General features: G+C 45.4%; 1 protein-coding gene across 2 annotated transcripts; it reads left to right on the forward strand.

Annotated features, from left to right (window-relative positions):
• Positions 1-1,143: 1,143 nt before the first annotated feature.
• On the forward strand, positions 1,144-38,114 carry LOC146799977 (uncharacterized). Of its 2 annotated transcripts, XM_085620923.1 has the most exons (4): positions 1,150-1,305; positions 16,905-16,959; positions 30,002-32,178; positions 32,825-34,839. In XM_085620923.1, the coding sequence occupies exons 3-4, from the start codon at positions 30,978-30,980 to the stop codon at positions 32,905-32,907; spliced, it is 1,284 nt and encodes a 427-aa protein (XP_085477049.1). In that variant the 5' UTR covers positions 1,150-1,305; positions 16,905-16,959; positions 30,002-30,977; the 3' UTR covers positions 32,908-34,839. The 2 variants fall into 2 exon arrangements, with proteins under 2 accessions (XP_085477048.1, XP_085477049.1); XM_085620922.1 differs by lacking the exon at positions 16,905-16,959 and having other exon boundaries at positions 1,144-1,305; positions 30,002-38,114.
• Positions 38,115-72,089: the final 33,975 nt, after the last annotated feature.

Raw genomic sequence — 72,089 nt, forward strand, 5'->3', positions numbered from 1 at the left:
CGCGTGTTCACCGCCGCGCTATGGAATGTGCCGGGGGAGCCGAGCGGCACACTCACTGGGGACACTGTTGCAATTATACGACCATCCTTCCGGGCACAGCATACGGCTGCGTCCCAACCACAAGAACCGGCACACCGTGGCACGAGCACCACAGGGTAGGTCAAACAGCATCGTGGCCGCCACTCGGTGAGAGCGCGGGGCACGCCCACCGCTCGTCGCCAATGTTGTGTAGTGAGGTTCGCACAGGCAGCGACCTCACCAGCGATAATACACTCAGGTTTCAGGGAGCACTGTGACGCATGAATAATCACAGGAGACTGGTGTGGTGGTCATCGATCGTCCTCGTAGTCCGTCTTACTGACGTACGTACGGGGCGACTCACTTTATTTAACTTGGGTCACATGACCCTACGTGGCGTGCCTGTTGCATCACAGGCACGACATTACACACACAACAAACCGAGTTAGGATTGAGGATGTAGCCTAACGACTAGACCGGCCGACCTAATAGTTGATGAACAGGGTTAGGTTTTTTTGTGGCTTTTTTTGCAGATTTATATATAGCGCGAACTCGACCAGGAGGTATTTGAGCGCTTTACATGAGGGTTCGAGTCTCAGCTCAAAAATATCCTGTGATTCTGGACAAATCACTCAATCTCTCCCTGCCTAAAAATGAACGTGTCTGTCGGTAGTGTAACTGGGACTCATGTAACGCGCTCTGATACTTTTGGGTCCAGTTCGTGCTATTATAAAACTACAAAAAAACAAAATGGCCTAGTAAGAGCCCGCCCCCTGCTGGAGCTGCCAGTACAGATGAAACTATTAGAGGAGAGGATGTGGTCCGTTGGCTGCGCTGCCGCCTCTGATGAAGGAAACCAGGGTTCGAGCCTCGAGGTCACGTCCACATCCTGTGATTCCGGGCAAATCACTTAATCTCCCCGTACCTGAATGTGTAATGTAAATACGGTGCTATGTAAAGCGATCCAATACTTTCGGGTCGAGCTCGCGCTACATTAAATATGCAACAAAAACAAATAAACTATGCACAGGATCTCTATCTTTCTACTCCGCATGACAAACGGAGGATAGCCCCTTTCTGAGCATGCGCAGAAGAAAGTGTTTTTTCTGTGCACATGCGCAGTCATAGCGCCTAAGGCACTAGCCCTGTCTCCTTTCCTGCTCTGCAGGACCCATCTCTGCTGTCGGTGCTGTTTCTCCTCCTTCCTCGCCGCTCAAGTGTCACAGTTTCCGCTGAAAAAATTAGGAAGAACGGACGAGAGGAATGAGGGTCAGGAAACCAGAACAAGTGAGTGATAGTGTGTGCCGTGACTCTCAGTGTTGTAGGGAGGAGGGTCTCCCTATAAATATTAGTGTCCCGTCTGTGGTGACAAGGCCGACCTTGAGCTGGGGCTGATTCATGGCCGACCTTGAGCTGGGGCTGATTCAAGGCCGACCCTGTGCTGGGCCTGATTCAAGGCCGACCCTGTGCTGGGCCTGATTCAAGGCCGACCCTGTGCTGGGCCTGATTCAAGGCCGACCCTGAGCTGGGGCTGATTCGAGGCCGACCCTGAGCTGGGGCTGAATCAAGGCCGACCCTGAGCTGGGACTGATCCTGGAAAGGCCAAGAGCTCAATTCAGCCTCTATTCGCTCTAATGTTTGGTAAAGAGCCGGTTGGGATATTTTTGAAGGAATTTAATTTTGTGTTCACCGATTTATGAATTTGTTTGAAAGGGGGAAAATACTGATTTTACAAATGTTCGTTTTTTACTGGATTTGAGATTATAAAACTGGTCATTCTGGTTGAAGCACTGGGCAGGTGACAATCCTGTAAACAATTTTGCATACAGTAAGATGATTTACTCGGGATTATTAAAATGGTCCCACTGTAGTTTGTTTACTGTGATACATTTGCTTCAGCAGAAAGGGGGCAAATTTACATATCCTCCCTGCTGCATACCCGTTGTCACGCTAACTCATTCACCCACGCATTCATTGGTGGGGCCCGTAACGCCAACACTCATACGTTTCTCTTATAAGTCTGCACACAGGAGGAATGAGGAATCCGCTGGACATGTGGGGGTGTGGGGGGGTACCTTATTACCTATAGGGAAGGAAAAAAACGTATTACAATATATACATTTTTACATCAATACCTAAAGGATCCTAACCTTAACATCAAGGCACTCCACCACTTGGTCGATGGACCAATTAGTTGGACTGGTTCATGGGGATATAGAACCAGCTAAAACACATTAAAGCTTCGGAATCCTTATTTAGTGTCCTACTCAAAGAACCACAAACTCATTCTTTGTTAATCAATATTTAGTTTTCTAATTTCTTGCTTGCAATTGTATAATTAGCATTTTGGTCAACCAAGTTTGAATTTAATCAATCAACACAATTTAGCATGACATTTATATTTACCTATTCTTGCTATCGGGCTCTTTTCTAATTCAGTTAGCTCTGCATAACCCAAATCCTTTGAATTAGATCGTCCCAATCGAATGCAGGCCAAAACTCAATAAGTCCGAAAAGTTCCTTCGCTCAGCACGGCATAGGCCCAAAGATATCCAAAGGACCAAGCAATCGTGCAAGCAAATCGATCACGCAAATTCGGGACACCCCTCTGGAACGCACTCTCTCCTCCGGGACGCACTAACTCCTCCCTTTTTCTACTATCCTTTTATAATAAATCCTGGGGAACATGTAACATTTACTGAATTGGGAACGCTTTGGGAATGGCTGGACCCCTTAAAGTTGCAATCTAACTCTTCCTTTCACATAATCCGGGGTTCTCATAAGATTTGCTATGTCAGTCACTGAGCTCATACAGTTCTCATGCGAAAATGTCCGATGTATCAACAATGTTGGTCTTTCGCTATAGGTGGCTATTGTTCCTTCGGGTAATTTACACTTACTGGAATCTGGCAGTCCTCCACGTTCCTATCCTTGACCAGGAACACTGTGCTCTGAATTGAGGATGCCTGGAGATCTTCGGAGCCATCCGAGTCTGCGCAGTAGACATCGCGCTCACAAGACGAACTCCATTTTGAATGTCATGGCTTGGTAGGCCCGAATGCCAACTTAAGCAAAACAAACATAAAACATAATTAATATACGGAAATGAAGATTCTAATGTTTAAAACCACACTAATCCCATTGTTTATTAGTATTTTCCTAGCTTATAGCGACATTTAAAGCAATAATACTCACCATTTGGTCCCAACAGGAACGCAAACGTCACCAACGCAACATAAATCATTCAATTTTCTATTACCACACCTTCTATTGTTAATAGGCGTACCATAGTTAGTCATTAAAGTTATTCTGCCATGCAAATAGCAATTAGTCCCGCGTGTAATTCGTGTTTATCAAAAGTGCACTTTGTTGATTAATAAATCACAGCACACAGTGCAACCATTTCGGTATTTACCAGTAAGAACCCTCCAGCAGTGCTTGTCGATAAGCGAGCCACTACTGTAGACAATTGTAAAATTTTGTATGCATTCAGAGATATTCCAACTGCTGGTACCAGTGCTCCAAAAATATCCCCTACAATTTCTGACCAACTTTCCCTCCTTCTACGTGTTAGTTGTCTGCCTATCTCATGCGCACCATCTTTTCCCCTTCCCACATGAAATATTTTTGGGAAGACCAGGCCTAGGCAACATATGCCATACCAATGGTCCGGTAGTCGATAATAAGCTTTGTTCCCACAGATAAAATATAATCTAGGAAATACCTGATCATTTCCTCCTTTAAATCCCCATCCTCCCATGATTCTATATGTATCATGGCATTCACTCGCACCTATAAAATAGTTATCATACACAGTTTAATTTCTTCCAATGCATAATTTCCCTTTCTGAGGCTAATCTAAAGCCATAGCTGGACTAGTTTCGCCTTTCAAATGTTTTTCTCTTTCAACATCCCAGACCGTCTTTTCTCCCTTTCCCTCAGGTATCTTTCTTTGCATCTTGGGAAAGGCGTGACCCTTGATCCCTACCCAAGACTGGAGAAAGGCATCTACTCCTGACACATTCGGGTCTGGCCTCCAGCTGAAGCAGCTCTGGACTTGGTGAGTTAATCTGCTGGCAAACAGATCTTTATGGATTGGGCCCCAAAGCTCTTCGATCAGGGAAAAGGCCTCGGGATTCAGTTTCCAGTCGCTGGAATCGTGGAGGAAACGTGAATTCCAGTCTGCCCTCAAATTCTGGGTTCCCGGAATGAATTCTGCACTGAGGGTGATCTTTTGGTTCCAACAAAGATACCATATTCGCTTGGCAATATCTGAGAGATTTTTGGATCTCGCGCCCCCAAGGCATTTATATAAGAGACAGCTGAGAAGATGTCCAAGCGGATCAGGGTATATGAGTTCTTTAGAAGCTCTTTGTAGCTCATAAGCACATTCAAAGCTTCTAACATCTCCAGACAGTTTATGTGAAGGGATTGTTCTTATAGGGACCATCTCCCCCCAGTCTCTAAATAGTTTAACCGAGCATAATGGTAGCCTCCGTATGTCTTTAATGAAATCAAGATTCTCTCTGCATAATAATTGGAGAATCGTCATTCTCCTCTCTTCCACCATATCCAAAAAGGTCTTTTCTTCTACAAGTGAGATTATTTCTAAATGCTGCTTCTAAAGTTAATTCTCTAGTTTCTAGGAAATATTCACCTAAAACTTTACCAGGTTTTATCTTATTTAATTCCGGAACTACAGGTACTTGTGAAAAAATGTTATCTACATCAGCGAAATAATATTCTAGTTTCCCTGTTTTATAAAACAAACTTGCTAATACGCTACATGTTATTCCATATGTTACAGGAAGGTGGTGGTATGTGACACCTTCAGACTCTGATGCAGGTAAATGCATGCAGACGTAACAATCTCTCACATCCATAGTTTTTACATATTCATATAATAACTTTGAGAAAACGTTGTTGGAAAAATCTGTTATGGACCTATCCTTATGTAAATTAGTTCTATCTATCGCTCCAGTTGAATGAACTTCATGAATCGTTTCTATATTAGTCTTATTCTCACTATGACCCTCTATCAGAGGTGGAGAGGTGTGGCTCACTGGTTAGAGGCGGCAGACCCGTAAGCAGAGGACGGCCCGGGACCAGGGTTCGATTCCCGACGCGGCAGGGTCGTGGACCAGGGTCAGCGGGCTCGATAATTCTCGCCTCAGTGCCTACTCCAGTCAGGGACCACACTCGGCAACTCTGGGCATTAGCTTGCCTCATCCTCACAACGGCCCCCCCCAGACCGCTGGGGATGCTTGGTCGCACCTTAGAGATACCCATTAGGGACCATCTCTCAGGGTGAGCCAGGACGGGTTCCCCAGCAGTCGAAGCGCGGAGATACTCCTCCGGGAGTCGATTCTAGCGCTATATAAACCCACAATTAAATTAAATTAAATTATCGTTTCGAATGTTCCTTTAAATGAGACTATTAAAGCTAATACACTCCACGGAAGCATTAGTAATCCTGTACAACAACAACACACCTTGCACCATCTTCGAAGGAACACACATGTAGATTTTCTACCTTCTGTGTTTGCCATTTCGGAAATGATCAGTGTCTTTTGACTTAGCCTCGTCTACTCACAACTAGTTTTGTCTAAACCCAAGGCTCTGAGCGCCTACTTGGTTCCTTTCTGATATGTGTCTTATTCAGTATTTTCAATTTCTCTTTGAAACACCTTCGTTTCTTTAATCTGGCATTTGATCGTTCTTCACTTTACTCTCACAGTCTCGGGTCAGAATTTCCTGAACATCCGTCTCTTCTCCGATGTCGGACAAGATAACTCTCAGGATTTGCGAATCTTCGTCTTCCTCAACCACTTCTGGTATAGTCACACCTAGACTCCCTTGGCTCTCTGCTTCCTCTTGTACTTCAGGAAGTGCCGCGTATGTCCATTCTGGTGACTTATACTTCTGGTTGGGTTTCTTAGTCCGTTTTCCCTTCTCCAAGGGTGTCTGATCAATGTCTTTTGATTTCTCTTGGCTAGACACCTCATTCACTTGTTCTGCTCTAGATGACTTTACTCGTGTCAATCAATATCTCTTTACCTTGTTTGGCTAAACTTCCTCCTTGGCTGGCCTTTTCAACTTACTTCCCTTTTCACTTCTTTCAGTCTTCCATGCTCTTTTCCTCAGGACTCGGCCTTCTTGCACTTCTTCTTCACTGTCTTCAGATTCTGTTCCACCTTGACCCTTATTTTCGGTAGTTTTTCTTTCCACAACTTCCTGTTCCTTATCTAATTCTGTCCCTCCTCGTGTTTCTTCCACGCAATCTTCCTGCTGACTAACTGTCCCTTCTTCTACCTGGATGTGTGGTTTCCCTACACCTTCTCGGGGGTCTTCCGCAACAATCTTTCCCTTACTCTCTTTATCTAGTACCTCACCATCTACTTCTGTGACCTCAGGTGGAATTTCTCTCGTACTTACATGTGGAGCTTCTATATCAAGGATTTCTTTGACAGTTTCCTCAATGTTTTCGTTTACATACTCATGTACTTGCACTTGTTCCGTATCTGACTCTGAGCTGGTGTCAGAAACCTCCAATCTCCTTATTGGCAAATTCTCTGGTGCTATAACTGGACTTGATTCCAACTCCCCCCTTCCAGAAGTCGGTCTTGTTCTTGCTTCTTCTGAACCCGACTCGGAACTGGTATCAGATTCTTCCAAGTATTCCTCTTCAGGGTTATTCACTGGATTAGAGATTCGCAAAGTATGACTCGCATGAATCCAATTCTTTACTCTGGCACATTTCACAGCTGTCGTCGTGGTCAAGATTACCTGACGTGGTTTTCCCCACCGTGGGACCAGACAATTTATTTTTCTATGCACTTTAATCCTTACCCAGTCTCCTGGACTCAGATCATAAGTTGGCTTCTTTTCAAGAGTGGTTGCATCCGATCCAACCTGATGAAACACAGAATGAACGGAATCATCTAACCCCTTGCAATAATCCAACACTAAGTCATCAGATATAGGCAGTAGTTTGTTGACAGGAATGAAAACATGTCTCATTGCCCTCTCCATTACAATTTCGTGGGGACTCAGTCCAGTATTCCTATCTGGGATAGATCTAATAGTCATGAGCACTGGAGGCAAGACATCAGGCCATTTCAAACCTGTGGCCAAACACATTTTCCCCAATCTATTTTTAATGGTGCCATTCACTTTTTCTACCACTCCAGAAGCCTCTGGGCAATAAGCACAATGCAGTTTTTGTTGTACATTCAATGCTTCACAAATCAGTTTCATGATTTCATTAGGAAAATGTTTCCCTCTATCCGATTCGATCGTGACTGGAAAAGTAAATCAGGGAATTAATTCTCTCAATAGGAGTTTTGCTACTGTAATTCCATCACTCCTTCTTGTCGGGTACGCGTCCACCCAACGTGAAAATAAGCAAACTACTACTAGAACATACCTCAGCCTATTGCAGGGGGGCATTTCAATGAAGTCAATCTGCATTCTGGTGAAAGGCCCTCCTTCCCGTCCTATCGTTCCTAGGCTCACCACTGTTTTTCTTCCAGGATTGTATTGCTGACATATAAGGCATCTCTGACACAGGCTCTCAGCTACAAGCCTAAATTTGGCATTAATCCATGTCTGTTTGAAAAGCCTAATCATAGCATCCCTTCCTACATGTGCCTGTCCATGATACATCCGTGCCATGGCAGAGACCATGCTATCAGGCATGACTGGTCTTCCATCCCGATAAACCCAAACGTGGTCTGTCTCTCGGGGTGTGCATCCTGATTTTATCCACTGTTTCCTTTCCTCAACTCCTGCCTCTTCTTGTAACCGTCTCACCTCCTCCCACGTATTCACAGTGTTAGTGAAAAGTAAGGGACATGAATTAATTTCTTTTCCCTGCCTCGATTAACTGAATTCTGATTGCGCGCACAATATTGTGCCATGTCATTTGCAAACTCATTCCCCGCCGACACATAGTCAGCTGTTTTCGAATGGGCAGCACATTTTACTACTGCCAATTGCTTAGGCAGCTGTATCGCCTCAAGCAATTTCCCAACCACTTCAGCATTCCTTATAGGAGTTCCACTCGATGTCAAAAACCCTCTTTGGGACCACAACTGGCCAAAGTCATGCACCACACCAAAGCCATACTGACTATCGGTAATTACAGTAACTCTTAAATTCTTTCCCAATTTGCACGCTCTTGTTAATGCAAATAATTCAGCAATCTGGGCTGATCTCACTCCTTTCAGACAAGACGCTTCCAGTACAGCCGCTACAGTACATACCGCATACGCTGCACTCAGAATTCCCTAGTCTGTTCTCAAACATGATCCATCCACAAACATCACGTAGTCACTTTCTTTCAGAGGCACATCTTTTATATCAGGGCGTGGTTTAGTGCAAAAGTCAAGCACTTCCAGACAATCATGATCCACATCATCCCTTACTTCCACATTCTCAGCATCAGGCAACAATGTTGATGGGTTCACATTTAGACATCTCACAAGACTCACATTTGTTGCACCTAAAATGACCTTCTCATACTTAGTTAGACGACTATGTGTCATAAACTGAGTGCGACTCCTAGTTAAAAAGATCGCCACGTCATGAGGCACAAACACTCTCACAGGATATCCCATCACAATTCCTTCACTCTGTTCCAGGCTCTTACAGGTGGCTGCTACAGCTTTTAAACAACCAGGTAATGCCACAGCCACAGGATCTAGTATAGCCAAAAAATATGCAATTGGTCACCCCAATTTTCCATGTTTCTGTACCAGCACTGAAAGTGCACACACATTTCTCTCGCTGCAATAGAGTTCAAACTCCTTTTCATAGTCAGGCATGCCAAGAGCTGGGGCTTCACACAAACCGTCTCTTAACTGTTTGAAAGCCTTCAATTCCTCCTTATTCAATTCAAGGGGGTCTTTCACATCACTCTTCGTCAATCGTACCAAAGGTTTTACAATCAGTGAGAAGTTGCTGATCCACTGACGGCAATATCCAACCATTCCAAGAAACATTTTCACCTCTCTTTGAGTCATTGGTGCTCTCATTCCTTTGATTATCCTGATCCTATCTGCAGTCACCTTTCTCAGCCCTTTTTCAATTTTATGGCCTAAGTACTGTACTTCTTTTTGGCAAAACTGTAATTTTGATGGGGATACCTTAAGTCCTCCATCCGCCAAATGATTCAGCAGTGCAACAGTATCCACTACACAGGCCTCTCGAGATCTAGATGCCACCAGTAGGTCATCGATATATTGGACTAGTACTGAACTTTCGGGCATTTTTAAATCTTCTAGGGATTTCTCCAGAATCTGATTGAATATTGATGAACTTTCTGTATACCCCTGTGGGATTCGGCGCCATGTCAAAGTACGTTCGCCAAACCGGTACGCAAAAATCTGTTGGCTGTCAGGGTGGAATGGAATGGAAAAGAAAGCATGACACAGGTCAAGGACTGTGTACCATTCTGCATCATGAGGAATCTGGTATATAATCACAGAAGGGTTTGGTACGATGGGACAACATGATACAACAATTTAATTCACTTTTCTCAGGTCTTGTACTATCCTAAAAGTTCTGTTAGGCTTTTTCAAACCCATAATCGGTGAATTACATGGGCTGCTCATTATTTCTCTCAAAATACCTTGTTTAATCACTTTGTCTATTATAGGAGTAACTCCTGCAATTATCTCGGGTGTCAATTTATACTGTGTAATATTTGGGTAACTTACTCCTTCTTTTACAGTAATTTTTACGGGATCTACATTTCTCATTAGTCCCATGTCTTCTCCCGTGAAATCCCATACCTCCGTTTTCACTGTTTTCTTTAATTCCTGAGGCAATTCTTCTGGGTCAAATACAGCAAATGCCTCAGTAATCTCAGGTTCCATATTGGCCATGGTCATTTTGTACAGTACATCCTCGTCAGGTGTCTCAAAAGCTATGCCATCAGGAGTACAGAAGATTGTACAGTTCATCTTACACAACAAATCCCTCCCTAACAAATTCACAGGGCCGGTGTCGCATACGACAAAGCGGTGCATGTCGGAAAATTTCCCTATTTTAACCTTAACTGGTTCAGTAAGATACGTTTTTATCTGTCTGTGTGAGACTCCAACTACTTGGATTGTGTCATCCGAGAGGGGAAGATTTTTAACGTCAGCTGATCTAACAGTTGAGCGAGTAGCACCAGTATCTACTAGGAAAGTAATGTTTTCATCATTTATCTTTCCGTCAACAAAAGGGCCTGTCTGGTCTACTTCCAGAGTTGCGCCAAGTACACACTCTTCTTCCTCTCCTCGGCACCGTCAATAACTCTCTTCAGATTCACTCTCATCGCGTTGCAGCCAATACTGCGAAACAGCACTAGCGCGCGGCAGCTTAGTTACCTGTTCCTCGGTGTAGAATCCTGTCTCATTACTGTATCTCTCAGGGTTTACGCTCTGTGGAAAAGGTGGTTTTGGCACCTGACACTGTTGGGCAACAACCTGCTGCTGTCGCTGTGGTTGACAACTCACCTCATTCTGCACCTGTGGATTTAATGATGCATTATCGCCATTAGCACTTGGGGGTGATCTACACTCAGATTTTCAATGCCCTATCTTTCCGCAATTATGACATGGCCACTTATTTTTGGCTTCTTCTAGACTAATCTGTCCTTTTCCCTTCCCAATATTAGGTTTTTGTTTCATATGGCTTATGCCATTTGCCTGTTCAATCAATTGGGCTTCCTGTCTTTCCGCCACCTTAACCTGAGCCCACATGGCCTTTTCTTTTAGCTTACGTTGTTTGGCATCAATCTCGTCACTAAAATATTTTGCATGCCTCAATACTTCGTCTATCTTTTTATTTTGCCAATCTACAGTATGCTGTTTTATCATTTCGCTTACTTCAGGTCGCTACCCATACACAAATCGATATACAAAATGACTTAAATCTTTCTCACTCAAATTTTCATCACCACTGTATTGTTTAAAAGCCAATAACAATATCTCATAATAGGCATGTACAGATTCTTTCACTTCTTGATGAGTTCTATCAATTTTTACCCAATCAGTTTCTTTTGGAGGTACTTTATTTTTCAAGAAGGTAACTACCTGTCCGTATTTTCTCATTACTTCTGGATCACGGGCACCTGTTTTAGGATCTCTCGGGTATTCCTGAGTGGGCTAACCTACTGTAATTTTACACTATGCCCATAGATCTGCTGGCACAATTATGTCGAATAGACTATTCAAATCTATCCATAGTACTTTTGATAATTTAACAAACCTATCTACCTGTCTCTACCATTCCACCAGCTTCTCGCGAAGGCGGGGAAAGTCATTTGTAAATGATAAAATGTCCTGCCTAGTCCAGGGAACTTGCACGTAACCCTCTCCTGGGATTTCCTTCATGGGACATTCATTTACCACTGTCTCTTACTGGGAAAGCTGAAAAATCCAGTTTCCGAAACCTCCTGCTCTTCCATTTATCTACATCGCCCCATTTCCTTAGCAGAACAATCAGTTCTTTAATTTGAGTTAATATTCCTGCTGTATTCAAGTTCTCAATGTCTTTTTCAGCAAAGTCTACTCTGTATGGTTTCTGTAAAGATTTTATTCTCTCAAAATCAATACCCATCTCACTCGCCACTTCTAATTTCTCATGCAAAATTCTCGCCCTCCATGTTATACTTTTACATAGAAACACTAGATCTTCATCCTGACATGCTTTTAACTTTTCTGTGGGAATAGTCCCTACTCTCAATTCCTCCAAAGTTATTTTTAATTTTGCCACATCTAAAGGTCGAGGTTCAGCATCTTTTCGCTGTAGGCTCTTTAACCACTCGCTTAGTTCATCAGAAGTAGGACCTATAGGGATTGTTTAATTTCTTACTCGCTCTAGACTCCTCTCTGGGGATTCTGGTGCCGATTCTGTTGGCATCAATGCTTTCCTTGCTGGACTCTGATTATCTGTCAAATTTTTAGGAGTACTTAACCCAGAAGTTCCCACCAATTTTCCCCATGGATTTTTTCCTGAATCCCTTTTTCCTGTTTCAGTTTGTCTATTACTATTGTAAGGGATCGTTAGACAATGCTCACTATCCTTCTGCTTATCAAAGACAGGCATCACTGGTCCTATCGTTACAGGAACAGTTACAGCTTCCATATTTTTGGTCAATTCCCTAATTTTTTCAGTTAACTCCAAGGTAGTTCTAGCTAATTCGGCTGAGTTTTCATTTGTCATCCTAACAGGCTGTGTATTTTCAGATTCCCTAAAGGGATAATTTTTCCCTAAATCAGGTGGTGTTGGCTCAAAATCCTTATTTTGTGGTGCTTCTTTTACTGGCGCACTTGGCGTTAGCAAAGTGGAATTGGGTTGGTACGGGGGAGGATTTTTATAAAACATGTCCTCGAGTACATCATACTCCGACTCATTCACACCATATTTGTAGCCTTCTGGCCCAGTATTCTTTCTCTTTTCTGTACACTTTCTACTAATAGTCTCTTCAGCATTTCTCATAGGGAACATCCCATCAGCGATATTTGCACTCAGCCATCTCCTCATCTTGTCATCATGACTCTCTTGTCCACACGGTCTCCAGAACATGTATCTATACCTTCCGCCACTCCGCTGTCGCTCCCTTTCATACATCTCATCCTCCCATTCTGTTAAAGCTTCAAACTGGGTAGGTCTAGGTTTCGGTTCTAGTCTCATCATCTTTTCTCTCAAATTCCTTAATACCGCTAAACTAAAAGAGCCATTTTCTGGGAATGCTAATACTTCATCCTCTTTGGTATACTTCGCCCAATTATCTAACCAAATACACGTATGATAACCATATATCGCCGCCATAAAGGGTGCGGGCGATTTCTGTGGGGGATGTATCTGTCCTTCCCTAGTCACAATTGGCTTATCCTTTTTAAATAAGTTCTTGATTTTTCCAAACGATGATTTTTTCTCTTTCTCTGGCGGATCGTAATACATCATTTTCCTTGTCCTATATCGCTAACTTTCTTCTACGACTATTCTGTGGTCTTATCCAATCATAGCGCGACTCACACTAACGCACCAATCCGGAGCGTTTACATCACCCTGTAATTCTCCAATCCTAGCGCGGCTCACACTAACTCACCAATCCGGAGCGTTTACGTCACCATGTAATTTTCCAATCCTAGCGCGGTCACACTAACGCACCAATGCGTGAACCCTTCGTCTTTCTATGGCTGGCCAATCCCAGCGCGGTCTTTCTGACGTCAGCTTGTCTCGCTACTCCTGCTTCTGCTGACCCTCCTTTACAAAATTTATCGGCAAAAATTTCTTATACGTTCTCTTCAATCAAACATCTGTTAGTAACGACATAAAAACACCACCATTGTCTGCTTCGCTAAATCAAAGAAATAGTTTTGACCTTTTATCCAAGAATGCCGTATTTCTCAAGAGCAGCGCTTACCTCTGCCCTTCCACAGAATTATTCCACCCGCCGATAAAGTAGCACTTCCCTCTACTTTACCCTTCTTACAAGCTTAGGGGAGACCTATTACCTTTCCAGTGATAAGCGTAATCAGAGCTCACAATTGACCCCTGTTCTTAAGACCAATATTTCACAGGTGGCCTTCGCTATCCATACACCACTTTCACACAGAAAATGTCCCTACCGATAACACACGACGATGTTACCAATTCGAACTCAGGCAATGCGTTGTGCGACTCCAATCGTCACACGTTTTCCCCGTGTACCTACAGGGCAACAAGACAATACACCATGCGACTTCACTTGCCACACGTTTTCCCCGTGTACCTACAGGGCATCCAACTTCCTACATCCCGGAAGTCTTCAAAAACAACATAAAACGCAACGCGACTCAACATAAAATGTTAGAACATAAATCAACAATCAATCAATCAATCATTCGATCATAAATAGTCAATAATCAATAATCACCAACCCAATACAATAAAACCATAACTCTGCTACCAGAAAAACTGCTCCAGCGGAAAGGGGGCAAATTTACATATCTTCCCTGCACCACAGACCCGTCGTCACGCTAACTCATTCACACACGCATTCATTGGTGGGGCCCATAACACCAACACTCATACGTTTCTCTTACAATTCTGCATACAGGAGGAATGAGGAAACCGCTGGACATGTGGGGGGGTACCTTATTACCTATAGGGAAGGAAAAAAAACTTATTACAATATATACATTTTTATATCAATACCTATAGGATCCTAACCTTAACATCAAGGCACTCCGCCACTTGGTCGATGGACCAATTAGTTGGACTGGTTGATGGTGATCTAGAACCAGCTAAAACACATTGAAGCTTCGGAATCCTTTTTTAGTGTCCTACTCAAAGAACCACAAACTCATTCTTTGTTAATCAATATTTAGTTTATGTAATTTCTTGCTTGCAATTGTATAATTAGCATTTTGGTCAACCAAGTTTGAATTTAATCAATCAACACAATTTAGCATGACATTTATATTTACCTATTCTTGCTGTTGGGGTCTTTTCTAATTCAGTTAGCTCTGCATAACCCAAATCCTTTGAATTAGATCGTCCCAATCGAATGCAGGCCAAAACTCAATAAGTCCGAAAAGTTCCTTCGCTCAGCTCGGCATAGGCCCAAAGATATCCAAAGGACCAAGCAATCGTGCAAGCAAATCGATCACGCAAATTCGGGACACCCCTCTGGAACGCACTCTCTCCTCCGGGACGAACTAACTACTCCCTTTTTCTACTGTCCGTTTATAATAAATCCTGGGGAACATGTAACATTTACTGAATTGGGAACGCTTTAGGATTGGCTGGACCCCTTAAAGTTGCAATCTAACTCTTCCTTTCACATAATCCGGGGTTCTCATAAGGTTTGCTATGTCATTCACTGAGCTCATACAGTTCTCATGCGAAAACGTCCGATGTATCAACAGTGTTGGTCTTTCGTTATAGGTGGCTATTGTTCCTTCGGGAAATTTACACTGACTGAAATCTTGCAGTCCTCCACGTTCCTATCCTTGACCAGGAACACTGTGCTCTGAATTGAGGATGCCTGGAGATCTTCGGAGCCATCCGTGTCTGCGCAGTAGACATCGCGCTCACAAGACGGTGGCCACTTCCGAACTCCATTTTGAATGTCATGGCTTGGTAGGCCCGAATGCCAACTTAAGCAAAACAAACATAAAACATAATTAATATACGGAAATGAAGATTCTAATGTTTAAACCCACACTAATCCCATTATTTATTAGTATTTTCCTACCTTATAGCGACATTTAAAGCAATAATACTCACCATTTGGTCCCAACAGTAACGCAAACGTCACCAAAGCAACATAAATCATGCAATTTTCTATTACCACACCTTCTATTGTTAATAGGCATACCATAGTTAGTCATTAAAGTTATTCTGCCATGCAAATAGCAATTAGTCCCGCGAGTAATTCGTGTTTATCAAAGGTGCACTTTGTTGATTAATAAATCACAGCACACAGTTAATACAGGTTAATACATAAACCGATTATTACATCATTAGTATTTTCATGCAAAAGGTATACAAAATTTTCTTTTACCTGCTTCATCACATTAACCCCAACCCAGTAAACAAGGGAGACTTTTTATTTCACTGATTAGGTCACCTCATGAGCGAAACCTCTCTATTCAGTTGGCGCCAGACAGAGCCGGCCTTTGCTAAGATAGCTAGACGTGGCAGAGAAAAACTTGGCCCCTTGCTGATTTTAGTGAATTTATTGAGGCAGCTGGGGGTCCTTTTTGTGATCTGTGGTCAGTACATGGAAGAGCAGGTACTGGTCCCTAAACACAAACATCCATGCACCTCTCCCATCTTACCTAAATCACTGATAGCTTAGCTGTCTCATGCAGTTGATGGTTTTGTAGATGTGTGTCAGCAGGGGTCAGAGGGCGAAGGCCGGGCAAGGAAGGGGACTCAAAGGGTATTCAAAACATCACCTGCCATATAATCATGAAGGACTAAAACCACTTTAAACCTGCAAATCAGACAGAAAAGAACAGGCAGTGACAACAACAAGGCTGGAGCAAGATGAGAATGGTGCTGTTGTTGGCATAACCTTAATGCACACAGCTCCATGCACCCCTCAGAATATTAAAACAAGAGACACACAGATGATAGACGGAATGCAGAACTAATCAAACATTCACCCCTGTCAAAAGATCTGGATTAAATCCATTGTTCCTTTGCTCCCCATGCCAGCCCAGTTTAGGCCCAGCCATATGCAAATTAGTCTTGACCCTGCCCCTCATGGGAACAGTCCAGCCCGAACTACCAAGCCAGGTCCTCCCTGGACGGAAACAAGCATCCTGGCAACGGTTTCAGAGCTTCACCCCTCATCCTCATCAGCCAGGCTATCTTGAATACAGTGGTACAGGCTAAACTGTTCCCATGAGGAACAGGGTCAGGACTGATTTGCATATGGCTGGGTCTAAACTGGGGTGGCATGGCGAGCAAAAGAACAATGGATTTAACGCACATTTCGTGACTGGGGGTGAATGTTGGATTTGCTCTGCATTCCGTCCAGCACCTGTGTGTCTTTTGCTTTCTCGCCCTAAGTGCCCCGGGTATGCCCAGACGTGGGTCCCGGGCTCATTGTGCCACTGGATTCAAGCTAGCCAGGCTGATGAGGGATGGTACCCCAAAACCGGTCCAATGATGCTTGTTTCCGGTCCAGGGAGGACCTGGCTTGGCAGTTCGGGCAGGACAGTTCCCATGAGGAACAGGGTCAATACTGATTTGCATATGGCTGAGTCTAAACTGGTGTGGTATGGTGAGCAAAAGAACAATGGATTTAACCCAGATCTCTTGACTGGACTGGGGGTGAATGTTTGATTTTCTCTGCATTCCGTCCATAATCTGTGCGTCTTTTTCTCCCTCAGAATATTGGCGCTCTGGGCCCAGCTCGTCCATGCTAAAAGCCAGCCCTGCAGCCAGGTAAAAAATAGGGAAACTCTGCTCCTTAACCCCGGGTACCAAATGCCTTGGTGTAACAGGAACACTTTTAAGTCCTTGGCTTTATGCCTTGTAATTCATTGTTTTCAGTTGTTAGTGTTTTTGGTGTAAGTCAGCTGAACCAGAACTGCAATTCTTTGATTGCACTTTGTGTTGACTTAAAGCTTTGATCAGAAAACTAAGGTGTACCAGTGACAAGGACTTCTCTCGGAACTCTTTTCTAGTGCCCCATTAATTGCTTCTATAGACAAAACTGTTATGTATCTGGATGTCGTTCTTAACGAATTTCTCTTGAATCCCAAAATGAGTAAAAGGTCAGAGGACATGAACTTGAAGTGGGGAGATATGTCTGTGCTGTTGCTCAATGCATGCATAGCATAGCATCGCGGGTGTTATTGATATCAAGTCACTAGATAACTCATTTCAGACAGCAATGGCTGGCTTCCGAAAACACTGCAAATACAAATAAATGAAAATGAACTAAATTGGGCTCTTTGGTGTCCCAGAACATGTCTATTGATGATGCATTGGCCGTTTCAGGGATAACCGCTTTGAATCCCAATGACTCCATATCTTTTGAATACTTCAAATCGTGACATAAATGAATATGTTTGAAGATATTATTGCCCTGTACAACCTATCATAAGGTTCTCGAGTCCTATATGTGATCTAAAACAAGCCTCTGAAAAATGCTCTACACTTGCAGTGGCAAAATTGATCGCTGGGTCATTGGCTGCCTCTGGCCTTTGTATAAATTATGCTCTCTCCTATGGCAACACCCAACAATAAAAAATTCTATTAGAGCGTTATTATTGGCTGAGTATTATCACCAGTGTTCTTGGCTGGTGATTATGCACCCACTCGCTTGTAGGTGGATAATATTCCTCAATATACGATTGAAAGCGCTATAAATTCATTGGATATCACCTTAGGGCTTGCTTTGTATGAGACAAAGGCAAGCCCAAGTTTGTGTCAAATGTCTGGACCATATGCGGAACCATCCGATTCCTACTGTCATCCTGTGTACGCGCTGTTTCAAATAGCTTAGTCATTTAAGTACTATGACGGGGGCCAGTGCATTGCTGCCCAAACTGAAAGAGACTACTTTGGAATAGTTTGGGAGATTATGTTTAAGATTGTTTTTATTTTAAACCTAACTGCTGTATGTAGCTTATTAGACGTTTTTTAAAATCAGTGTTATACGCATATAAATATTCTATTTTCAACGGTGGAAAGGAAGATTATTGGTATTGGCACATGTATCATAATGCGCAATGGCACTTTTATTCTCAAACACATGACATGCGCAACTTGAGACATCCCTTGAAGTTTCCAGATTACAATTTATTCTCTTCATAGTTTTTTCATTTATCAGGTTTGAAAGGAGGAGAGCTCAACACTCTGATAACAAACCTGCATCACAGTTAAATGTGTCACAATATTAGTGGGAACTTTTAAAGGCTGAAAACGAGGATTGATATGTACACCTCCTCCACTGTAAAACTTTATTCTTAGTTAAGCTTATCCACAATACTTGGTGACTAGTTATCAGCATCTGGGATGGGACATCCTCAAGTTCTCAGGGAGAAAGTCTTTAATTAATTTCCCTCACTTGTTGCAACCACTCTAAATTAGAGGTCCTAGAGCTTTGCATAGAGGCAGGAGATAACACACAAGTTGGGTTCTTTTCTCCGCCTATGTGCCTTTTTATTATTTCTGAGTAAAGTACTGGTGCCTTATGTTACACTTGCAAATATATGTTGATGTTTGAAATGTTCATGTAACCTATGTAATTTTCAATTGTTTCATTATTTTGTGTTTTCCTTGTCATCTGTCATGATTCAAATGCATTTAACTTTTCTCGAAAAAAGGTTTAACAAAAGTGGAATAAATCACACAAGCTTGTGAATTCAATACATTGGCTCGTCACTTGAGTAATTTTGAGAACTTAGGCTACAGGATACTGCTTTCATATACAAATTAATAGTGGTCCCATCCAGTTAGCTTAGACCCAAGCCTTCCTTAGGTTCCAATAGTTATCAGCGTCGGCATGTTCTTCTTTTTCGTTCAGAACTCCAAATCCGTAAGTACACAGCATACAATTTCAGGCACAGTAGAGTGTTTTTATTACAGTATAAGAGATTTGTTTTGTAGTTTTATATAGCACAAACCCGACCCAAAGGTATCAGAGCGCTTTACACCAGTTGCGTTACAGACGGGCCCATACATTCATTTTGTTAGGCACAGGGAGATTAGTGATTTGCCCAGTATCACAGGATGTTGAGCGTCACAGTCGAGACTCGAACCTGGTTCCCCAACTTCAAGGTCGACCGCTCTAGCCCCTCTGGTAACTATAGCCACTGGCAGAATTAACAATAGTGTAGAACTTTGTAGATGGGCTAATTCCATTCATTAACAGTATTTATTCACAGTAACGTTCTCAATCAATACCTGCATTAATTATTTAATTATTACATCAAGATTAAAAGGTTATTGAGACACCAAAGGCACATGCTCAACCATTTAAATGCACATAGAATGTCCTCCGTATTCTTTTCATTTGATTCTAATGTGGAGGTAAAATAATGAACTTGAAGTCTCATTTAGAATTTGGTGGACAGGTTACTCTGCCACAAATGTCTGCTCAACGAACGATTAGTTCACTCTTTTTAGAGTCGGGGACCATCATGATTTCACTGTTGGTGTCCATGCGGGAAACAATCAATCAATCCAATAGGATTTGTAGAGCGCTGCGTATCCAGGCGCTCGGGGGGATGCTGCTGCTGAGATGAGTTAATTAAAGAGAAAAGTTTATAGGACCTTCCTGAACTCCTGAAGGGTGGGGAAGTACGGAGGTGGATGTCATTCCAGGACTTGCATCAGCCTGCGACCCTGGTCATGCACCTGTGAAAGTTAGATTTGGTGTTAATCGGGTCTGAGGGGAGTGAGCGAATGAGCCGAGTGTAGTCCGCGTAGGAGGTTATGTTCATGGCGTGACCAGGGTGGTTGAAAAGGATTGGACATCGAGAGGATCCTTGTGGAATTCCAAAGATTATGTTTTTGGTCCCGAGGTGAAAGGTGGGAGGCGGACGATTTATATTCGTCTAGCGAGCAATGAAGAGACCCATTATAGGTCTTACCCTTGGATTCTCAGTTTGTGGAGGCCGAGCAGGAAGGTATAGTGAGACAGTGTTAAAAGCTACGGGGAGATCGAGGAGGATAAGGGCGGCGGTCTCTTCCCTGTCTAGGAGGGTCCTGATGTCATCTGTGGTCTCAATCAGGGCGGTCTCAGTGCTGTGATTTGAGCTGTCATCCAGGCGAAGGACCTGGGTGTTTGTTTTGGCGTCTTTGAACTTGTGGTGGTAACTGTTGAGGGCTAGTTTGAAGTTGTCACGTTCCGTCTTTGTTTTTGCTTGTGAGACAAATCATTTCAAGTCACTTACAGGAGCGTTTGTGGGATTTGAGCTCACATGCAAACCAGTTGTGGTGTTTGGAGGATCTGTAGGAGTTGGTGGGCTTGAGGGGGGCAACTTGGTCAGTGCACGTGTTGATCTGTGCGTCGAAGTTTCCGACTGCCACCTTGAGGTTGGTGGTGGCATATGGGGCCTAGAATTGAGCTCTAGGGAGTTGGTCCAGAGGACTTCTGTTACTTTGCTCCAGTTCCTGTAGGTGGTGTTGGGGGCAGCTGGTGTGTAGGGGGTGGTTGTGGTGTGCAAGTGGCCAATAAAGTGGTCTTACTTGGTGATATCGGTGGAGCGGCCATATTTGATTCTGTAGCTGGCTGTGAATATGGTTTAGAGATTGTATCCAGTGATGTGTGTGGGATCCGTGACTAGTATGGAGGATCTCCATGCTCTCAAGTACGTTGACTGTGTTGGTGTCATTGGTGTCTTCAAGGTGGAAGTTGGGGGCACTAAGGAAGAGGAAGTATTTGAAGTTGATGGCTAGTGGGGTGATAAAGTCGGCGATAGTATTGCAGAAGGCAGGGCGTGGTCCAGGCGATCTGTAGACTCTGATTATTGTTTTGCAGTTGGTGTTGATGTAGAAATTGAGGTGTTCCATGCTGGGGGTGGTAAAGTCTGTGGTGTCTGTGCAGTTGAGGGATTCTTTTTGGATGATGGCCACTCCACCACCTTGTTTGTTGGTACGGTCCGGTGAATTATCTTGTATCAGTATGGTGTGGCGATGGCGATTTCAGGTGCTGATGCCGGGTTAAGCCATGTCTCAGTGAGGATGACTGTCAGGTGTGAGGGAGGTGATGGTGTCCCAGATCTCACTGATCTGCTTGTGGGGTGATCAGGTGTTGATTAGCAGGCATTGGAGTTGAACTGTAGCAGTAGTGGTAGGTGGAATATCCAGGGCTGAAGGTTATGTGCTGCAGTGGAATGTTCAGTTCCGGCCACAGAAAGGTCCAGGTGTTGCACGCGGGGAAGCAAGGTTGTAGTTGTTGCGTTGTCCAGGGTTGAGGACTAGAAGTCTGAAAGCAAACAAAGTTAGAGGAGAAAACAAGCCTGAAAAGTAAAACGGAGTTAAAGGGAGGAAAAAGTGAGCCTGAAAGTAAACAAAGTTAGAGGAAAAAACTAGCATGAAAAGTAGTGGTAAAGTGCGCAGAGACCACAAACCAGCCAAAATTGAAGTCCAGCATACCATAAAAAACAGGAGGTCAGAAAGCAAAAAGTCTGGGGAAATTCACCAACAAATGCCAGGACTAACGCACGCCCTCTACTATCGCCTGTTCCAGATGGTTTACAGGTAGTACTGATTTTGGATACATGTGTTGGGATCGTAGTGTAGTGAAGAATTCGTGGAAAATATTGAGGTCCATGTGGCAAGATTCTTGGGATGGAGGCAGATAAGAATACAAAATTATATTTATTGGGGGTATTACTCATGAAGAAAATGACTTGCCAACAAATCCAGTTCCTTGCACTGCAACTCCTATTGCTAAATGCACATTCACGATATGGAAGGAGTCTGGGTATGGGTTTTTGGGTGACATCTAAATGTTAAGGGTTTAGCTTGGGTATGGGGTTTTGAGTGGCATGGGTAATTTTAAGGTTAGGGTGTGTATGGGCTTTTGGGTTGCAAGGGAATTTTTAGGGTTTAGGGTGGTATGGGTTTTTGGGTGGGAAGGTTAATTTTAAGGTTTAAGGTGGGTATGGGTTTTTGGGTGGCAAGGGTAATTTTTGGGTGGGTATGGGTTTTGGGTGGCTCGGGGATTTCTAGGGTTTAGGGTGGGTATTGCTTTTTGGGTGGCAAGGGTAATTTTAAGGTTTAGGGTGGGTATGGGTTTATTGGGTGGCAAGGGCATTTTTAGGGTTTGTATGGGTTTTTGGGTGGCAAGATAAATTTTAGGGTTTAGGGTAGGTCTGGGTTTTGGGTGGTGGTAGTCATTTTTTTATATTGTGTGTGTGTGTGTGTGTGTGTGTGTATATATATATATCATTTGCTAATCATATTATCCACTGGTGGTCGCCAGTCGGTAGTTATAGTTAGGACCAGGGGCGGCCGACATGGCTCACGGGTGGAGGAGGTGGACACGGGGGCAGCGCGGGCTGCTTTAACAACAACAAGAAATTATAAAATAAAACTTACCTTTTCGCCGCCGGGTTCCGCATTTTCTCTCCTGCTTGCCTGTGTCTGACTCCAGGTCAGAACAGGAAGAAGACAGCCAGGCTCCCACCCCTAAGCCAATCACAACGCTGCAAGGATTGGTCTGATTGCCGTGACACAGGGCTCAGCCAGGGGCTGGAGGGGATGGCATGTTCTCCATGCAGGCTGTAATGCAGCCTGCATAGAGAACAGGGGATTGCGAATGACTGTGTTGGGTGGTGCGAGAGATCCCCTTCCACCAGTATGTCGAGGGCATTGCACCTGCGGGCTGCATCCATCTCTTTTTTTTTTTTTATACTTATCTTTTTTAACAAGGTTGCACATAAAATGTTTTACAGCCCTGATACATCCCATTGTTTGTCATGCATCTCAGCTCCGAGCTATCTATATATGGACACAGTAAATCTCAATTTTACATTTGTGTGGCATATATTTTTCATCTACTTTCACCTAGAAGCCCGAAGAACTTGTGGCAGCTTTCGGGAATCTGTTCATCTCGATTCCTAAATGCAATTCTTTTGTTTCAAGTATAATAAACAGTAACAACACTACAGTTTCTTATCGAAGAAGAGGAGAAAAGAAAGATGTGAGATAAATAACAGAGAGCGGGAAGGGAGGTGGCAGCAACCGGTCTCTGCGTTATGCTATGTAGACAATGGAGATTTTTCTAGGGCTTGGGCATCCGGTACTCGAAGTGGAAACCTTATATGGAGGCAGCATTATTTGGTCAGGACTTGATTTTACCTTTGTACGTGTAAGACGGGAGTGTGTGGCATCTGTATTATTATAAACTTTGTGTACGTGGTGGGCTATCTAGTGTTCCAGCTGAGTCCTCCCTGTCTGAAGGTAGGTTAGCTCCTGAATAGAGGGCTTCTAGCATATGTTTCCACTCATACAGGCCTCTCTCTGCATTCTCATCTGTACTCACCATTTTTAAGCGAATTTCCTCCGCTACACCCTACTCCCGCATATCTGCCCTCCATTTATCTATATCGGGGGGTGGTATAGGTTCAGTGAGTTGCGATTCTGTGTTTTGCCACAATTAGGCTAGAAGTGCAAATTTGTGCCTCATACGCGTCTTTTTCTGGGGAAATGGAAGGACTCCCAGTAGACAATGCTTTAGGGAGGCTTCAACATGCAGCGGTGTGGCTGCTCCTATCTCCTGTCTCACCTTCTGCCAATACACTTGGAGGCGAGCGCAACTCCACACCATATGAAGTAACGTGGCTGGATCTGAACCGCACCTGGTACAAGCTAATGATCTGCCAGGGACAAAAAGTACCAAGCGCTGGGGCGTCGGGTATGCGCGAAGTAGATAATAAAATTGAGTCAATTTAAATCTGGCATTACTGGCTACCTCGTGAACCTGTGCACATGCTCTCGGCCACTCACCCTTCGTAAGCAGGGTGGGTAAATCCGCTTCCCATCTGTCTTTAGTTCGAGAAAGCTCGATAGTACAGTCCGCTTTTAGGGATTTATATAGACGCGAGATCAGTCCTCTAGAAGAACCTGGGTCAAGAATGAATGCCAGTTTGTGGGATTCTACCGGTTCGTCCAGGAAGGGGGTCCAAATCTCCCGGACCGTGCGTGTTATTTTTGCATACTGCAAGAACTGGCCTTCAGTGACCTGGTACCAGTCTTTCGCTTCTTGGAATGTCAAAATTGTTCCATTAGCATATAAATCTCCGGCCATCAGACAGCCCCCTTCACACCACTGGGTGATATATTCTTGCCTGTGTCCCCTGAAGATATTCTGGGGCTCCTCATGGCAGCCAAATCGGGGTTGCCTTATGATCCATGCCCGGTCGCGGTGGCCAAATTGGCCCCGGTTCCGATCGCTTCATCACTGTCATCCATTTTTAACGGCATGTTTGCAACAGGGCATTTCCTGATATGCTGGAAGTTGGCCTCTATATTGCCCCTTTTAAAAAAGCCCAGCTTGGACCCTAAGGATCCACATAATTTTCGCCCTATTTCCCGTCTTCCGCTCCCAGCAAAATTGAGTGAAAAAATCATGAATACACAACTAGGTACCTTAGCTGAGACACAAGCCTTGGATCTCTCCCAATATGGCTTTAGAGAGGGTCCTAGCACCGAGTCCGCTCTCATTAAGGCCACAGAGGAGATCAGGGAAGCCGTTGATTGGGGTGGCAGGGCAGCTCTGATCTTATTGGATATATCCGCCACCTTTGATACGGTCCATCATGACATTCTGATGGACCGTCTAAAGGCTTGTGGGATCCAATCGAAAGCTTGGGATCTTTTAAGATATTTTCTATCCGACAGAGGACAAATTGTTGCTCTGGGCGAATACCAATCTAAAGCCTTTGCATTGCCCTGTGGGGTCCCACAAGGGTCCTCTTTGAGTCCTTATCTTTTTAATGTGTACGTGTCATCTTTGGCCCCCATTATCCGTGCATTTGGATTCAGTCTCACCTCGTATGCTGATGACACCCAAATTGTGGTGTCTCTGCTACCTGGCCAGGAGGTGGGATTGGATAAACGCTTTCAAGACTGTATGGTATCAGTTGGTAGATGGATGGCAGACAATTGCCTAAAACTCAATACAGCCAAAACCGAAATCATACTGTTTGGCAACGATACCAACTTCTGTACACCAAACTGGTGGCCGGCCTCGATGGGCACTCTCCCTGTGCCTTCAAAAAAGTTTAAAAACTTGGGAGTAATAGTGGATGAGAGACTTATCTTTGGTGACCAAGTAAACTCAGTGGCATCAAAAACAGCTTATGTGATTAGAACAGTCAGGAAATTATTGCCGTTCTTGCCCTCGGGAGCCGGAAAACAGTGGTCACAGCTTTGGTCATGTCGAGGCTGGACTACTGCAACAGTCTTTATTTAAATATTCAACAAGGATTCTTGAACAAACTCCAACTGCTGCCGAATGCAGCCGCCAGACTACTTAGAGGCACGTCCAGGTTCGCTCCCATATCCAAGGAAATAAAAAAACTGCACTGGCTCCCGGTAAGGAATAGAGTGTGTTTTAAATCCCTCTGTTTGGTTTTTAAAGCGCTTCACGGTACAGGACCAGACTATCTAAAACGACAGTTCCAGTGGTGCATACCGAAAAGAACACTTCGCTCACTGGGTGCCAAGCTGGTCTCAGTGCCACACACAAAAAAAGTTCTGTGGGGTATTAGAAGTTTTGCTCACTGTGCTGCAAAAGCCTGAAACGACATACCGTTTCCCCTGAGAAATGCAATGGATCTTTTAACTTTCAGGAAAGGCTTAAGAACCTGTCTCTTTGCCCAATAAAACACTTTCCTTCCGTTTCTTGCCTAAAGGAGATGTAACTAGCGCCAGGACACCTCCGGGTAACTGCTGCGCTTTAAAATATCATTAACATAACATATCCATTACTGTTTGAATTTGGGAAAATCCCTGCAGCCTTTGCAGGGGGGAGTGCTGTCGCATATGGAGCCCTCCGTATAATCAGGGTGACTGCCTGTTCCCATTCTGTTGCCACTTGCCGGACTATGTGGGGGCAGTCTTTAGGAGTGTGTGTGCCCAACATGAGATAGCTTGGGAGTGCCATACCGGTATTCGATCCGCCAGCTGTTCTTTCTCCTTGTTCCGGCCTTCCACGCACCATTGTGCCGCGTATTGTAAAAGTCCTGCTAGATAATATAGCCTAAAATCTGGGAGACCCAGGCCACCTGATCCTGTATCAAGCTTAAGGACCTCTAGTTTGACTCTGCGGCGCTCTCCAGCCCATTTCAAGGAGAAACAAGAGGCTGTTCAGTGTGTCAAACGTGGCTTTTGGCATTTTACAGAACAAATTTCGGAGCACACACAGACATCTCGGGAGCATCACCATCCTTGCCATCTCTACCCTGCCAATGTCTGAGAGAGGGAGTCTATTCCAGAATTTCACTGACTCTTTGAGGCCATCTGTGACTTTCCCTACATTCAAGTTGTATTGCGCTTCCGGTTTGTGTGTAACCTGTATACCAAGGTATCGAAAATGGCTGCTCTCCCATTGAAACCCAACTTCTGGGGGGATTGATGCCTCCTCCATCCATGTGCCTCATGGGAACAGTCCAGCCCGAACTGCCAAGCAACGTCTTCCCTGGACTGGAAATAAACATCCTGGGGCCGGTTTCTGGCTAACCAGCCATCATCAGCCAGGCTAGCTTGAATCCAGTGGCAAAGTGAGCAGGGGACCCACGTCTGGGCATACCCTGCCAACCTAAGGCAAACAAAGCAAAACCAAAGGGGATGATGGACGGAGTGTTGAACATTGCAAGCACTCACCCCCCAGTCAACTGCTCTGGGTTTAATCCATCATCATTCTTTAGCTCACTCCGCCACCCCAGTTCACACATGGCCATATGCAAATCAGTCTGACCCTGTGCCTCATGGGAACAGTCCAGCCCGAACTGCCAAGCCATGTCTTCCCTGGACCGGAAACAAGCATCCTGGCAACGGTCTCTGGCTAATGAGCCGTCATCAGCCAGACTAGCTTGAATCAGACGTGGAAATTACTTTAGTCAGGAGCTTTTGAAAAAGAGACGCTCCAATTTTTTCCAGTTCCCGGTAGGTTTAGGACAGGAACAGTAATTTTATTTGCGAAGGATGAAAGATTACTTTAAATGTAACAGTAAAATGATCAGACTAGAGAGCTGGAAGGGCTTTTAAAATGTGCACAGGGAAGTCTGTACTGAATAGGCGATCCAGAAAATGACCTTCTCAATGTGAGGGTTATTGAGATTGAAGTTTAAGTCTGTATATATTTAGAGTGGAGTAGAAAATTTCAGACAGACGTGATGGGGTGTTAAGCCACAAACTAAAGTCCTGAAGCGCAATAATGAGGTCTTTATTGATGACTAATTTGCATAGGAAGAATTGGAAATCATGGAGCTTGTAAATAGCAATGTTTAGTTGCCGGTATAGTCTATGGAGCTTGGAAATTACAAAGTTTAGTTGGCGATATGCCAAAATTCGTTGCACAGATTTATGATTCCAGTGTAATGAACTTGCCAGGCCTTCCTGAAGTAGAGAGTCTGGATATGAGGAGGGCAGGATTTGAAGGTCAGAACGGTGGGTAATGTCGACTATACCTCCCATGTGATCTATTGGTTATTATGATATTACAATTTTCAGGCATGTGGATAGTGTGTTGGTGTTAAAGTTTGTGAAAATATGTTGCTGAGCAGATGGTGGGAAAAGTAAATGGGACCCAGTCATCTGAGAATGAGAGTGGACAGAGACCGCGCTTGCCAATGAATGTAGTTGCTCAGAGGTAAGTAAGAAAAGCGAGCATACCTTATAGGAAAGAGGCAGCATTTCAGGCGGTGGTTAGGGGCATACAAGCACAGACAGGCTTGCCTATGCCGCGCTTGAGGCACTCCCTTGCAGCGTATGGCCTTATATGTGTTGAGGGACTTCTGCACATGCTCAGTACATGGTTCAGCTCCCTTTAATGATGTTTTTGGGATTTAGAGGAATTGAAGGGAAGTGAGTCCCAACTAATGTATCATGAGCAGCATTTCATTTTAGAGTATAAAGTGGAACACCTTCAAAAATACTAATCCTATTTCACCAGCTCCAAGGAAGGAATACAATCTTGGATCCCACAGAAGGTTGCAGTATATTATGAAAGCTTCTGTAGAGGCAACTACTAAGGCTATGCTTATTTTGTTTTATTTGTACATTGTTGCTGGATTTGTTTATGTTAGACTTGAATTTGTGCTAATCTGTTTACGGCTTTATGTTATAGCATGTATTCAAATACTTTATTTCAGTTGAAACCATAAAAGCATAGTTATAGCATTCGTATAACCATTAATAAATAAAAATGTTTTTCAGTTTCTATGCTACTGAGTCATAAGATCTTCAGGTTAGGAGTAATTGCCGTTGACACAGTGATTACATTACAGATATCTTGGTTTCTGTGTAATTCACTTCTGTGCGCATCTGATCACAGGCATCTTGTGGCCCGATTTAGAGTTTGGTGAAGAAAGGTATTTAGTCACAAAAGTGACAGAGTAGGCTTTTCCCCAAACCAACGGTCTTCTCACCCCAAATAGAGTCAGGAGAATTGACAAATTTCTGTGAACAAAGCCCCAGTGTTTGTTGACGGAAAGCACCCTCAGGCAGCACAACAGAGAAGGGGCCGTCTAACGAAGGGCATAGCACCACCCATTTTATTTAGGGTAAACAATGCGATGTGATGTGTTTTTGTCTCTCTGTTACCTGGCAGTATAACCTGGCTGTGAAAAGACAAAAAAACACACATGACACCCACCCCGAGGAGAAAAAAACTCCCTGAATAGTTTTTTGTTTTCAATTGCATATTCCCACTTTTTGAAAAATGAAAACGTAAGTACATTTTGGTGAATGAAAGTCAGAACCAACAGCGGCTGTCCTCCAAACTTTTAGTACCTTGACTGTAACTGTGTGGCCAGCAGTGATCTCTAAGTTTGGTGGATGGTAGTTTGACTGCCAAACACTAGATCAGGCCCTTAGTTTCTATGTTAAAGCTCTGATGAATGGATTAGTAGGTATCTTTGTTTTTGGCATTTCTACGCTTAGCAATTTAGATCACATGTATCATTGTGTGAGTTTTATACTGTGTTTTTGGGACCTTCGTTCTGTCACAAAAATATACATGGAAACATTTATCAAGTTGTTGTATTCTTACTTTCTAACCTGAACTCTTCGTTCCTCTTCAGCCTTTCAATTTCAAATCCCAGAAAGGTGTGTGTGCCTTTCAGTCACTGTTGCCAAACTGTGAAATTATCTTCCTTTATATCTCTGATCGATGCCTGATAAGCTTGTTTGTACAAAGCTTCTAAAAACTTGGCAATTTCTTCAAGAAAACCTTAACCTCTGGCTGCAGCTTTCTCTTCTTTAGCACTAGAAAACTATAGTTGATATTGCTGTGCTCCTCAAATAACTGGAACAAATTAATGTCTTAGCTTTCTTATTAATCCAAATACATGCTGTGGATATCACCATTTAATGATAATGTCTTTGTCAATTCATGCCGTAATTATTGGATTAGACATCCAGGTCTTTCTTTTAATCCATTTTGGCAGCAGTCAATTTTAGCTATGTTTCCTGCTCTGTGTTTGGTCATTGGATTACAGATATCTCAGTGTCCATTATAACTTGTGTTGTGAACATTGTTAGTGGATGACTAACAATGTGATTTGGATCTCATCACAAAGTTGCAAATGTTTTGGTTCATAAATAAAAAAAATACTGTGGTCACCAGATTATGTTTATACTAGTTCTATGCTAATGCACTGTGACTATAACTTACAGAAGCATTCCTGGCTTTTGTTACTTCATATCCATGAAAGAAAACAAATGGATTTTTTAATGCTGATATTTGTATTTTTTGTTTCATAAAATGCTAATGCATAATACATATTTTTTTGTCCCGTAGGTGAAAGAAATCCAGAAAAAAGCAATAGTCAGAGGAATATCGTGGACACCAGGAACTGCAATTCAACTTTTGAGACTCTAGCCCCCTGAAATGTACAAAACAGTTTTTGGAGATTTTTTTCCACTAAAGAATCTCAATATAATTGTTAGCCATGTGCACTCCTTGCGCAAACAGCCTTTTTCTGTGCAAAATTGGTAGCAGACACCAATGAATATCATGGAAGTGACATAGTACGTCACATCAAAGGAGTAAGGAGTATTTCATGAGTATGTCTACAAAGTAACATTCCAGGGAACTCTAATCCATTAATGGACCCACAAAGGAGAAAGGCCACACAAATGTATAGCATGTAATACATCTTTCCAGGAAAACAACTTTGCAGTTCTAATGCTATTGCTAAGAATTTAGAATGTAGAGAGGTTATTTTTCATCTATATTTGTAAGTAAACTGCACCTAACTTGAAAGTCAACATTTATAGAACTGCGACCTCGGCATCCTCATGGATAGTTATTGTGATCACATCTGTAATGGGTATTCATTAATGAGAAAACAGTATTCATTCAATTGAACCATCCTGGTAGGTTTCTAATGTATAGGGGCCACCTCTGGTAGTAGGGTGCAAGGACTGCGTAAGCACCTCTGCATATATACAATTCTATTGTACGTCATTCTCACTGACAATTTGATCTACTTAAGTCTCTGTACGAGGTGCAGTAATTTTCCCATTTGGGTCCACTACTACTGCCTCTATTTTTACCTAACTTGAAAGTACTAACCTGGACAGACACAGGAGAAGCTACACGCATTTACCCATTGTCTCTAGGATTTTATTACAAGGAATTAAATATTTAAACATAATGTGTACATTATGGAAGAGGCGCACAAATGCTCTAAATGTGACAGAGATTTCTATATAAATAGCCATTAGGAAAACATCAAGGAGATCTCAGCCTACTAAGACAAAATAAATCTACAATGTTTACCAAGCCGTCTGTTAGAGAAAGCCGTTTGATGGCAGTCAAGCAAAATCATAATGAAGAAAAAACATTTCACTGTCTCAAATGTAAAGGTTTTTTCACAAATGGTTCTCTCATTGGACAAAATTCAGGCCACACTGAACCAAGACCATATAAATGCACTCAGTGTGACCAGACATTCATTACAAAGGCACAGCTGAAGATAGATCAACAAACTCATACTCGTGAGAAACCATGTGAATGTTCTGAATACAATAAGGCTTTCAATCAAAAGGGTGAGCTAGTACTACATCACAGAAATCACACTACGGAGAAACCATATAAATGTTCTGAATGTGACAAGACTTTCAAGGAAAAGAGTGATTTATCATCACAGGAGAGAATTCACACTGTGGAAAAACCATATAGATGTTCAGAATGTAATAAGACTTTCAGTCAAAATGCAAATTTGAGAAAACATCAGAAAATCCACACAGGGGAGAAACCATATAAATGTTCTGAATGTGACAAGGCTTTCAAGCGGAAGAGTAGTCTTTCAGTTCATCAGAAAATCCACACTGGGGAGAAACCTTATAAATGTTCTGAATGTGAGAAGGCTTACAGTAGAAAAGGAAGTTTAAGGCTGCATCACATGTCTCACAGCGGTGAGACTCCTTACAAATGTTCAGAGTGTGAGAAGGGTTTCAGAAACAAACCTCAACTAATGCGACATCAGAAGGATCACACTGGTGAAAAACCCTATAAATGCACTGAATGTGACAAGACTTTCAAGCAAAAGGTTGAATTATCATTACATGAGAGAATTCACACTGGGGAAAAACTATATAGATGTTCAGAATGTAATAAGGTTTTTCGTCAAAAAGCACATCTGATAACACATCAGAGAACACACACTGGCGAGAAACCACATAAATGTTCTGAGTGCGACAAGTGTTTTATCACGAATGGCAAGCTAATAATACATCAAAGAATTCACACCGGTGAGAAACCATATAAATGTTCTGAATGTCAAAAACATTTTAGCAGAAAAGATGACCTATCCACACACCATAGAATTCACACTGGTGAGAAACCATATAAATGTTCTCAATGTGAGAAGGCTTTCATTAGAAAGAAACACCTGATGATACATGAGAGGATTCACAGTGGAGAGAAACCATATAAATGTTCTATATGTTATAAAGCTTTCAATCAAAAAGGTAATCTGTTGACACATCTGAGAAGCCACGCATCTTTACTACATGTGTAGGACCAATGACAATTGACATAATTTACAACAATGAAACCATGTATATTTACTTAATGTGACAACGGTTTCAAGGAAAAGGATCATCTATCACCCCACTCGAGAAGAGATTAAGGAAAGAAATCATATTAATATACTAAGGGACTGATTACGAGTTGAGTCATTATTTGTTGCCCCTGATAGATACTGATACCATGTGGTACATATGTGATGTATTTATCAGGTGGCATAAGTAAGACCTATTACAAGTTTAAGGGGAATAATATGCATGTTTTGGTCTTTAATGCACCTAAATCCACATGATACGGTAAACACATTATGTTTTCCCCTGTTAACTTTTGGCAGGTTTGACCTGCCAAAATTTAACAAAGGTTGAGCTATTTAACGCATCCAATAAATATCAGATGTGTTAAATACCTTCAAACTCGTAATTTCAACCTATGAGTAAACACGGGTTAACACATGGGTCAGAAAATTACAACCAGCTCATACGCAGGCCCTAAGTGCAAAAGTCTTTAACTACATAGGGTCATCATATGACAGTCATCATAGACTGAAATTGTGTAAATACTTTGAATGCAGCAAAATATTAACTACAGAGATATCACTAATAATACACAAGAGAACTCACACTAGTGTGAAACCACATGCATGTTCTGAACGTGGTAAGAAATTCAAGTAAAAAAAGTCCTCTCTCGTTGCATCAGAAAGTCAAGAACAAGGAAATGAGGAAATCCAGTAAATATTTTGCATTTTAACAAGAATTCAGTTGAAAAATAATAAATGACAAAGACTTGGGCATTAAGGAATCTTGCATGGCTACAGTAAACCATCCTTTGTCCAGAGAGGTAATGACAACGGCAGTGATCCAAATGTTCAGAATACTGTACAGTGTGGGGAGATGAGATTAAGTGCTGATTTCATGTGGCCATACAATGTACATTTCAAAACTGTGATAGAACACATCCAGTACCAGAAGAGAAATCAGGAATACATTCAGAATAAATTGTATTGTAATTGCATTTCTATAGCGCTTACTAACCCTGACGAGGCGTCAAAACGCTTTTTCGCCGAGTAGTACGCTGTTCTGGAACCCAAGAAGGATTAGTGTTGAATTAGTATAGTGAAATATGAAAGTAATTTGAGTGGTGGATAGGTTAGTCAGTTATTTGGATTCAGAAGGATAGCGGAGGAATAGAAGAGGGAAAAAGGTTTGCATTTATATAGCACTTGTTACCCCTGATGGGGTATTGAAGCGCTTTTTTTTGTTGACGAGTAGCACGCTACTCCAGAACCTATAAAGGATTAGTGGTGAATTAGTAAAGTGAAATATGAAAGTAATTTGAGTGGTGGATATTAGTCAGTTATTTGGATTGAGAAGGATAGCGGAGGGATAGAAGAGGGGAAAAAAGCTTTGCATTTATATGGCGCTTGTTTGGTTTTTTTGAGTTTTTTTTTTTTTTTAGTTTTATATACCGCAAACTAGACCCGAGCGCTTTACATGAACACCAGTTTCGTTACATGAGGACACATTCATTTTTTGTTAGGCACGGGCAGATTGTGATTGGCCCAGAATCACAGGATGTTAAGCGTCGTTGCTGAGATACGAACCTGATTCCCCAGCTTCGAGGTAGACCGCTCTAGTCATAAGGCTACATCCTCATCCCTAATGGGGTGTTGAAGCGCTTTTTCGGTGCGTAGCACGCTACTCCGGCACCCATAAAGGATTAGTGGTGAATTAGTGGATTGAGAAGGATAACGGAGGGATAGAAGAGGGAAAAAGGTTTGCATTTATATAGTGCTTGCTACCCCAAATGAGGTGTTTAAGCGCTATTTTCAGCGAGTACCACGCTACTCGGAACCCATAAAGGATTAGTGGTGAATTAGTATAGTGAAATATGAAATTTGATAAGCGGACAGGTTAGTCTGTTATTTTGATCGAAAAAGATAGTGGAGGGATAGAAGAGTGAATGATTTAGAGATGTCTTTGGGATGTCATAGCAGTAGTGGGAGGCTTGGGATGAGTAAAAAGGGATGTGGAGGGGAAGAGTCAGAGGGAAGAGTTTAGAAAGGCTTGTTTTGGGGGATCGGTATAGTAAAAAAGGTGTCAGATAGTGCAAGGAGGGGTAGAGTAGGGGAGAGTCTAGAAAGGGCTATTTTGGGGGTCATAAGTGGTATGGGGTTTGAGATGAATGAGAGTGGATGTATAGGATATATTGATAGAGGTATAGGGTAAGGAGTAGGGTAGGGCATTGTAAAGAGTAGTAGAAAGAGGTTTGAGATAAGTCAGAGTTGAGGTAGAAGATATATTGAGAGAGGTATAGGGTGAGAATAGGGTAGTGCATTGGATATGCTGAATTAGAAGAAAGTAATAAATATATAGATCCATAAGTACATGGAAAGTTTATAGATGCATAAAGGAAGTAAGTATATGTAGATTAAAGATATTGATAGAGGTATAGGGTGAGAAATATGGTAGTGCAATTTTTTTAAAAACAATTTTTTGAAGGAAAGTAATAAATACATAGATCCAAGTACATGGAAGGTATATTGATGCATAAAGGAATTAAGTATAAGTAGATTAAGGATGCATTCAATAAATTCTGGTCTTCAAGTGTTGTACTTAAAATGTATTTATTTATTCAATTTTTTTTAAACATAATTATTCGACATGTTTATACAAAGCAATACACATGTATAGGTACATATCTATAGCACAAATAAATGCTTACAGAGGATTATGCTGTATATTTCCAATTGCGTATGATGCTTATGTGGGGAAGAGCCAATTCCTGAGTAGTTTTCTGAAGATAAGGTGGTTGTCGGTGGATCTTATGTTGAGGGGTAAAGAGTTACATATTTTGGCTGCTTGAACAGAGAAAGATGTGCCACCCATGTTTTTTTTTCTTGTATCTTTTGATTTTGAGGCGAGGTGCCACTTCAGAGCGGAGGTTCCTATCATGAATGTGTTTGGTGATTTTATTCCTGATGAAGAGCGGTCCCGTTCCATGTATCACTTTGTGGGTGATACAAAGCAGCTTGAATGTGGATCTTCTGGCAACCGGTAACCAATGCAGTGCTTTCAAGGCAGAGGAGATTTGGTCCTGTGATTTGATATGTAAGAGTAGTCTAGCAGACGAGTTCTGAATCCGTTGTAGTCTTTTCATAGTCATTAATCCGTGGTAGAGGCTATTGGCGTAATCGAGTTTGAACAGAACAAGGGAGATGGTAGCTTGGACCTTGTATGGAAATCCCAAATGGGGGAAGATTCGTCGCAGAGTTTTTATAGTAACAAACTTGATCTAGCAAGTTTGTTCACTTGGGCATTCGTCGACAGCTTGGAGTCCATGGTCATTCCGAGGTTTCTTACTTCCTTCGATACTTTAGGCGGTGATCCCAGTTTATCAGGCCAGGCGGCAAGCGGGTCATAATGTTTCCAACCGTCACACGCAAGTATTTCTGTTTTGGAAGCATTGAATTTGAGATGGCTCCAGATCATCTATTGATCCAAGGCTCTGAGACAACTGAAAATTGGCGAGTTTCCAATGTCTTTGGGGCATTCCAGTTGAAGGAGTATTTGTGTGTCATAGTTATAGCACATGAGGTGAAATTGATTGATCAGTACCGGTAATGACTTCATGTAGATGTTGAAAAGCATGGGCAAGATGATAGAGCCTTGAGGGACTGCATCTTTTGTGGAGTACAGTTTGGACAAGAAAGGTGGGGTATGGATGACATTAGTTCTGTTTTGAAGGTAGGAAATGATCCAGTCTAAAGCAGCCCCCTCTATGCCGGCTTTTGTACCAGAGTGTCATGGTCAACCGTGTCAAAGGCAGCCGAGAGGTCCAAGAGGAGTAGCGCAGCAACCCGCTTGCGGTCAGCTGTGTTCTTCAGGTCATCCCAGATGGCAAGGAGGGCAGATTCTGTGCCTCTTCCTGGATGGAATCCCGTTTGGAAGTCTGAAAGTATGGTATTGTCTTCAATGAATTGTGACATCTGGGCGAACGCTGCTCTTTCTATCAGTTTGCCTAGGAAAGGTCCATTTGTAATGAGTCTGTAGCTGTCAGGGTTCAGCGGTCCAAGTTTGTTTTCTTCAGTAAAGGACGATGTATGACTTTTTTAGTTCTTCTGGAAATATTCCGGTAGTTAAGGAATCGTTGATGATTCTTCTTACTGGATTGGCAGCAGAGGTTGTTAGAAGAATTGTCTTGAAAGTTTGTGGTGGACACGGGTCAGAAGGGCTGCCAGCAGGCCTGCTTGTTTGACCAGGTCCATAAATTCATTGTGTGAAATGTGTTGGAAGGAACGGAGAGGCTGAGTTAGAGTATTCTTGGATTGTTGTTTTGTAAAAGGGTTAGTGCTGGTGCTTTGTCTCTGTTTTAAGTAGAAGTCCAACGTGTCTGCTTTGTCCGTGTAATGATTTGCCAGTTTGTCTGTGAATTCTTGAGTAATGGGATGAGTTCCTTCTACAATTTGGGTTACGAAATCCATTGAGTATTTTATAGAATTCTTTATTTGTACATTTAGCATTTTGAATTCTGTCTGAATAGTACCTTTTCTTTACTTTTTTGATAGCGGACTTGTATAATCTGTTAATTTTCTGTAGATGAAGTTTGTCTTGTTTGTTTTTTGTTTTGAGTCAGGTACGTTGTAGCTTTCTAATTTGTAGTTTTATGTCTTTTATCTCTGTATTTCACCAAAGTGCTTGTTTTCTTTTGTTCTGTTGTGTGGTTTTGAGTGGTATCAGGATATCAAAAGCTTCCTGTAGCCACTCACATAATTTTTTAACAGAATGTATTGTTTCTAGATCTGTACTGGATGTTAGTTGTGTTTCTAAGTGTTCCGAATTGAGTTTGTTCCACGGTAAATAGGTGGATGCACGTAAGGTGGTTTTAGGTGAGTCGCTTGGTGGTGTTTTATGTTGGAAAGCTAGCAAATGGTGGTCTGACCATGTGACCAGAGTTATAGTTTGAAAGGTAACTAGTTTGGTATTAGCAAAAATGACATCTAGGATATGTAAAGCGATGTAGGGTCATTGCATCTAGGCCATTGATTATCGTTTTTGGATGGGTCATATTGGGTTTGTCAAACCAAATGTTGAGGTCTCCCAGAACGCATAGGTTGGAGTGTATTGTTATTGGGTTTGAAACCGTGTCTAGAAGTGCGTCTGTAAAGGAGCAGGAAGTTACAGGAGGAAGACAGTGTAGGATTGCATCTTGTGAGAAGAGCCTCACAATTCTTTATGGAGATGTCGTCAACTTTAGTGATATTGTTATGTGGCCCTTAGGGTTGTTCTCGACATTGCTAACTCAGCTTGAGCAATGCAGCCATATTGCTTTGTTTGCACACGTTACTTCACAGCTTGTTGTGCAAGACGCGCTTTGAGCCTACAAGAGATCAGACTGTTTTCTGCGTTCTCTGCCTTTCCAGGAGTTTAGTCTGTGCACTAAGTACAAGGTCGAAAAACATGCCCCTTGTTATTCTGTTCTCGTCAGTCCCTATTACCTAGACAAAACGTGCTACACGGTGCAGCTGGTGAGCTCTTGCTTGCATATTATCACGTTGCATGTTATTCAACACAGCCAGAGGGAAACCTTTCCTCGATGCAGAGCTGCGATGATCCGATGATGTAAATCTCACATCTAGGCTTTGAGGTAGGGGGTCTGCAGGAAACACTCCGAGATCTTTGTTTATATAATAAACTCCTTTTTACCAAGGGGCGGGTGGTTTAGGCCTTATAGTCCTTTTTCCACTGTCCATATATAATGATTTCCCCTTCTGTATTCTATGGTATTGCAACAATGCTTACTGTATTAGGTTTATGCATTCTGGTGCTGGCTCGTATACTGCATTATAGAGCACGTTAGTTAAAATAAACATTTTAAACTATACAGTGACTCTGAGATTCTTATTGTGGACTAGAATGAATGAGTGAGTGTGCGAAAAGGTGTGCATTGCTGCCGCGATCCTGAGAGGTCGGGAGTGTTGTGTTCTAGGTTGTCTATTCATTAGGTCCCTTTGGTAGGTTTCGGGGAGCTAATGAGACACTATAGCTAGTCGGTCTTGGGATATTGGGTGCTGAGGTGGTAGGTAGGTACAATCCCTATTCACCGAAGTCCTGTTTTCTTGTGCATAGTTCTGTATGTGCAGAATCCCTGCAACAATATGTAATGTTTGCCTGAACACAACAGCTAGACCACCTCCCTTTTTGGCTATACAATTTTGGGTGATCGTTTGATTGCCTAGAGAAATGGCTTCATGCAGGACTGGAGCCATATCATCGCCCAACCACGATTCAGTTATGAATAGTGTGAGAAGTTGGCCTGGTATATGCTGCTCACTAATTCTAGTGATCACCTTGTACCATGCCAAACAACCCTTATGGTGGTGGTTGAAGTCAACCTTGATAGACCAGCTATCCTAGTGGTAGCGTGGACAGTGCAGTCTGCAGGCTAAACTCTTGTGGGCATGTAAAGCCAGCTGTTTTACCATATGTAACCCCCTTGAATACCAAATGAAAGGACACCACACAGATATATATTCAAAATATATATGTATTTATTTACTAAAAGTATCCCCTATACTCTTTATGAGCACAGAAGCACATTCGTTAAAACAAGGCAGTGTTAAAATATACAAAAGTTGCACAGTTATGGATGGGCCAGGTGGCCAGCTAAACCATATACTAAAATAGTGGTATAAGAACCACAAATAGAAAGGAAAGAAGGCCTAGGGCCTTGGGAATCGTTGGGTCGACAAGGAGCTAACCGTAGTGTTAAAGTTTACACGCGTGCACCTATTGATTTCAATGGGTGCGTAAAAGTCACAAAGTTAAAGGAAAAGGAGTCTTCCGGATGGACCAGGACCTAACAACTTGAAACATAGACACTAGAGATGTTTCTCTACCCAAGAGCACCGGAGTGCCAGCGTTACCTCACCCACAGGAAGCGGGTGCATAGGGGTCAAAGTGCGTCGGGTTTCGTCGTGCAGGTCTATGGAGCCTGAGGATGAAGATGCTGCAGGCGGCCAGGCAAGAAGAGTTCCGGTGGATCCAAGGGTGGATCTGAAGAGTAGACCTGTAAGCAGAGGGGACAATGTTCACAGTCACTAGCCAGTGACCGGCGTGGAACCAGGAAGGAACCAGGCGATGTCGGGTGCCAACAGGTGAAGAAAGGAAGCTTGTCTCTGCAGCCACGTGGAAGTGAAGAGTTCGACGACGTCCAGGAGTCACTCACGAGCTGTCCCACGAAGGCTCTAGCTGATGGCGGTGTCGGCTTCTTGATCGGAGCAAACAGGCCTTGGCTAATCCAAGCCACGCAGGGGTCGAAGAAAGCTTGGTGCTCTGGCCGGCAAGGTCAGAGGGGCTGCTCCTTTTCACAGGAGCAAGGGCCAGTCTAGAGCAATCAGACCAGCAGTGTTAGTTGTAGTTTTCGTCGCCAAGATGGCCACTAGCCAACGGGCCAGTAACCGGGATGACGCGTCGAGTGGCAAAAAGCAAAAGCGCCCCACGCAGATCTCGTGGATGCTGGAGGGCTGGTCTTTGGTGCAAATGCTGCTCGGTGTTGGGGCTTCTCAGGGCCCAAAGCACAGAGTTGAGGATGCCTCAGGTGCTGCGCAGTCAGCTTGTCGTGGACGTTCCAAGATGGCCGGTCCCACTTCTCTCGGTGCCTCCACGGGTCTCCTCTTTGCAGGGACTATGGATCGGGCTCTGAGATGTCTGGGAGTCTGGGTCTTGTCAGGCTCTGGGCTCCGGTGGGAGGCGGCGGCAAAGCAGTCGTGGAGTTGCTGGATGGTGCCTGTGTTCACAGGGTGGTCACTCCTTGGCCACAAGGGAGATTCTTTTCAGTCTTCTGTGCAGCAGAACGTCGAAGTCCAGTAGTTCTTCTTATTAAAGTTGAGTTTCAGGATGATCTGAAGTCTTGGGACACAGCTCCTACTCTTATTTCAAATCTAGGGGCCGGATTACCTGCTAGGTCCCTCCTCTGGGTGGGACCAGGAAGGGGGGTGGTTACACCCCCTTTCCTTTGTCCAGTTTCGCGCCAGGACTGGGGCTGGAGAGCCCCAGCTCCGGTTTGAACTGGCATATGCACAGGGACATCTTGTGTGCCCCAGGCATGTCTCAATCTATTCAGCCCTCCCTAACCCACTACACAAAATCCTGTCTGGGGTGGTGCTAGCACCTCCCCTGGCAGGAAACCCTTTGTCCAAACCTCCCAAGCTGGAAGGACTCCCAGCAGCAGGAGGGCAGACTTGTGTCTGTGGTGGCAGCATCCATTTTGTGATGCTGAGGCTCTGTCTAACTTTACCCGGGTTTCAGGTTAGGTACATGTCGTGTCCCTCTAGAAGGGTGGAATGCTACCCCCGTCGCCAGAACTGGCGAGGGGGTAGTATTCCAATTCGTATGACACCTTACTCGACATGTTTTGATAAAGCCAAACCAGAGTTAGCATTTGACCGCGAGGTCCATAATGCACTTAAGAGTATATGGTATGGCAATATCATGAAACAGCTAAAGGACGTTGTTCCGAACCGAAAGCTGCAGACAGGCTCAGCTCATGCCAGAGCACCATCTCACATGAAACCAAGCACTCTGCCTCCAGGATTGTTAAGGCCTGCCATAGGAGTGACTTATAGGTTACCATGTGTCCATATATGTTAGATATAGGTATACTATCTCTAAGTAAGAGGTGATTACATCAACTTACCCCAGCTGAGTGATCAGCCAGTTGTGCCAAATAGTGAGGCTAGGCCAGGGGTGGCATAATACATGCTGCAGCCCCGGGTAGGCCTTGGATACACCTATGCCCTGGGTACCTGGGGTACACTGTTACAGGGGCCAATAAGGTGCACCAGTTCCAATTGGTAATGCACCTAGTGTGCATTGGCATTAATTTAGGGAGAGAACAGCAGGGCTGTGGGTCTGATTAGCAGGCCCACAGCCACACTAAGTCATAAAACCATTGAAGCAAAAGCAAAAATTTGGGGTGACCATAGGATAGCAGACCCTACACTCCTACACAACCCCCCCCCCCCCCAAACGCAGGGACATTAGACTAACCTTGACCAGTTGTGTCTTCATGTTCTAAGTGGAAGTACTGGGAGAGACCATCTACATTACCATGGGCAGTCCCTGGGCGGTGCTCCACTGTTAAGTCCATCCCCTGTAGGGAAATGGACTACCTGAGTAGTTTGGGGTTTTCACCCTTCATCTGATTTAGCCATAAGAGGGGCTTATGGTCGGTCTGAATCTTGAAGTGAGTTCCAAATAAGTATGGTCTCAACTTCTTCAGGGCCCAGACCACAGCAAAGGCCTCCCTCTCAATAGCTGACCAACGTTTCTCTCTAGGGGTCAGCCTTCTACTAATAAAAGCAATGGGCTGGTCTTGACCATCTACATTAAGTTGTGAAAGCACAGCTCCCACCCCCAACTCAGAAACATCGGTTTGGACAATAAACTCTTTGGAGTAGTCAGGACTCTTCAGGATAGGTGCAGAGCACATGGCCTTCTTCAGGTCATCAAATGCCTTTTGACAGTTTACTGTCCACTGAACCTTTATGGGCATCTTCTTGGATGTCAGATCATTAAGAGGAGTCACTATGGACCCATAGTTCTTAACAAACTTCCTGTAGTACCCAGTCAGGCCCAAGAAAGCTCTGACCTGAGTCTGGGTAGTTGGAGGGGACCAGTCCTTGATGGTCTGGATCTTACTCTCCAGTGGTTGAACTTGGCCTCCACCTACAAGGTGGCCCAAGTATACAACTTTACTCTGCCCTATCTGGCATTTAGTAGCCTTGATAGTGAGGCCTGCCTTTTGCAAGGCCTCTAGTACTTTTGTCAGGTGGATCAGGTGATCCTCCCAGGTGGAGCTAAAGACAGCAATATCATCTAGATATGCTGCACAGAAGTCATCCAACCCAGTGAGGACTTGGTTCACCAACCTTTGAAAAGTGGCAGGTGCATTCTTCAGACCAAAGGGCATCATCACAAATTGGTAATGACCTCCTGGGATTGAGAATGCTGTTTTGGCCTTAGACTCCTCAGCTAACCTGATTTGCCAATAACCAGCTGTCAAATCAAATGTGCTCAAAAACTTGGCAGAAGCCAGTCTATCTATGAGCTCATCTGCCCTTGGAATTGGGTGTGCATCTGTCCTGGTGACAGCATTGAGTCCTCTGTAATCCACACAGAACCTCATCTCTCTCTTTCCATCTTGGGTGTGAGGTTTGGGGACCAGAACCACTGGGCTAGCCCAGGGGCTCTCTGAAGGCTCAATGACACCTAACTCCAGCATTTTCTGCACCTCAGTCTTTATACAGTCCCTGACATGGTCAGGTTGCCTGTAAATCTTTCTTTTCACAGGAAGACTGTCACCAGTGTCCACCACATGGGTACACCAGTTAGTCTGACTGGGTGTCAAGGAGAACATATGTCTATATGACTGTAAAACCTGTCTGCAGTCATTTTGCTGATGTTCAGTGAGGCTGCCACCTAAGGCCACACGATCAACTGAGCCATCTTCAGGGTTCTGAGACAACAGGTCTGGGAGAGGGTCACTCTCTTCCTCCTGCCCCTCATCTGTAGCCATGAGCAAGCCCATGTCTGCCCTGTCAACATATGCCTTGAGTCTGTTGACATGGAGCACCCTGTGGGGGCTCCTGGGAGTTCCTAGGTCTACCAAGTAGGTAACCTCTCCCTTCTTTTCAACAATTGTATGTGGTCCAGACCATTTGTCTTGGAGTGCTGCTGGGGCCACTGGCTCCAACACCCATACCTTCTGTCCTGGCTGGTACTCAGTCAAAACAGCCTTTTGGTCATGCCAAGCTTTCTGTAATTCTTGTCTTGCCTCCAGGTTTTTAGATGCCTTCTCCATGTACTCAGCCATCCGGGAGCGGAGACCAAGTGCATAGTCCACTATATCTTGCTTAGGCTTTTTGAGAGGTAACTCCCATCCTTCCCTCACCAGACATAGGGGTCCTCTTACAGGGTGCCCAAATAACAATTCAAAGGGGCTGTAGCCAACTCCTTTTTGTGGGACCTCTCTGTATGCAAACAGAAAGCAGGGTAGAAGGATGTCCCATCTTCGCCTGAGCTGTTCAGGTAATCAGTTGACACCACATTCCTTCCACATAGCTGTCAAGTATCCTGACATGAAGTTGGCACCTCTGTCAGATACTACCTCCTTAGGAAACCCCACTCTGGAGAAAACTCCAAGTAAGGCCCTGGCCACAACAGGAGCTGTTGTGGTCCTAAGGGGAATTGCCTCTGGATACCTGGTGGCATGATCCAGAACCACCAGTATAAATCTGTGCCCAGATGCAGTGGGGGGATCCATGGGACCCACAATATCAATCCCCACTCTTTCAAAGGGAACCCCCACCACAGGTAGTGGTATTAGGGGGGGCCTTTGTTGTGCCACCTGATTTGCCACTGGCTTGGCAGGATACACAGGAGCGACAAAACTCCTTGGTATCTTCATTCATGTGAGGCCAGTGAAAGTGAGGGACAAGCCTGTCCCAAGTCTTGTTCTGGCCTAAGTGTCCTGCTAAAGGAATATCATGGGCCAAGGTAAGAAGGAAGCCCCTAAATTGCAGAGGTATAACCAACCTCCTGGTGGCACCAGGTTTTGGGTCTCTAGCCTCTGAATTAAGGAGTCCATCATCCCAATATACGTTATGGGTACCTTGAGCATTCCCAGCAGCCTGCTGTCTGAGGGGTTCAAGGGAAGAACAGTCTAACTGAGCCTGCCTTAAATCAGCCCTAGAAGGTCCCCCTGCCCCCAGAAACTCAACCTGGTCAGGTTCAAGCTCTTCAGGGACAGTTCCTTCAGGGTTCTCAAAATTAGTTTCCTGGGAAGACTGATCTTCACTTTCAGGCAGGAGGGAAGGCACAGCCTTGACCCTTCTGTTCTTCTTCTTGGTAGGTACTTGGTCCATTGTTCCAGGCTCCAAGACCTGAGGTTCAATGAGGCATTTTTTGGCCTGTGACCTGGTCACAGCAAGGACATGTGATGAAATCCCTAACATCTCTGCATGAGTCCTGTGCTCCACTTCTGACCATAGAGAGGATTCTAAGTCATTGCCCAACAGACATTCAACTGGGAGGTCTGCACTTACCACAACCTTTTTGAGGCCAGTTACCCCTCAGGAGAAATTAACAATTGCCACACTATGTGTAGTAGAGACATTTCTGGCGTTGGTCACTAGGTAGTTATCACCTAGTATTATCTGTCCAGGGTCCACAAAGCCAGGTGTCACCATGGTGACACTGGCACAAGTGTCCCTGTATGCTTGAGCCACTTTATTTTTAATCAAAGGTGTCTGTCTGTACTTGCCTAGATTACTAGGACTCACAGTAGTGGACAAATCCATGTCCATCTCACAAATCAGAACAGCCTGTGTAGGAGTTCTGACTAGGTCAGAATCTCCTTCAGTACCCAAGGTTAACCCCACTACTCCCTTAGCCTGAGGACCAACACTGCCAACTGTACTAGGGGGTGCAGGTGCCTTAGGGGCTGCAGTGATGGGGCTCCAGTTTTCTTACAATCACTGGTCCAGTGAGAGGTGCTTTTACAGACATTACACCATGGCTTTTTCTGACCTTCTTTCTTCTTCTTCTTAGAAGTTTGGGACCCACCCTCATTTTTCTGTTGGGGGCGTGGTGAAGACTTCTGGCCTTTGGGTTTCTGTTCCCCACCCTTTTTGTCTGCCTTCTTCTGGTCACCACCCTGGTTCTGGTTCTTTTGCTTAACCCTGGTTCTAACCCATTTGTCTGCCTTCTTTCCCAATTCTTGGGGAGAGGTCAGATCTGAGTCAATCAGGTGTTGATGCAACTGCTGGTTCTGACAATTATTTAAGATTTGCTCTCTCATAATTAGATTATACAACCCTGTGTAATCTGCAACCTTACTTCCCAGCAACCAGCCCTCCAGAGCCTTAGTGGCACACTCAACAAATTCAGACCAGTCCTGAGTCTGTGTCTTCTGGGTGTCTCTGAACATTAACCTGTACTGTTCAGTGGTTAAGCCTAACCCATCAATTAGAACACTCTTCAGGACCAGGTAGTTTCTAGCATCCTCATCACTAACTGTGAGGAGCTTGTCTCTGCCTCTACCTTCAAAGGAGAGCAACAAGATTGCTGCCCACTGCTCCTGAGGGACCTGCTGTACTCTGCAGGCCCTCTCAAGGGCAGTTATCCATTTGTGGATGTCATCCCCAGCTTTGTAGGGGGGCACAATCTTACTCAGGTTTCTATTGTCATAGGGCCTGTTTTTATCCTTAGGGATATTGCTGCCACCAGTGGAATCTAATCCACTCTCTCTAGACTGTCTTGCTCTAGCAAGTTTCTCCTTAGCTAAGGCAACTTCTAGTTCTTGCCTTTGAATCCTAAGTTCAGCCTCTCTCATCTTGGCTTCATGCTCTCTCCTCTGAGGGGAAGTCATCCTCCTCTGAGCAGGGGCACTGGGGCCTTTAGAACCAGTGGAATGGTCAGATCCACTTGAACTGGATCGTCTATCCCTCTGTCTCTGGTTAAGCCTGCTTGGGGGTCTGTAGGGAGGTATCCCATTTCCAGTCCCATGTAAGCTTAAGTTAGCCTGGCTAAGTCTCCTGACTGGCACCTGGCTATTTCTCTCATCCTCTGAATCTACCTCCTCCTCATCTACATCATCTCCCTCTGGAGTGATAGGGGCATTAGTATTATCATCTTCAGATGTGTGACCTCCATCTCCAGACCCTGTAGGGACTGAGTCTGGGGCACTTAGAGTATCAGAGTAATCTAATAGCTCTAGGAGTTGGGCTATAGTAGGGTTTTGACCCTGCTTAAGACCTCTGGTGTTACACAGTTGTCTTAACTCCTGATAGTTTAACATAGAATATTTGGATGGTGCCTTTTGAGGGTCACTCTCAACAGCTGGGAGCCCAGTGGCTCCTGCTGCTCCAGCCATTCTCTTAGTGAGGTGGATGTGTTGCAATCTACCTACACTGGTGTTTTCCTACTGGACCTTCTCTAGTTAGTTGTAGTCAGGGTGTGCTACTTCCTTTGCTAGACAACAACTTACTTCAGTAGAACTTATGTATACTAGTCTTGTTTTATATGTACCTAAAGGTACCTGTATGATCTTTCAAATGATATTTTCAAAAGATTACAATTGGTAAAACACAGCAAGCTCAAATCCCAACCGCTGCTCACCAATGTGAGAAGTTGGCATGGTATATGCTGCTCACTAATTCTAGTGATCACCTTGTACCATGCCAAGCAACCCTTATGGTGGTGGTTGAAGTCAACCTTAATAGACCAGCTATCCTAGTGGTAGCGTGGACAGTGCAGTCTTCAGGCTAAACTCTTGAGGGCATGTAAAGCCAGCTGTTTTACCATATGTAACCCCCTTGAATACCAAATGAAAGGACACCACACAGATATATATTCAAAATATATATGTATTTATTTACTAAAAGTATCCCCTATACTCTTTATGAGCACAGAAGCACATTCGTTAAAACAAGGCAGTGTTAAAATATACAAAAGTTGCACAGTTATGGATGGGCCAGGTGGCCAGCTAAACCATATACTAAAATAGTGGTATAAGAACCACAAATAGAAAGGAAAGAAGGCCTAGGGCCTTGGGAATTGCTGGGTCGACAAGGAGCTAACCGTAGTTAGTGACCAGGAGGCCCACAGGATGCGTGTGCAGTGTTAAAGTTTACACGCGTGCACCTATTGATTTCAATGGGTGTGTAAAAGTCACAAAGTTAAAGGAAAAGGAGCCTTCCGGATGGACCAGGACCTAACAACTTGAAACCTAGACACTAGAGATGTTTCTCTACCCAAGAGCACCAGCGTGCCAGCGTTACCTCACCCACAGGAAGCGGGTGCATAGGGGTCAAAGTGCGTCGGGTTTCGTCGTGCAGGTCTATGGAGCCTGAGGATGAAGATGCTGCAGGCGGCCAGGCAAGAAGAGTTCCGGTGGATCCATGGGTGGATCTGAAGAGTAGAAGACTTGTAAGCAGAGGGGACAATGTTCAAAGTCACTAGCCAGTGACCGGCGTGGAACCAGGAAGGAACCAGGCGATGTCGGGTGCCAACAGGTGAAGAAAGGAAGCTTGTCTCTGCAGCCACGTGGAAGTGAAGAGGTCGACGTTGTCCAGGAGTCACTCACGAGCTGTCCCACGAAGGCTCTAGCTGATGGCGGTGTCGGCTTCTTGATCGGAGCAAACAGGCCATGGCTAATGCAAGCCTCGCAGGGGTCGAGGAAAGCTTGGTGCTCTGGCCAGCAAGGTCAGAGGGGCTGCTCCTTTTCACAGGAGCACAGGCCAGTCTGGAGCAACCAGACCAGCAGTGTTAGTTGTAGTTTTCATCGCCAAGATGGCCACTAGCCAACGGGCCAGTAAACGGGATGACGCGTCGAGTGGCAAGAAGCAAAAGGGCCCCACGCAGATCTCGTGGATGCTGGAGGGCTGGTCTTTGGTGCAAATGCTGCTCGGTGTTGGGGCTTCTCAGGGCCCAAAGCACAGAGTTGAGGATGCCTCAGGTGTTGCGCAGTCAGCTTGTTGTGGACGTTCCAAAATGGCCGGTCCCACTTCTCTCGGTGCCTCCACGGGTCTCCTCTTTGCAGGGACTGTGGATCGGGCTCTGAGATGTCTGGGAGTCTGGGTCTTGTCAGGCTCTGGGCTCAGGCTCTGGCGGGAGGCGGCGGCAAAGCAGTCGTGGAGTTGCTGGATGGTGCCTGTGTTTACAGGGTGGTCACTCCTTGGCCACAAGGGAGATTCTCTTCAGTCTTCTGTGCAGCAGAACATCGAAGTCCAGTAGTTCTTATTAGTTCTTCTGTGAGTTTCAGGATGATCTGAAGTCTTGGGACTCAGCTCCTACTCTTATTCCAAATCTAGGGGCCGGATTACCTGCTAGGTCCCTCCTCTGGGTGGTACCAGGAAGGGGGGTGGTTACACCCCCTTTCCTTTGTCCAGTTTCACCCCAGGACTGGGGCTGGAGAGCCCCAGCTCCGGTTTGAACTGGCATATGCACAGGGACACCTTGTGTGCCCCAGGCATGTCTCACTCTATTCAGCCCTCCCTAACCCACTACACAAAATCCTGTCTGGGGTGGTGCTAGCACCTCCCCTAGCAGGAAACCCTTTGTCCAAACCTCCCAAGCTGGAAGGACTCCCAGCAGCAGGAGGGCAGACTTGTGTCTGTGGTGGCAGCATCCATTTTGTGATGCTGAGGCTCTGTCTAACTTTACCCGGGTTTCAGGTTAGGTACATGTCGTGTCCCTCTAGAAGGGTGGAATGCTACCCCCGTCGCCAGAACTGGTGAGGGGGTAGTATTCCAATTCGTATGACACCTTACTCGACATGTTTTTATAAAGCCAAACCAGAGTTAGCATTTGACCGCGAGGTCCATAATGCACTTAAGAGTATATGGTATGGCAATATCATGAAACAGCTAAAGGACGTTGTTCCGAAAGCTGCAGACAGGCTCAGCTCATGCCAGAGCACCATCTCACATGAAACCAAGCACTCTGCCTCCAGGATTGTTAAGGCCTGCCATAGGAGTGACTTATAGGTTACCATGTGTCCATATATGTTAGATATAGGTATACTATATCTAAGTAAGAGGTGATTACACCAACTTACCCCAGCTGAGTGATCAGCCAGTTGTGCCAAATAGTGAGGCTAGGCCAGGGGTGGCATAATACATGCTGCAGCCCTGGGTAGGCCTTGGATACACCTATGCCCTGGGTACCTGGGGTACACTGTTACAGGGGCCAATAAGGTGCACCAGTTCCAATTGGTAATGCACCTAGTGTGCATTGGCATTAATTTAGGGAGAGAACAGCAGGGCTGTTGGTCTGATTAGCAGGCCCACAGCCACACTAAGTCATAAAACCAGTGAAGCAAAAGCAAAAATTTGGGGTGACCATAGGATAGCAGACCCTACTCTCCTACAAATAGTATGTCCGGTTTTGCATCGGTGAGAAGGTCGTAGATGTGATGTTTGATTTTAGAGAGTGATCAAGCATTTATTAGTAGACATTTTATAAAATGTGCTTTGGTGACAGTGAGAATTAGTTTTGTAGAAGAGTGATGAGTATTGTGTGGGTTAGTAGCAGGTGTGTTTTAGTGCTGGTATTATCTGTATTAGGATAGCAATCGTGTAGCTGTTCTGTAATGTGTTCCTCGTCCAGCAGACTAAGGAGGCATTTTGATGGGTCTGCGTGCATAAGTAGTGGAGACGGTGTTTGAGAGTGAGTTGTTGTGCTGTGTTGTTTTTGTGGTGTAACCATGTTGTGCAGTAGACACGGAGAAGCAAAGTTGTGATGTGTGGCACGTTGCTTATATTGTTTGCATATGTTTAGGGCGGAAGGTGTATGAGACTATGATGATGCAGCATGTGGGTCATGTAGTAAGCTTCTAAATTGTCCAATGGATGAGAGGCGGTTGGAAGAGTGTTGCTGTGTTGCTGTATGTGTTGGTGTGGTGGAAGAGAGAAAGCTTGGCCTTGTGGTTTGTTCCTTTGTGTAGTTTGAGAGATTTTGTTGTGCTTATGTGTGTGATATGTTTTGTTTTTGAGGAGTAGTGAAAAGAGGTGCTGATGTTTTGTTTTATGAGATGGATTTGTTTGTATAGTATTGTTTGCGGGTGGAATTTGTAAGGTAAAGGGGTGGTGATGTGTGTGTGAGTAGAGTGTATGTTGGAAGTGATGAAGTAGATGTAAGACTGTTTGTTTTAGACCGGTTTGCTACAAGAGTTAAAATGTGTGGTGCTGTAGCATGTAAGTGTTGTTAGTGTTGTAGAAAGAAGAGGAGGCTGTTGGTTGGACAAATGACGGAAGGCTGAGTATGGGAGTGTTAATGATAAAAGGGGGTCTGTTAGGAGTAATTAGAGTGGGGAGTGTGTGTCTGGATGGGCTGTAGTTAAGTATGGTATGGATTTTGGTTGTGTTTGTGAAGAGTGCTTTGGTTAGTGGTATAGGATAGAGTTGTGTACTGTTCGTAGGTGATGGTAGAAATATGTGGTAGTTTGGATGGATGTGGTTTGTGTGATTTTGCCGTGTATGCTGCATAGGGTTGGTTTGTGGTAAGTGTGTGGTGTACGTTTGGTGTGGGTGTGTTACTCTGTTTGTGGTTGGTGTAGGGTAGGTATTACTAAATGGGAAAATGGGCAGCATTTCTGGCCCTGGTCTCGACCAGTCTTGAACAGGCTCAAACAGGCACCTGCCCTTGTCCTCTCCGCCCAGGCTGAGACGCCCTGAGCCTTGGTCTTCTATAGCCTTAGTAGTCAGGTGACCCCTTCAGCCAATGGGAACCCTAGCCCTAACCAATGACAACACTTGCCCTAAACTCTAGAACCGATACGAGACCAGTACCTCACAGCCAATCTTAGCCCTAGTAAAAGCACTCAATCAGGTACATAAACCCTAATATCTATATCCAATAAAGGCCCTAGCCCTAGCTGTAGTCCCAACCCTAGTCCTAGCAACCAATGACACAGGAAACCCTAGTCCCTACTTCCAATAAAAAGTCTAAACCTAACCCACACCCAGAAACCAATCAGACCCCTCAAATAACCATTCAATGACAACACTAACCCTAATCCATTAGAAACACCAGATACAACCATCAATCAGTGCACACATGGAACAACCAATAGCAGACTATATAAGGTCCCAGCGACCTCAGGCAAGATTTGCTGGCCTAGTAGTTGGAAGCTGCTCTTCTATTCAGAATGTCCTAGGAGACAGACAGGCTCAATCCACACTTTGGACTTCTGCAGGTAAGGGCCTAACAAACTCTGTCCTCTAATGGTACCTCACTTATGTGGGTAGGCCTAGTGCCCGCAACAGGAAACGGCACAAAACGCAGCGTGGACACACCACATTCTCACAGTGAAAACGGACCCCTTTTTGCAAAGTGCCTAACTGTAGATTTTGAACCCTAGTTCTGCCGGAACCTAGGGTAACCTAGAAAACCTATAAATTTTTTTAAACTAGACACCCAGGGGAATCCAGGATGGGGTGACTTGACTGGCTCTCACCAGGTTCTGTTACCCAGAATCCCTTGCAAACCTAAACATTTGTCCAAATAAACACATTTTCCTCACATTTCCGTGGTGGAAAGTTCTGGAATCTGCGTGGATCCACAAAATTCCATCCACCCCGCATTCCCCAAAGTCTTCCGAGAAAAATGGTACCTCACTTGTGTGGGTAGGCCTAGTGCCCGCGACAGGAAACAGCCCAAAATGCAACGTGGACACACAACATTTTCACGGTGAAAACTGACTCTTTTTTTGCAAAGTGCCTAGCTGTAGATTTTGAAGCCTAGCTCTGCTGGCACCTAGGGAAACCTAGCAAACCTATACATTTTTGAAAACTAGACACCCAGGGGAATCCAGGATGGGGTGACTTGACTGGCTCTCACTAGGTTCTGTTACCCAGAATCCCTTGCAAACCTAAAACTTTGTTCAAAAAAACTAATTTTCCTCACATGTCTGTGGTGGAAAGTTCCAGAATCTGCGTGGATCCACAGAATTCCACCCACCCCGCGTTCCCCAAAGTCTTCCGAGAAAAATTGTACCTCACTTGTATGGTTGGGTCAAGTACCCGCGACCGTCAAGGGCCCAAAACCTATTGAGGCGACATCAAAATTACCTATCACAAACCAACCTGGTTTTGCAAGGGGGTCCCATGAGTTTTTGGCCCCGGTTTCGGCGGACATCTAGGGAAACCTACCAAACCCACACATTTTTTAAAACTAGTCACCCGGGGGAGTCCAGCGAGGTATGGCTTGCATGGGTCCCCCAACATTTTCCAACCCAGAACCCCCTGCAAACCTCAAATTTAGCTGGAAAATCATCTTTTTCTCACATTTCTGTGTGGAAAAGGTCTGGAATCTATGTGGATCGACAAATTTCCTACCACCCAGCGTTCCCCATGTCTCCCGATAAAAATGATACCTCATTCGCGTGGGTGGGTGTGACAAGGTGCCAGATGTTGACCAGTCGGGGGAGAGGATCCCGATATGTTCCCACGTTACCTTTCCCCCATCCTCTATTTTCAGTCTTCTGCTTTGGAGGTGTTGTGGGCCTTTAAGGACCTGGACATTCAGGACTCTAGCCCCGCCCACTAACCAGGCAGTTTGAATTCCATTGCAGGAAACAGACCCACCTCCAGGGCCATAACGGAGCCGGAGGAAGCACTTGGCACGCAAGCCGACTGGCCGAGAGAGAAGCCGGAACAGCTGACAAATCCTCCACCTTCTACGATTCTGGACATCTTAGTTCCAGGACGAGAAGCAGACGAGAGCGACGCAAGAGAGACGGATCTCTCTACTGCCAAAGGGTCGCCGTACCCAAATCGGCACTGCGACAAAGCCAGCCACGCTCCCGGAGGAGCGTTGCTACAGCAGGTACGTGCTCGCATCCGGGCCGTATACCCTAAAGGTTCCGAGGGCAGGAAACCGACTAGCGGGGAGGAAGGAGGCACGCAAATGCCCCACTAGCGCTATTGATTGCTAATAGTGTTTTGCTTCCTTTGCGCTATCAATCACGGGTGACGGACTGTGGTGCACTCTCCTTCATTCCCCCCTCACCACCCCTCCCAATTCTCCTTGTACTCCAGACAGACGTACCGACGGAGGTGTTCTTTTCTTTCATTTTTTTATTTGTTTTTCTTCTCCCTCCCCGGTTCCTCTACGGCGATACTGAGCGGTGCGAAGATCCACAGCAGGAACTCCTTCCCATGAAGAACCACTGACGGAAGTGGCTACCCTTTCTGATGTTTTTCAACCTTTCTTTGTGACTTTATCCTGCCTCTCAAATAAATCATCCTCTGAAGCACATAACTTTCCACATCTGTTCCTTGACTGGCCCACACGTGGTGGAGAATGCGGGCACTTTAGCTCCATAGCCAACATGGAGAACCTATTGCAACAGCTAATCACAGGGCAGCAAAAACTAGAATGGGCCGTCAAGAAACAGATGACGGCAGCCCAAGCTGACCGCAAACTCTTTAAAGACTCGATGAATCAGCAGGTTGAATGCATCCACAAAGTTGCCATCGACCGGCTTCAACTCACTACCCAGATCCAAAACCATGCCAGGGTACAACCCAACCGTCCCCACATCGCATTACAGAAGTATCTCCCAGGAGAGGATCCTGATGTCTTCCTGGCCAACTTTGAGCAGGCTGCACGGGCCTGTGTGTGGCCTGCCGACAAGTGGCCCTTCTTCCTGGCCGCCTTACTGAGCGCAGAGGCACAGGCCACCTACCAAGTGGCCAACCCTATGGGGAACACGCCTTATGCTTAAGTGAAAAACATCATTCTGGATCACCTGGGTGCGGATCCCGAGGCATATCAGGAACATTTCCGGAAAGAGAAGGGAACACCTGGAGATAATCCTAAGACTCTGTATTTTAAGCTCAAGGCGGCCACTGACAAATGGCTCAAACCCCAGGAACGGAGTAAAGAAGAAATCATGGAACTGATTTACCTGGAGTCCCACACAACGATGACTGAAACAGCATACCCATCTAACAGCCACCCAAGCAGTGGATATGGCCACCACGTTCACTCGAGCACAGCCCTGTTTTGTCCCTGGACAGTGACAAGCAACGCCTCTCCACGCCCTCCCAAAGAAACGAGAGAAGGGCCCCAAGACCAGTACTGGAAGCGCCTCGTCCTCGCTTCCGGCTCAAGACCCCTACATCAAAAGGCCCACAGTGATTAGACTGTGGGGAGTGGGGGCATATCGCCCGGTTCTGCCCTCTAAAGAGACCAACAGAAGAATCCATGGACATTAGCTGTATCCCACGCACCGTCCTTTATACAGAAGAAATGGGACTGTGTTTTTATGTGAGTGTGCAGGTGAATGGAATGCCAGTAAAAGCCTTACTTGACTCGGGGTACCGACAGTCGGTTGTCCGGGAATCCCTGGTATCCTCTTTTCTTCCTAGTACCACCGAACATGTACCCATAAGGTGTGTTCATGGGGACGTTCATCCCTATCCAGTTATACAACTCCCCATCCTTGTTCCAGGTGGAAAAAACCTCCTGGCCAGACTTGGGGTACTACCTTATCTCCCAGAGGACTTAATATTAAGGCTAGATAACCCGCTATTAATACATTTACTTAGAAAGAAACTGCAAGACCCCATCCCAACATCCCAAGAGCAGGTTACCCTCCTCACGCAGGCCCCTTGGCTCTCTGATCGTATTTTCTGGTATTCTCAGGAGCATGACCCCACCCTACAACACGCCTGGACACAAGCAAAACAAGCTCCTACTGGACAAACCCCAGTTTACCCTCTGTTTCATATCACAAATGGTCTCCTCTACAGAACAGAAAATAAGGCATGCCCCCCAGTTACTGGTCTCCCAGACCTTTTGAGACCAGTTGCTATTTTTTCCACACACCCACCAGCTGGCTGGACATAGGGGTACAAAAAAGACGACACGGATGATTCTCCATAATTTTTATTGGCATGGGGTATACTCCCAGGTCTCCAAATATTGTCAGGAATGCGAGGTCTGTCAACGGAAAAATCCCTACCGACCTCCACTTGTTCCCCTTCAGTCACTTCCTATCATAGGGAACCCATTCGAGCTTGTCGGGATGGACCTGATAGGCCCCCTCCCGCGTACAAAAAAAAGGCAACCTATATGCGCTAGTCATTGTAGACTATGCCACCCGCTATCCCGAGGCTTTTCCCCTGAGAGCACACACGACCACTAACATTAGCGACCGCCTTGTTGAGCTGTTCTCACGTGTCGGCTTTCCCAAAGAGATACTTACCGACCAAGGGACCCCCTTCGTCTCGCGGCTAATGTCCCAAGTATGTAAATCTCTCGATATCTCACACATGAAGACCTCGGTGTACCACCCCCAAACCGATGGTCTTTGTGAGATACAATGCCACCTTAAAGCTATCCCTAAAGAAAATGCTAACTTTGGAAGGTAGAGACTGGGACATGCTCCTCCCGTTAGCTCTCTTTGTAGTCCGTAGCCAACCCCAGAACAGCCTGGGTTGTTCACCTTTTGAGCTTCTTTTTGGGAGCCATCCGTGTGATCTGTTGGGAACAGGAGAAACAGGAAGAAACCCGCTCTTTCCTCGATTACACCTCTGCGTTACGCACTCGCTACGCGATTTTGCAGACGCCAACCTTGAAGAGGCTCAAATAAAAAAGCTCTTTTATGACAAAGGGAAGAGGTGGAGACATCTGAAAGTAGACGATTGGTTCCTATTTCAGCTACCTTCTAGCCTGTCTAAGGTATGCTCTGAATGGAAGGGGCCCTTTCGTGTCATAAAGAAAATAGGGCTCACCACCTATTTAGTACAATTGTCACCCAAGAAAACACAAATGTTCCATATAAATCTTCTCAAGAAGTGGCTTGGTCCGATACCCCACAATGTACATATTGCCCACATCCCAAAGGAACACAAGACCACTCTGAGACAATTATATGTAAATGAGAGCCTGTCGAACTCCCATAAAAAAAGCCTACAGGACACCCTTCTACCTTTCTCTTCCCTTTTCTCTGATTACCCAGGAAAACCGACCATTAATGGAACATTCCATACCCACCCCACCAGGTAAATCCATTAGGCAAAGACCCTATCGCATACCAGCTGCCAGACGGGAGGCCATCAACACAGAGATCGCAAACATGTTGGAAATGGAGGTGATACAACCCTCCCAAAGCGAGTGGTTATCCCCCATAGTCCTTGTGCCAAAACCTGATGGCTCCGTGCTTTTTTGCATAGATTTTAGGGCAGCCAACACCGTTTCCAAGTTCGATGCACACCCATTGCCAAGGGTCGACGAACTCATTGAACGGCTCGGGGATGCAGAATACATAACGACCTTGGACCTCACAAAATGCTACTGGCAGGTGCCCCTCAACCCACGAGACCGGGAGAAAACTGCTTCCTCGACCCCCACGGGTCACTTCAAGTTTACAGTACTTCCCTTCGGCCTCCATGGGGTACCTGCTACCTTCCAAAGACTCATGAACAAGGTGCTCTCAGACCATCAGGGGTACTCGGCCGCCTAGCTTGACGATATCGTCATTTACAGCCCTAGTTGGGAAGAGCATTTGCGGCGTTGTCAGGCGGTTCTGCAGGTCCTTCAAAAGGCTGACCTGCATGTTAACGCGAAAAAGTCTCACGTGGGTTATCAGAGGGTCAAGTATCTGGGGTATGTTCTGGGAAATGGGGTCATCGAGCCACAATCCGAAACAAATCAGGGCAATAGTCAACACCCCTTTCCCCTCCACTAAGAAAGTAGTCCGGGCCTTTCTTGGTCTTTTAGGCTACTATTGGAGATTCATTCCCTGCTTTTCAGATATATAGCTGGTCCCTTAACTGACCTCCTCAAACAGCAGGTGAAAACCAAAGACCTCGCCCACCCTTCTCCTCTGGCGCTACGAGCATTCCAAGACCTAAAAGACACCATCACCACTGCCCCCATACTCAGGTCCCCAGACTTCACTAAACCCTTCCTCCATTAAACAGATGCCTCCAATTTGGGGATTGGGGCTGTCCTCTCCTAGACCTCCCCAGAAGGGGTGGACCATCCAGTGCTGTTTATCAGCCGTAAGCTGTTTCTCCGTGAACAAAGGTATTTCATCATAGAGAAGGAGTGTTTGGTGATTAAGTGGGCCGTGGATAAGCTCCGTTATTACCTGGAGGGCTCCCATTTCATTCTGCTCACGGACCATGCCACATTGCTCTGGATGAGCCGCAACAAGGGGCACAACCCTCGGATCCTCCGGTGGTTCCTCTCCTTACAGCCCTTTTCGTCTGAGGTGCGCCACCGTAGGGGGCAGGAAAACGGTAATGCAGACTTTCTCTCCCATGTTCCCTCATCGGTAACATTCTGGGGTGGGGATGTGTGACAAGGTGCCAGCTGTTGATCAGTCGGAGCGAGGATCCCGATATGTTCCCATGTTACCTTTCACCCATCCTCTCTTTTCAGTCTTCTGCTTCAGAGGTGTTGTAGGCCTTCAAGGATCTGGACATTTGGGACTCTAGCCCCGCCCACCAACCAGGTAGTTGGAATTCCGGTGGAGGAAACAGACCCACCTCCAGGATCATAACTGAGCCGGAGGAAGCACTTGGCGGGCAAGCCGACTGGCCGAGGGAGAAGCCGGAACAGCTGACCAATCCTCCACCTTCTGCGATTCCGGATGCCGGAGTTCAAGGATAAGAAGCAGACGAGAGTGACTCGAGAGAAACTGATCTCTCTACTGCCAAGGGGGCGCCGGACCCGAATCGGCACTGCGACAAAGCCAGCCACGCTCCCGGAGGAGCGTGGCTACAGCAGGTACGTGCTCGCAACCGGGCTGTATACTCTAAAGGTTACGAGGGCGGGAATCCGACTATCGGGGAGGAAGGAGGTACGCAAACGCCCCGCTAGCACTATTGATTGCTACTAGTGTTTTGCTTCCTTTGTGCTATCAATCACGGGTGACGACTGTGGTGCACTCTCTTTCATTCCCCCCTCACTATCCCTCCAAATTCTCCTTTACTCCAACAGACGTACTGACAGAGGTGTTCTTTTCTTTTGTTTTTTTTGTTGTGGTTTTTCTTCTCCCACCCCGGTTCCTCTATGGCGATACTGAGCGGTGTGAAGTTCCACAGCAAGAACGCCTGCCCATGAAGAACCACTGACGGAAGTGGCTACCATTTCTGTTGTTTTTCAACCTTTCTTTGTGACTTTATCCTGTCTCTCAAATAAATCATCCTCTGAAGCACATACCTTTCCATATCTGTTCCTTGACTGGCCCACAGTGGGTCAAGTACCCGTGACAGGCAAGGGCCCAAAACCTATTGAGTGAGGCAACATCAAAATTACCTATCACAAACCAACCTGGTTTTGCAAGGGGGGTCCCATGAGTTTTTGGCCCCTGACTCGGCGGCCATCTAGGGAAACCTACCAAACCCATACATTTTTTAAAACTGGGAGTCCAGCGAGGTATGGCTTGCGTGGGTCCCCCAACATTTTCCTATTCAGAATCCCCTGCAAACCTCAAATTTAGCTGAAAAAATCACTTTTTTCTCAAATTTTTGTGCGGGAAAGTTCTGGAATCTGCATGGATCCATACATTTCCTCCCACCCAGCTTTCCCCCCATTTCTCTGGGGGGGGGGGGCAGCCTCCACCCCCACATCAATAAAAACAAAACAACTCCCTGGTTTCTAGTGGGCTTTCTGTACCCCCGGGGGGCAGATTGGGGGCTGCTACCCCTGTCTGTCCCGTGGGGGACAAAGACTGACATTTCTCTGTGGGGGAGGGGTGGGGGCATTGCAGTGCCCTTTTTTGGGCAGCCCCCAGCCCAACGTCAATATAAAAAATAAAATCCCTGGTGTCTAGTGGGCTTCCCATCAGCCCCCCTCGGGGGGGCAGAAAGACTGACATTTCTCGGGGGGGCATTGCCATGCCTTTTTTGGGCAGCCCCCTCCCCAATGTAAATAAAAAAATAACTCCTGGTTTCTAGTGGGCTTTCTGCCCCCCAGGGGGCAGATTGGGGGCTCCTGCCTCCGTCTGCCCCCGGGGGGGCAGAAAGACTGATATTTCTCTGGGGGGGACATTGCCATGTCCTTTTTGGTGCAGCCCCCACCCCAACATCAATAAAAAAAAGAAATCCCTGGTTTCTAGTGGGCTTTCTGCATCCCCAGGGGGCCAGATTGGGGGCTACTGCCCCCGTCTGCTCCCTGGGGGGCAGAAAGGCTGACATTTCTCTGTGGGGAGGGGTGGGGACATTGCAATGCCCCCACCCCAACGTCAATATAAAAAAAAATCCCTGGTTTCTAGTGGGCTTTCCATCTGCCCCCTGGGGGGGGCAGAAAGACTCTAATTGTGCAGGGGGAGGGTGGGGGCATTGGCGTGCCGATATTGGGCAGCCCCCACCCCTCTTTTGCAGTATAAAAAATCCCTGGTATCTAGTGGGCTTTCTGTCCCTCCCGGGGGGGGCAGAAAGACTGATTTTGGCCCAAAAAATATGGGGGGAGCAAAGGCCCTTGCCCAAGGGGCCACTACCCCCTCCCTTGTGCCTAGTAGGAGGATCCCTCGCTGGGGATCCACTAGGGTAGGGAGATTCTCCCCCTTCCAACGATACCTCTCCCAAGTGTTTCAGTGCTCGGGGGCTGAGATAGCCTCACGAGCACTGAAGCACTGAAACTAAGTTTCAGTTTCGTTTTTCAATCTAATGACGACAGTGCGCCATTCATGCAATCGTCATGAGATTGAAAACCAGGTTTGGGAAGCTCTTCCCCACCTCCCTAGGCAAAAAAAATGGGAAATTCCTATGCTGTCTGCAGCAGAGGGATTTTCTGAGCATGTGCTCATGACGGAATGGTTCCGTCATAAGCACACTTGAACTTGTGCTCATGATGGAATCATTCCGTCATGAGCATTGAAGGGGTTAAGGGGCCTGGGCAGGTGTGAGAAGAGGGCTCAGGGTTGCCTGGGAGCTGGGAGCCAATCAGCAGCCCTAGGTTTGCTGGCCTGGGGGTGGGGCTGGGGAGCTGCTCCTCTATTCAAAATCTCCTAGGAGACAGACAGTCTCAATCCATACCTTGTAATTCGACAAGTAAGGACCTAACAAACTCTGTCCTCTAACAATACTGTTTGTATAAAACTTTAATCCCTCTCCTAGCCAAAAAACGAAGTGCACAACCCCTTTAAAACACAGCTTAAACAGCTCAGAGCAGATTACTGCTGTCTATGACCATTCCTCTGATGTGAAATATCCCTGTTGCTGGGGGGTAGGGGGGGCTGGTTTCACTCGCATGCTAACAAATAATGGGAGCTGGGGTGCACTGCTTAACATACAGATCTCAGCACATAGAAAGGGAGAAAATTGGAGAGAAAAGCTGGTAGTCACAGGGAATGAGAGGGAAAAACTGCAGAGTTTGGACTGCAAATCCCACAATTCAACATGTTAAATGTTAACATTCACAGACCAGTAAAAACCACAAGTTTAAACACAAAACGGGGATAAATTATGCAATCACGGGCAGGTTAAAACTAAAATTTATACACTGTACAACCACAAGCAAAGACAGGTAAATTAAAAAGAAAAGCAAAAGAATCACTTTTTAAATTTCAGGAAAGAGACCGCACTAGTCTGCCTCCTTACCCCCTCCTGGACTTTGCTGGGCCACAGGTAATCTGCAACTCACAAAATGGAAGTGAATGTTTTCGGGTTCACCCAGCAAGCCCTTAAGTGGCCTGGGCAGGTGTGAGAAGAGGGCTCAGTCCTGCCTGGGAGCCAAACAGCAGCCCTGATCAGTCATCCTATCTAACAAACAGGACTTCACATTAGACGTGGATGGATCGGCATCCAAATCTTTCAAACTGCCATGTGGGGTGCCTCAGGGCTCCTCCTTGAGCCCCACACTTTTTAATATTTATGTGGCTCATTTGGCATTGATCATCAGGCAATGTGGTTTCTTGGTATTCTCATATGCCGATGATACCCAGGTGGTGGTATCAGTCTCAAATAAGATTGAAGAAACAGCCGATCGTTTCAATATCTGCATGTAACAGACAAACACATGGATGCAGACTAACTGCCTGAAATTGAACTTTGAAAAAACAGAAGTCGTCCAATGCCTCTTTTTGGTCTCTGAGATGGTGGCTGGCCGATCTGGGCGAATGCCCGATTCCAGTCCCTAAGGTTAGGAGCCTAGGGGCAGGACACACCCTTGACCCCATCTTCGCGGGAGGGTCAAACATCCACTTCAGCCACACCTCACAACCCCTCTGGATGGACCACTACTGCATACACTTCGCCTTCAACACCCCCACTGAACCAAAACCCATGCCCGCCACGAAGAAACTGGAGCAGGATCACAGAGGAGCACCTCAACACCACCCTCGTCCTAGACCCTCCCTGCACAAAGACTGACGTCAACTCCGTCGTCAAGGAATTTCATCACTGGATCTCCACCTGCGCCGACAAGCTCACACCCCTCCGCCATCCCGGCAAACAAAGCCCCCTGAAAGCAGCCTGGTTCACCACTGAACTCCAAGAAGCCAGGCGATCCTGCAGACTCCTCGAGAAAACCTGGCAAAACCTCAAAACCAAGGAAGACTTCAACACCTACCGTAGCACCCTGAAAGAATACCGCCAGCGCATAAGAGACACCAAGCGGACCTTCATCAAGAACAAAATCCACATCAATGCAACCAATGCCAAAGAACTCTTTAACATCATTCAGCAATTCACCAAACCCCCAGCGAAGCCACTGACATCACACCTTCCCAGGAACTCTGCAACCAGCTCAGCGCCTACTTCCATCTGAAAATCAAGGCCCTCTACGACAACTTCCGTAAACTTGTGCCAGACACCACGCCCCCCCACCACCGACAGAGACCCGACCATCACCACATGGAGCCCTGCCACCATCGAACTTACCACAGCAACGATGAGGAACACCCACTCAGGAGCCCCCACGGACCCCTGCCCACCACACATCTACCACAGAGCTGCCGCCACCATCGCACCCGAACTAGGACGGACCATCAACACCTCCTTCGAATCCGGCATCTTCCCTGATGACTGGAAGCGGGCGGAAGTCAAACCCCTCCTCAAGAAGCCCACGGCCGACCTGACAGACCTGAAGAACTGCCGGCCCATCTCCCTCCTCCCCTTTCTCGGCCAAAGTCACAGAGAGACTCAAACACCCAGCTGACTGCCTTCATCGAGGAGAACTCCATCCTGGACGCCTTCCAGTCTGGATTCCGCAGCAACCACATCACCGAGACCACCCTACTCGCAGCCACAGACGACATACGCATACTACTCGACACAGTCTCACACCGCACCCTAGCTGCCAGACTCCATGAAGCCGGCATACGAGGAACCACCCTCTCCTGGATCCACACCTTCCTCTCCGACAGATCCCAAAGGATCAGACTCCTCCCTCCCCCCCCACTTCAGCTCCGAACTCACAGAGATCAACAGTGGAGTACCCCAAGGATCGTCAATAAGCCCCATGCTTTTCAACATCTACATGGCCCTCCTCACCGCCATCGTCAAACAGCACGGGCTCAGCATAGTATCCTACGCTGACGACCCACAGCTCATCCTCTCCCTCACGAAGAACCCCAAAGACACCAAACTGTGTTTCCAGGAAAGAATGAAGGACGTCGCTGACTAAATGAAAAACAGCTGCCTAAAACTCAACTCAGAGAAGACTGAAGTCCTCATCCTCGAACCATCCACCTCTGCATGGGACAACACCTAGTGGCCCTCCGCCCTTGGGAACCCGCCCTCTGCGACAGACCATGCACGCAACCTCGGCATCATCCTCGACTCCTCCCTCACCATGACCCACCAGATCAATTCCATCGTCTCCAAAAGCATCAACTGCCTACGGATCCTACGGAAGACCTTCAAATGGATACCCCCTGAATGCCGAAAAACCGTGACCCACGTACTCATAACAAGCAGGCTGGACTACGGCAACGCCCTCTACTCAGGAATCAACAAGACTCTCCTACACAAGCTCCAAACCATCCAGAAGGCCGCAGCCAGACTCGTCCTCGGAACCCCACGGCACGAACACATGACCCAACACCTACGCAACCTCCACTGGCTCCCCGTCGAAAAGAGAGTAACCTTCAAACTACTCACACACGCCTACAAATCACTCCATAACATCGGACCCAAATACCTCAATGAGAGAGTCTCCTTCCATGCACCCAAGAGGAACCTCCGCTCTGCCGACCTCGCCCTCACAGACCCACCCCGGATCCACAAAGCCAGAGCGGGAGGAAGAGCTATCTCCTGCGTCGCGGCCAAAGCTTGAAACGAGCTACCAGTCAACATCAGACGCTCTCCCACCCTGCATGCTTTCAGGAGGAACCTCAAGACATGGCTCTTTGCCTGAGCCGGCGCTGCACTCTCACCCCTCTGTGTCTTGGGACCCTCATGGGTGAGTAGCGTGCTTTATAAACCCCCTGATTGATTGATGGTTTGCTGGCCTGGGGATGGGGATGGGGCTGGGGTGGGGAGCTGCTCCTCTATTCAGAATCTCCTAGGAGACCGGCTTAATCCACACTTTGGACTTCTGCAGGTAAGGGCCTAACAAACTCTGTCCTCTAACAATAATGTTTGTATAAAACTTTACTCACTCTCCTAGGCAAAACACGACCCCAAAAAATGGAAGGTTAAAACTACAATTTTTAAACTGTAACAACCATAAGCAGAGACAGTTAAATTAAAAAGAAAAGTAAAAAAATCGCTTTTTAAAATTTGGGAAAGAGACAGCACTAGTCTGCCTTCTTACCACCTCCTGGACTTTGCTGGGGTACGGGTAGTCCGCAACTCACAAAAAGGAAGTGAATGTTTTGGGGTTCACCCAGCAAGTCCTTAACGGGCCTAGGCGGGTGTGAGAGGAGGGTTGGGGTTGCCTGGGAGCCAATCAGCAATCCTAGGTTTGCTGGCCTGGGGGTGGGGCTGGGAGCTTCTCCTCTAATCAGAATCTCCTAGGAGACAGACACTCTCCTAGCCAAAAAACAAAGTGCACAACCCCTTTAAAACACAGCTTAAACAGCTCACAGCAGATGACTGCTGTCTCAGAGCACCCTCTGATGTCGAATATTTCTGTTGCTGGGGGGGGCTGGTTTCACTCACTTGCTAACACAAAATGTTTGCTGGGGGTGCCCTGCTTAACATAACAGGTCTTAGCACAGAGCAAAGGAGAAATTTGGAGGAAAAAGCTGGTAGTCACAGGAAATGAGAGGTACAAACTACAGAGTTTGGACTGCAAATCCCACAATTTAACATGCTAAATGTAGACAGTCACGGACCAGTAAAAACCACAAGTTTAAACACAAAACAGGGATGTTATGTTATGTTAAAACTGGATTTGTAGAGCGCACAGCTACTCAGAAGAGTATCCCGGCGTTGAGACAGAAAGATACAGAGGCCCGAGATGGAGCATCGGTCCCGAGGCAGTCGGCCATTATACTGCTTGTTGGAACAGCCAGGTTTTCAATTGTTTCCTGAAAACCATTATACTTGTGGCCTACCTCAGCAAAAGAGGCAGCTTGTTCCAGAATCTAGCCACTAGCACTTGGAACAAACGTCCGCCACGGCGGGCTCTAAGACACTTAGGGATGACGATTAGGTGTTGGTGTGCTGATCTAAGGGATCTGCCAGGTATGTAGTATGAAACTCTTCTACGGATATAATGTGCTCCTATGCCATGTAGAGCTTTAAAGGCAAGGACAAGTGCTTTGAAAAGTATTCTGCATTGGACAGGCAGACAATGCACCTTCTTCAGGTGGTGGGAGATCCGTTCTCTACGTCCGAGTCTCAGGACTGCCCTGGCTGCAGCGTTCTGCGCGACTTGCAGTCTATTGAGCATAAACTCTCGAAGGCCCAGATAGAGGATGTTGGCATAGTCCAATATGGAGGTGATAAGGGCCTGAACGACCATCTGTCTGTGCGAGGTCGGTAGTAGGAAGAGAAACCTACGGAGCATTTTCAAGAGGCCGAAGCATGTGCCCACTACTGACTGTACTTGGGGCACCATAGATAAGGCATCGTCAATTTTCACTCCCAGGTTTTTTACAATCTTAACTGCTGACTGGGGGGGGGGGAGACATGTCCGTGGGGCACCATTGTTTCCAGGCATCCAGAGGGGGGGTACCGAAAAAGATAATTTCAGACTTTTCCGGGTTACATTTAAGATGGTTATGTCTGAACCAGGTAAAGATTTCCCTCAAGCATTTGTTAATCTTCTCCCTGTTAAATTCGTCCCCCTTCTTGCAAGTGAACAGCAGCTGAGTGTTGTCGGCATAGGATATAATCATAGCCTCACCCGTTTCCGCCAGGGTAGCCAGGGGAGCCATGTACAGATTAAAAAGTACAGGGCTCAAGATAGATCCTGTGACACGTCAACCTTCAAGGGTGGCACACTGGCCGAAAATGGGGGCAACCAGACCTCTTGATTTCTATCCTCCAAGGAGGAGGAGAACCACTTCAACACTGTGCCCTCGAGATCACACTACCGTAACCTCTGCAGGAGGAGACTGTGGGGCACGGTGTCGAAAGCCGCCGAGAGGTCTAGGAGTACTAGGACAGCTTTGCCACCTTTATCCAGGGTCTCTTTGATGGAATCGCAGACCTCCAGCAAAGCTGTCTCTGTGCTAAGGTTCTGCCTAAAACCAGACTGACTCGGGTGGAGAAGATTATTGGCTTCAGCAAAATCGCTGATCACTGGGTGAACATATTTCTCTATTGTCTTTGCGAAGAAAGATAGCGGAGGGATTGGTCTATAGTTAGTTAACACCATGGGATCAGCTGTAGGTTTTTTCAATAAGGGGATCATTTTCGCACTCTTCCAGCTAACTGGCACCCGACCGCTGAGAAGAGACACTTTCAAAACGCTGTTTACTGTGGGATTCAGAACCTCCGCCATTGAAGCCAGAAATTTGGCAGGGCATGGATCCACAGGACAGCCGGATTTGAGGCCCTTCATCATTGATAAAGACGTCTCGGAGGACAAGGGAGGGAAGATGGAAAGGGAGGCCCTACCATCCTGATTCTGGGGGGCGGTTAATGAGGAAGCCTTCACAGCTTTCCCATCCAAACCATCAAAAGATGATTGAATTGTTATGATCTTTGTATAGAAGAAGTGAGCTAACTTTCCGGTCCAGTCAGCTGAGGGAAGGGAGAGCCTAGTCGCAGCCCTAGGTGAAGAGAAGCTTTTAACAATCCTGAAGATTTCTCTGCTTTTATTTCCAGCGGACTCAATTTTAGATGCAACGAAACTCTTCTTAGCTTCCTGTATTCTTTGTGGCATTCTCTTAAGGCCTCTTTATAATTCCTTTTATTTTCCACGTTAAAATCTTTCCTCCATACTCTTTCCTGATGTTTACATACTTTCTACACTGACACAAGGTATCGTTGAACCAGGGGGCGGAGCATCTAGCAATTTTAATAGAGCACGGGGTTAAGGGGGTGAGGTACAGGGTACCTTGCGTAATTCACTTAACAAGGGCCTCCGCATCCTGCTCTATGTTGCCGCTCGGCGTAAGAGGGTGTTTATCGAGTTCATAGTTAGTTTTGGTAACATAAATCCCACCCGGTAGTGGTCTGACCATAGTAGAGATAAGGGAGTCTCTGTCTGAATATTGTAGTTGGCAAATACTTGGTCAAGGGTGTGGTCTTTTATATGCGTGGGGGTAAAGACATATGGAACAAGATTAAGGGCATCGAAGGATTCCAACAGAGAGACAGTCTCCGGGATATCCTGTTTGTCCATATGTATGTTGAAATCACCCAAAACAAGAAAATGTTTAAATATGGAGGCCACTGGCGCAATAGAGGGACAAACTACAGAGTTTAGACTGCAAACCCCACAATTTAACAGGTTAAATGTAGACAGTCACGGACCAGTAAAAACCACAAGTTTAAATACAAAACAGGGATAAATTATGCAATCACGGGCAGGTTAACACTGCAATTTTTAAACTGTAGCAACCACAAGCAGAGACAGTTAAATTAAAAAGAAAAATGTAAAAAAAATCACTTTTTAAATTTTAAGAAAGACAGCACTAGTCTGCCTCCTTACCACTTCTTGGAGTTTGCTGGGGCACAGGTAATCTGTAACTCACAAAATGGAAGTGAATGTTTTGGGGTTCACACAGCAAGCCCTTGAGGGGCCAGGGCAGGTGTGAGAGGAGGGTTCAGGGTTGCCTGGGAGCCGGGAGCCAATCAGCAGCCCTAGGTTTGCTGGCCTGGGGAGCTGGTAGCCCCATAAATGATCTTAACTGATCCCTGTCAGTAGGAGTGCTGAAATCTCAATACCCTCATCAGACTTTGTTTTGGCTGCACCCCTCAGAAGACATGTACCCCAGATAGTCTACAGTGGTCACACTCAATCTACATTTGTCTATACCTAGAGTTACAACTTTTTGTCTTAACAAGGACAATACGAAACAGAGTCTTTCATTGTGTTGAGTCTGATCCTCCCCATCCATCAAAACGTCATCCTGGAAGGCCATAACTCCGGGCATACCTTTGAACATGCTCTCCACCACTCTCTGAAAAGAAGCAGAGGCAAGGCCAAAAGGTATGTGTTTAAATTGGAAAAGACCCTCCGGAGTGATGAAGTGGTAAGATGCCTCGACTCTGTGTGCAATTCGATTTGATGATATGCAGACGACATATCCAACAAACTGAACCACTTTGCTCCCTTGAGGGTGAATGTCATCTGAGAAATGTGGGTAGGGGAGGCTGGTCCATATGTTCTTGTTAAGATCACGCAAGTCCACACACATGCGCAGGCTACCATTTGCCTTCTTGGCCAGAACCACCAGGGACACCCAATCAGAAGACTCAATAGGCTCTATTACACCACATGAGCACAATTTGTCTAATTCCTTTTCTAAATCTGATTGCAATGCCAGGGGCACCTTCATGACCTTGTGCACTACAGGCTGAGCCCCTGCAGTTAATTTGATCATATGCTTAAAACATTAAAGAGACACAATTCCTTTTTTAATACTTCTGGATAAAACAATTCCTATGAGTTTCCCTCGACGGTCTGCACTTGTAAGAAATCTTTCTTCATATTTACTTGTTGAGCATTATTGGGATCAAGTATAATACCAAGTTTGCCTTGATCTCTCTATTCAAGAAGGCAAGCCTCCTCCCTAGCTACATATATGATGCCTATAGATCTGCTGCCTTTGAATTCAAAATCAGTGTTGAATTCACCGACAGCACCAATGACCTTTCCACCATAACCAATGGGATGCATATTATATTGCTTTAAAATTTGCTTAGGAAATAACTCCTTCCAGACAGATTCACTTATCAGAGTGTAAGGAGATTCAGAATCAGCTAACACATTGACACATACATCATTCACATTATAGAAACCTTGGGGTCTTCTCAGTCCTTGTGAATTGACGCCCCAAATGCCATTAGAACAATCTATGTCCAAAATGGTGAGAATTTGATCTTCTTCGCTAAATGTAGATCTTCTTCTGCTGTCAATTCTATACTGTGCACTTTTCTAGATGGTCTGCCTCCACTGGACTTGCAAACCTTGGCAAAATGCCCTTTCTCTGAACACTTAGCGTATATTTTGTCTGCTGCGGGCATGAGCTAGATGACTGGGACTACCACATCTGTAGCACATTAGTTTTTGCTTGTTGTATAGTTAGTGTTTCTTTTACCTGCATTGTCCTTGAACTCTTTTGTTTTCTTACATTTGGATTTGACAGCTAAGACGTTCTGACATTTGCTATTGGTTAAAGACATTTGCTCCATGTACGAACCTTGTGGCAATGTCTAATGCTTTTTGCAAAGTGAGAACTGGGTTTCATGAAAGTGCATCTTGAACTTTTTTTTCCCCAACTAGCTGGTCCTTTATCATTTCTTCTTCAAATGCCTCATATTCGCAGGAAGCAGTAAGAATGCGCAAAGCGCCAATGTAGCTCGAGGCAGATTCACCTAGCCAGTTGTATACTATTGTAGAACTTGTGCCTTTCCAAGGTTGCATTTTTACATGCTTTGAAACGAGTGTTCAGAGTCCTGATGGCTGTTGCATACTCTTATTCTACACCATCACCTTCACCATCCCTTATGAGTGGTTCTTTCAGGAATGTGTTTAAGTATGCTGCGGCCTTCAGTGCCTAAACAATGTCTAAGGATGGCATATTTTTTGTTGTTGTTGCTATGAACGACTCTCCATCAATAGCTTCCAGATATGCTTCAAACCCTGCCTTCCATTTTTCCCAGTCAATTGCTGGAGAAGCTGGATTAGGCACAAAAAGTGTAGGTGGTCAAATCACTTGGTGCATGACGGTGGTGATAAATATGAAAACTTTGAAGGTGTGCGCTCAGCTGTGCCCTTAAATAAACCTATCTTGTCACTTACAGGAAGTGTCCTGCTGCCTGCTTAACAACATACATCAGTGTCACAGTCGAAGGATGCACGCAAGTACAATTTACTGAAAGCCAGGTGTGCGTGTCACCGTAGAAGTGCGTGCAAGAAATGCAAGCAGTGAGTGTCACTGGCTTGAATAGATATGTGACAAGAAAACACAGAGTACACGTTACAGCTACTAGCGCAGGGACACACCAGCGGTGTAACCATGTGTTCTATAAATGTATAAATAAATAAATAAATAAGTATGGTGTGAGGATCACTGCGATCAACACTTACAATGTAATCAGACACTTGCAATGTAAATAGTATGTAACTTGTAACGGTGTGCAGATCACAGAGATTTGCACTGTCGAGAGAGATACCCTGTCTCCAAAATGGCTGCCATGTTATGGACGTCGAATAGATATGTGTAAGGAAAACACAAAATAACTGCACGTTAAATATGGTGTGCGGATCACCAGGATCAACACTTTTAATGTAGGTTAAGCACGTGTAATGTATAGGCACATGAATACGGATTACAGAGTTGGCATGGTTAAAGCAGGTGAAAGTGCCTGGTTCCAAGATGGCTACTACGCTCAAGCGTGGTGAGGTCAGATGCGGAGTGCGTGTCACCGTGAGCCGCGATGGCAAAGAACAGGCGGTATCCAGGGCAACGATAGAATGATGTAGGAGGAGCAGGAGGAAGCTCGTGCACCAACAATGGAGGTGGCTCGCAGCGGCGAAAGCCACTGGAAAATTAAAACAGAGAAGGTCACAGGGAAGTCGCACACGTGGAGGTCCTGTTGATGGGCAACTCGCCTCCTGTGTAAAAATGCAGACTCTTGAGGTATGAAGAATATCTTTATTAAGTCAACAAGATGGGGGAAAATAGCTCCTCTCCATGAGTCTCACCAGCCGTCTCTCCCCGATCCCGAACCCCGCTACCCCCAATGTTCTTTGCATTCTCCCGGCACGCGGAGGTTCCACACGCCCAGAGAAAATGCAGAGGACCCAACAACTTCATTACCATGCTTAAAGATATTGGCCATCTTAATGTGGTCTGAGTAAGCGCCAAATATCCCTTCAAACCCTGACAAATTACTTATCACAAGGTGAAGGCTTGCCAGGAACTATTTCTCCATCAAATGTTGGGCATCATGGCAAAATGGCTTTCTCCTTTTGGAAATCCGCCACATTTTTTAACAGATCTGCGATGGTTGGAATACTGGCATACTGGCAGTGGATCAATTCCTTTGGCAGAGGAAGAGGTTTGGCCAGTAGCATTGCAGCATCAAGAAGAGGCTGAGCCGGGTAGACCAGGGCCAGGGATAGAGTCTCTGGTGGAAACTTAGTTGGAAGCACCCAGGGCTCTTAGGGCTTTCAGGTGCGCAAGAGAAAGCTGGGTGATAAAAAAAAAATCCAGTATACCCTGGGTGAAGACAATACACTGCAGTGCCAGCCCCAGGAGATGGAAACTCTAGGTAGAAAGCAGGAGGATTGACGGTTATCCTAAACTCGTGCAATGAAGAGCTCTGCCTTCCACTCTTTCATGTTCTTGGCATGCATGAAGCTGCACTTCTCACATGATAGTCATGTTTGGACACCAGAGGCAGATAACTGTTGCTGTCCAATTTCAGATGCAAAAGGTATGCTGAACAATGCAAACAGTCATCCCCAGTCACAAGGATCTGGGTTTAATCCATCATTCTTTTACTCACCACGCCACCCCACTTTGGACCCAGATATATGCAAATCAGTATACACCCTGTGCCTCATGGGAACAGTCCAGCCCGAACTCCCAAGCCAGTTCCTCCCTGGACCAGAAACAAGCATCCTAGGACCAGTTTCGGGGCATCACTACTCATCAGCCAGGCTAGCTTGAATCCAGTGGAGCAGTGTGCACGGGCCCGCATCTGGGCATACCCTTCCCACTTATGGCGACAAATGCAAAAGGAACAATTGACGGACGGAATGCTGTACAATGCAAACATTCACCCCCAGTCACAAAGATATGGGTTTAATCCATCATTCTTTTGCTCACCACGCCACCCCATTTTGGACCCAGACATATGCAAATCAGTCTTGACCCTGTACCTCATGGGAACAGTCCAGCCCGAACTGCCAGGCCAGGTCCTCCCTGTACGGAAACAAGCATCCAATGTCAGGGCATGGCTAGCTCATCTAGTACTTTCCAACGTAAGGCATAGCTAGCTCATCCAATCCTTTTTTCACCCTGCATTCTACTGCATGTAATCTTGTTTTTATAATGTTGTGAAAAATGACAAGAAAGACCATGTCTGGATCGGCTACTCATGACTTACATGAGAAAACCTGAGCGCTCTGTTCAATGCCTCCCCACACTCTTCAAAGTAAATGTACTTGATGGTAACTACATTTGAGTTCTGTCATTTCTGTACCTGTTTATGAAGGTGCTGGTAGAGTAAATGTCATGGGGACCTGGTGTGATCGTGATTATTACATGCAACTAAGTGGCAGAACCGACTGCCTTTGGCATCTCATGCACTGCATCACCTTTATGGTGAGTTTTTGCATGCCTTCGGCGCACGCAGACTTGGCTGCTGTGCACAGAGAACCTGTATTGCTGCACATAGTGTACTTATGTTTACATTTCATGGCAGTGAAAAACCTTCAAAGTCGTTGTTCACTGTGGCAATGCTGACCCTCCAGTAGAAATCACTGGATTACATTATAATCTGATTGCAATGGTTTTAATTAACTGAGCAATAAAGAATTACTTACTTACTTACATTATAATACCTTAAAATGCATAACTTCAGCTTGGGAATAGCTAGAACCAGGATTCAAGGACTCAAATTAATAGTAATTGAAATCCAATCAAATGGTTGCCAGATCTTAAATTACTATTTTGAAAATGCCAATTTTAGAAAGTTCAAAGAAACTATCAAAAAGGTGGTTGATTAAATTACATACTTTTACTAAAGGACAAGATA

This window comes from Triturus cristatus, chromosome 8, assembly GCF_964204655.1.
Source record: "Triturus cristatus chromosome 8, aTriCri1.1, whole genome shotgun sequence".
Taxonomy (NCBI): domain Eukaryota; kingdom Metazoa; phylum Chordata; class Amphibia; order Caudata; family Salamandridae; genus Triturus; species Triturus cristatus.

Coding starts and splice junctions, on each gene's coding strand:
- LOC146799977 (XM_085620923.1), top strand. CDS start 30,978: ATGTTTACCAAGCCGTCTGTTAGAGAAAGCCGTTTGATGGCAGTCAAG. Junction 32,179..32,824: donor TAAAGCTTTCAATCAAAAAG/GTAATCTGTTGA, acceptor TATTAACTACAG/AGATATCACTAATAATACAC.